The sequence below is a fragment of the Excalfactoria chinensis genome, chromosome 10 (genome assembly GCF_039878825.1).
Source record: "Excalfactoria chinensis isolate bCotChi1 chromosome 10, bCotChi1.hap2, whole genome shotgun sequence".
Classification (NCBI taxonomy): Eukaryota; Metazoa; Chordata; class Aves; order Galliformes; family Phasianidae; genus Excalfactoria; species Excalfactoria chinensis.
The window spans coordinates 14,370,977-14,443,065 of NC_092834.1; the positions used below are offsets into that span (position 1 = coordinate 14,370,977).

The 72,089-nt window shown below is 40.2% G+C and overlaps 3 protein-coding genes across 4 annotated transcripts; 1 reads left to right on the forward strand and 2 right to left on the reverse strand.

Moving 5' to 3' along the window:
• The first annotated feature begins 13,005 nt into the window (after positions 1–13,005).
• GCNT3 (glucosaminyl (N-acetyl) transferase 3, mucin type) lies at positions 13,006–14,295 on the forward strand. The gene has a single exon (XM_072345775.1). The coding sequence runs from the start codon at positions 13,006–13,008 to the stop codon at positions 14,293–14,295; it is 1,290 nt and encodes a 429-aa protein (XP_072201876.1).
• A 4,792-nt stretch (positions 14,296–19,087) lies between these two features.
• On the reverse strand, positions 19,088–24,825 carry GTF2A2 (general transcription factor IIA subunit 2). The gene is made up of 5 exons (XM_072345517.1): positions 24,761–24,825; positions 24,258–24,422; positions 23,162–23,266; positions 21,825–21,951; positions 19,088–20,201 (listed from the first exon to the last, which is right to left on the reverse strand). Exons 2-5 carry the CDS (start codon positions 24,327–24,329, stop codon positions 20,176–20,178), a joined length of 330 nt encoding a protein of 109 aa, XP_072201618.1. The 5' UTR covers positions 24,330–24,422; positions 24,761–24,825; the 3' UTR covers positions 19,088–20,175.
• A 2,908-nt stretch (positions 24,826–27,733) lies between these two features.
• On the reverse strand, positions 27,734–43,486 carry BNIP2 (BCL2 interacting protein 2). Of its 2 annotated transcripts, XM_072345766.1 has the most exons (12): positions 43,348–43,486; positions 39,873–40,010; positions 39,246–39,376; positions 38,524–38,591; positions 37,513–37,677; positions 35,587–35,763; positions 34,730–34,832; positions 34,463–34,594; positions 33,832–33,918; positions 33,619–33,717; positions 32,065–32,100; positions 27,743–29,706 (listed from the first exon to the last, which is right to left on the reverse strand). In XM_072345766.1, the coding sequence occupies exons 3-12, from the start codon at positions 39,293–39,295 to the stop codon at positions 29,658–29,660; spliced, it is 966 nt and encodes a 321-aa protein (XP_072201867.1). In that variant the 5' UTR covers positions 39,296–39,376; positions 39,873–40,010; positions 43,348–43,486; the 3' UTR covers positions 27,743–29,657. The 2 variants fall into 2 exon arrangements, with proteins under 2 accessions (XP_072201869.1, XP_072201867.1); XM_072345768.1 differs by lacking the exon at positions 32,065–32,100 and having other exon boundaries at positions 27,734–29,706.
• Between the last annotated feature and the right edge of the window lie 28,603 nt (positions 43,487–72,089).

Consider the following 72,089-nt stretch of genomic DNA (forward strand, 5'->3'; position numbering starts at 1 on the left):
CCCACTCATCCCCACAGTACACACAGGTCAACAGGAAACTTCATTTCTTTTATGATACTCCTGATATGTTTGCTTGCTGACAAGTAGCTGTCAAAAAAGTAAACAAGAAAACCCTAGCAGGACTTCCTATGGAAGTTTGTGCATTCAGGGAAACTGCAAAGAATGAAGAGAGGTGATAACAGAGAACACAAGTGATTCTGAGAAAGCTAGATAACTTGAAAGCATGCATATCTACTGTTCTAAGTCCATAGGCCCCAGTCAGAGAATATACGACTGTACATTTTTCAGCGTATTTCTTAACACTTACTTGATCTCTCCAGGTGCCCAAGAATATTAACAAGCCAAAATGTTGATCTCAATGAGGATCACTTCACTTCAAAAAAACCCTGCAAGACAAGGAAGATTAGTTCCACAAAAGGAGTATAAAAATGAAATATTAAAAAATAAGGAGTCACTCCTTTTTGTCATGGCAAAGTCCATTACTAAACATGAAAATGAATGTCCTGGTCTTCCCTGAGTCTGAAATAGTCTATTTTCTTTTTGCTTCCATTATTTCTTTGTTATTATCGAGTAATAGTATTGGAAGAATACTGGAATGTATATGCACATCATACCCAAGCTGCACCTGTTTTTGAGAGAAAAGCAGCTCTATTTCCCCCCAAAAGTTAGCTTTCAAATTAGTATTCCATGAGATTTCTACAATCAAAGTTCTGCGTGATCAAAACTTATGTCAATATATTTATACTAACTGCTACAAGATTCAGGCTCAACCCAGTTTATATGCATACTTGCGTTTTATTGGCCATAAATGTGTTATTGTAAATGTTATTCAAAGGAGGCAAGTGAAAGGTTTACCTCATCTGCCTTTCCCATCAACACCCAGGCCTGGGGTCCCCAGCATAGGATGGACATGGAGCTCTTAGAGCAGTTACAGAGAAGGGCAACTAAGATGATCAGAGGGCTGGAGCAACTCTTCAATGAGCACAGGTTGAGGGAACTGGGCTTGTTTAGCTTGGAGAAGAGAAGGCTCCATGGAGACCTCATTGTGGACTTCCAAAACGAAGGAAGCATATAAACAAGAGGGGAAATGGCTGTTTACAAAGGTGGATAGTGTTAGGACAAGGGGGAATGGTTTTAAACTGAGACAGGGGAGGTTTAGGTTGGATATTAGGAGGAAGTTTTTCACCCAGAGGGTGGTGATGCACTGAACAGGTTGCCCAAAGAAGCTGTGGATGCCCCACATGGGACATGTGGAATGGAAGCATTCAAGACCAGTCTGGATTTGGTTCTGGGCAGCCTGGTCTGCAGGTTGGCGACCCTGCACATAGCAGGGGGTTGAAACATGATGATCATTGTGGTCCTTTTCAACCCAGGCCATTCTATGACTCTGTGATTCTATGATCAACATTTGTTTATTTAAAGATTAGATGATAATCTAATAAAAACCACTACAAAATATTTAAAAAATAAATAAATAAAAATAAAAATTGAAAGAATTAAAGGGAAGTGTGGTCTGAAGGATAACATCATTTTAGTTATTCTAATAACCTGAAGCACTTCCAGATTATTCCTTTCTAAAGTTCATTTAAGTACTTATGTGGGAAAGCTGAGAAAAGCAGTCCATCAACCCCATTAAAAAAAAAAGAAAAGAGGCACATGCAGGTCTTTAACTTCTAGGTCACTGAAGTAATCTGTTACAGATCAGTGAACATTTGAAATATATACTTCATAGCTGCTGATCGACTTACTCATCAAACAGAAGTCTTGACTCATTTTCTGGTGTATCTGCCATCATTACAGTCGCCTTTTCCACTGCTTACATAAAAAATAAAAAAAAAAAAAAAAGTGAGTCTACCTGCTTCCTTGACAAACAAAAAGGTGAATGCCTACTTCTCCCAGGTAAGTGCTATGCTGAAAGCCATGTTGTTCTTAAGGACAAAAAAAAATAAAATAGTTTTAAGTTATTATAGCATTTGCCAAGCAGGCATTTGCCCAAGAACATTGTATTCACATACTTAAAGGAAAAAAAAAAAAAGCACAAAACTCGTTCAGCAGTAATTTATGAGGTGACAAAAGGTGACAAAAACGAACATAGTCTACTCAGTCATCTCACAGAGTGAATTAGAAATGCACCCAGTTCTACCTGAACCCCATACATATGGCCACCAGTGCCTTCTAATTTAAAAAAATAAAAATAAAAAATTGAAGTCAGATTACAAATTAATCTGACCAAAAATAGTGTTTCACAAAGCAAGTGAATCAACCCAGAACCTGCAGCATTTCAGAAGAGCTTGGACACAAAGTTCTTCCTCTCTAGTCAACAGCACTGGTCTCAGTGCTTATTTCAGTAAGGGATGAATCTTCATTTCTTCCCCTTGAAGAGAATAACTTCCTTTTTGTTTTGTTTCCAGTAGAAGTATCTCCTAAGCTCAGAAATTACTTAACAGTAACAGCTAGCTGGGGTCCTGTCTCTCAGCAAGACAGAGATTTGGACAGATGGGAGTGCATATATAGAGAAAAAGCAATAGCTTGGTGCAGGAAAAAAATCAAGGATGCACACTGAGAATGCCAAAAGATAGCAGACAAAATGCCATACTTGTCTTCAGTGTTAGAGGTGGTGTCTAAGTTCAAATATTCTTTGAGAGACAGGATATAATTTGCTGATTACAGTTGAAAGTTCTGTCGCATCATACTTTTGTTCTCCTGCTACTCAACAACACACTGGAAAACCTTTACAGGTTTCACAGTAGGGTAGAGTATAACCTGTTCAGACATACAGCTTTTTCACCATGATAGAGTGCAATATCATTGACCATTACATCTGACACTGCTCTGAATAGACCTATTATCTTTATGTTAAGTATATTTATATGTACACAAGATAAATTATTTAACTGAAGTTCAGAATTAGCAATTGGCAAAATGTCCCACACTCATTTGTTTGAATCATCTACTGGAAACAATAGAAGAATTTCAGCTACAATTGAACTCTTCACCTACAGCTGAAGAACAGGGCTAGTTAAGGGAAGGTAGCCAGTTCCCTCAGTTACAAATCACCTTCAGTTTCACTAGAAATACCAACTGACAGTGGAAATGTATCAGTACATCCTGCAAAGCACAAACCTTGCAAAACATAAATCTATTAGCAATAGATCCTTTAAAGGGCTCCTTGTGTAAGTTGCAGTATTTAGCCCAGTCAGCTGGTGTTGAGGGTTGCGGAGGAATTCACCCACACTGCCAATGTTTTGGATCCTGATGTTGAAAAGAAAATCAAGCAATGCTGCAATGACTCAAAGATATATAAAAACTGCTTTCTAACAAGTATGATATACGTCAAGAATATCATCTTGGGAGATCTGAAAACAAGAAAACTTTTTATTAAGGGGGAGGAGATTTGTCCCCTTCCATCAGCTTTATTTCTTGAACTAAAAAGTGGGGCAAACACACCTTGAAGGCATTCTTTGCAAATCTATTTGTAACTTGGCACTCCACCTACAAGTCTTGCGACCACATCTGCCATTTTAAAACAGGAACAAACAGTTCGCTGATGATGTACCAACAATCCCAATTTAATAGAAGAATAACTCAGGCTCAGCACCTGGACAAGCAGTTCACACTGTTCCTTGTATGAAGGAAGGAAGGAAGAAAATAAAAACAGATTTTTGTTGTTACTGTTGAGAAGAAAATCTTATGTTTATTCTTGCTATGAAAGTTCTGTAGATTCCTGACTCTGTTGACTATTTATTGTGGGTTTGGTGCCCTGTTTCAAAAAATATCCATTGTTTTAAATCCAGCATGCAAATCATTACATTTTTAATGGAGGCAACCAATAACCAACATGTCTCTTCCCTAACTAATGTCAGTGCTTCTCCCTATGCAGGGTGTCACTGAATACTTTTTTCTGCAATCCCCAATACACTTTTTCCTGATGACTGCTAGTCCAGAGACTAGAGATTGTGTCCTCTCTCCTATGACAAGACACGGGGCTCCTAAATGTCATTAGCAGGCAGCAGATTTAACACCAAGAAAATGCAACTTCCTACAACATGCTTAGCTGTGAAACCGACATATATGTAACAAAAGAAAAGTGATCAAAAAGCAACACATTAAATCATTTCAAGAAAAGCCATCTTTTGAGATTAAACACAGGAATACCATCTCCATGTCAGAAACTCCCTGAAACAAAAACTAGGTGGGCACACCACAAGGGAATAACAATACATGCCTTTATGCTACTTGTAAAACACCTGTGAGTGTCACAGATGAGGGACCAAGTCCTAACCACACCAACACGTCCTCATGGGAATTCTTTGTTCTTTATACAAGGAAGGAACACTTGAAAGAAGGATTGTAAACTAAAACCTTCACAAGGCAAAAAGTTTTCTAGTGCAAAAATTGTACCTTTAAGGGACATCTCTCTCAAAAACAGAATTGCTAATGCATGTCTGTGCAATTCTTTCTCACTGTGGAACACATTTGCTACTTATCTCCTGAAAATGGGGCTTCGTAGCTAAGAAAGCTTTATGGACTGGGAGAACTGCAGGAAGGGGATTGTCTACACTGATCAATCAGTAGATGTTATTCTTGATTGGTGAATTCATATCATGTAAATGCTTGAGCATAATTCCATGTTCCCACTTTTCTGAGACAGTGGAACATTGTAACTGAACAAAAGCCATAGAAGAACAGCCTGTTTCCAAGATCTGCTGCATCCTAAGGCTTCATTTACTCATAAGTACTATATACTGACATGTAAGAAAATAATAATGCCTGACTGGGTCCCATCAGTGGCCCTCTAAGACAGCATTCCAACTAGGGCATTATCAGGAGGAAATGCTACTCTGGGACAGCTAAGAAACCTTGTCACTTTCTGTGGTCCCTTACCCTCATACAACCCACATCTACAACTCTTAAAAGGTGTAAATATGGCAATCACATCTCCAGTATTTACAAAAGGATAATGTGCATCACTGTCATCTGTGACCACTCTGCCAGTTTGAGGGGAGAACAAATTTGACAAAACATAATTATTTCAATCTATACTCTAGCTAAAATGCTGTCATGCAGGCACACAAACACTTCCCCAACCCCTGTGGTTTCACTGCACATAGCTCAGACATTGACAAGCATTTTCTTTAACATTACTCTTCATCACTATAAGTGCTTCAAAACAAAACAAGCCTACATTGGCATCAGTCTCTGATCAAAGTTGTGTCATTATTGTTCCAGTTACAGACAATTATTTTCAGTAAGCTCCAGTCAGAAAAAGCTGAAATAAAGGGAAAACTACCCAGATACGTGGACAGTAGATCACATCCTCCTACGAAGGACAATTCTTTCCTCTTCTTGAGGGAGAGAGTTTAGACTGCAAAGTGTTTTGTGTCATTGGTGGGGTTTTTTTACATTTAATTCAAAGAACAAAACCACAAACACAACATCCACTAATTAGCTTTCCTGTTATATTATAAATACACATACTAATAACTAGAAATATGTCTGTCAAGCCTCGGTAGTAAAACCATAAGATTTCTGCTAGTCAACATGATTTCAATTACACTAGCATGCAATAAAAGAAATGAAAGAAATGTGTATTTAAAAAAATCTAAAAGTACTAGCAAAAAACTCCATCTTCTCTCTTCAGTAGCTTTTTACAATGGCTAATACTGTGCATATGCAGCAGATGGGCAAGCTATCAAGATTTAACCAATTCTGTTCTGCCCTGCCATTCACATGGCAAAGGCCACAAAGCCACAGCATCAGTCTGTATTTATCCACCCAGTGCTGGGGTCTCACCATTTAAAATGCATGCTAGTACTCTTACAGAATGTGTTGTTTCTGGATGTAATCTATTCTTTGTGAAAACATACCCTTGCAACTGGTGAAGTTCCCTTTGTTTTCCTTTTCATAATGGTAACCATAAAAAAAAATACAGATCAGTTCAAAGCAGTTTTTTTCTGAAACAACTTGCTGAATTTCATCTTAGTTGTGACTGCAGTGTTAATCAGCTGGTTGAATTAACTCGTGTATCAATTTTTAACCTAAAACTCATTTTCTACTATTTTTCTTACTTTTCAACAAGCTGCTTGGTAACCAGAAGGGCAAATATTTATCAAAACATACATTTTCACTTCATTATCTTAAAGACTTTGGCTCTTTGATAGGATTTTCAGCTGCCAGGAAACAGTCCAGGGTTACAGTGATTAACTGTTACTCACAACTGTTTGAAACAGATGAGTGAAATGACCCGGAAATAGCATTCATTACTTGTACTAAACAATATGAAAGTGATATAAAAATGAGCAGAAACGGCTCATCACTGAAGCCCTCTCACATTCATGTGTATGAACTATTTCAAAAAGAGGAGTCAAGATACCATATGTTTTTTATGTTCATTAATGATTGAGGAAGCTAGAACTAAGAGGATCAGGCATAAGCAACTGAATTTATCCCCGTTTAAAGTAAAACACAAACCAACATCTCTGTTTCTCCTGTGCCCTCCACCACCTCTCTTCATTTAAAAGGAACTCTTAGGTTCACAGACCTTAGTTCAGTTTATTGGTAGTGCTGTGTGTACTGATCTCTAGCACCATCCCTATTGAGCACAAAAGCAGCAAAAAAAAAAAGCACATAGAATTTAAATTTGAAAACAGTGCAAAGATAGGGACATGCTAGTGTCCGATCTTTTAAAGAATGAACTACTACTCTGCTACTCACATTTGCATTTGCAGTTAAGGTGCTGCCCATAGGCCTACAATTTGGTACTCCTACAGCATCGGCAATTGACATAAACAAGTGCCAAAATCTCTTGCCATAAAGAAAGGCCTTTTCTTGTAAGAAAATAAACATAAGAAGAAGAAAAAAATAAAAAAGAAAAAACTAACTAACTCAATAAAAACACATATTTGCCTTGCCGATTTCTTTTGTATGCTTGCTTATATAGCATTTCATGAGTGTGAATGCAGGAAGTGCTCCATATCAATTCCACTGATATTTAAGGAAAATTTACCAAACTCACTGAGCCTGAGACACACAACCTGGTAGTAGGACAAAATTCCTGCCCAAATTATTCTTATCTAACTGTGGAATATTCAAAAGCAATTGACTAAATGTAGCTCTAAACATATTCAGATGTATTTCTGGGCAGCTAGAGAGAAATAAACTGCCGCATTACTGAAAAGTTTTTGACAATCTGTATATTAGCCTTCTATCTGTACATGAATGTCATTATGTTTATGACCAAGAAAAATAAACAGATAAAATCGAAAAAATGAATGCAATTTTACTACAGAACAGAAAGCTCCAAACTCCAAAGGACTGTGCAGACAGATGCCAACGAAATAAGGAACTAACATGCTTCTATGATTATTTTTTTGTTCAGATACAAACTTTCTCAGTAACAGATTTATCAATTTCAGGAACTCCTTTATTAAGCAACATTCCCTTCAACAGGTTAGTTACCATTCTTTCTCTATTGCGATAAATGTACAAAATGAATTCTATTGTTTTTGTTTCTTTATTCCTACAGCTCTGAATGCCTCTGTGGTCTATCTAAGAGAGATTTGTTTGCCGTTTTGTTTATATTTCCTACACTGTATGAAGCAATCCTTTTCCAGAAACAATGAGGCATGAGCTAATGTATTTATTATCCCCAGTATCACTGTGTTTTCCCTGTGTTACACTCTTCATGAAAACTCAAGTTATTCTTTTCCAGCAGGATCAGTTTCCAGTGTCAGACACCACAGTCAGAAAGCTGTCAGTTTTAAAAGTGGTTTAAAGGACTTATTTTTCAAATACCTTTACCAACATCTTTCCACTATTTGAACACCTCTACACTGATCTACATAAGGTGAGTAAATCCTTATCCCCACAGTTTGATAGTGATTTTGCATTATACCTTATCAGAAGAGTTCCATTTCAGCCACTAAGAAACATTCTCTGTTCATATGTTGATTATGACTACGTGCTAAATCTTTCTTCAAAGCATACTCACTGTCACTCCATATAGTCCAGAAATTTTGTTGTCGATGAAAGCTGAAACTCCTCCATTTCTGTAATATTTCTACAGAGGTCCAAAAACAGGAGCATTGATCCTGTAATTATAAGGTGATTAACATTAGTTACAAAATAGGAACTGCTAACTGTGATACAATAAATACTGCATTATGACTTTCATTTATGAGCTTTTCATGTTCAGATGTATCCATGTGGTGGCTGACTCAGGTATTGCACTTGCTCTTATAGCATCTGCCACAAAATGTAGGGAAGCAAAACTCTAAAGAATTGATACCTATCAGTTTCCTCAAATATTTACTTAAGCTCTAATTAGTAATAAGGACAGCTAAAAAGGTACATGTAGGCCTGTTGGAGTATAGGACTGAGCCATCTAACTTCCAAAATTAAACAGCAAGAAAACCCAAGCTAAGGTATGAAACAACAGGTTGGAATTTCAAGAAGCAAAACCTGTGTGAGACTACCCAGAGCTCATCACACTGACGTTTCCTATGAGGTGTACACCTGCAAATCTATTTACGTAAGCTTCACTGAATTTATTGTTATACCAGAATGTTTCCTTGTTCCCTTTTATCCCCCTTGCAGAAGAATAAGACGCATCAGAATTCATATAGAAAGAGCAATAAATCTTTGCTGTCTAAAGACAAACACTGTAAAGGTTATTATAAAGTTCTCCAAAAGCTTGTCAGTACTTCAAATCTTAAAACTATAATCCAAGTATTATTCTATGATTTTATAGATAAAAATACTACAAGAGCACAGCAAATAAAAAGAGGAAGTCTGAGCAGACAAGGAAACATAAATCTAATTACTTATCAATCAAAGGAAGAATCGATAAATAATAATATCAATTTCTAGTAGACATAAGTAAGAAAATTCACTTAGGCCAAAACACAAAGAAAGTGGAATACAGCACTTCACAACACAATGACTACTATATTTTAACACAAAGCATGTACTTAACAGCAAATCATGCATAGAGTACATTTAGGAACAATTCTACTTAAGAAACAGTCAGTGGGAGTATCACTAATTTTGTCTAACTTCCCTTTATTGCTCAACCAAAGCTACTACAATATCAGAACCAGCCTTGAGTATTTTTAGGTGGGTCAGCAAAATCATCTTTTAGGCTTCGGACAGGCAGGCAGACACTTGTTGGGTGACCAATCCATATAACCTTGGGGAGAACCAGCAGGCTGATTCCTCTATACTTTTAGGGTACATTATGTGTAAATCAGGATGATCACACACGTGTCTTCGACAAGTTGGCTATATCATAAATCATCTTGAGCTGTAAAATACATTGAGTGGACACCAGGACAACTAGATCTATCAGCCTCCCTATGCAAATAGGAAGTTGAGCATGGGAGAAGGAACAGAGAAAGACAAGAGCAAGAATAGTTATATACAACCTTTCCTTTACATAAGTCATACCCTTATCACATTTCCGTCCTCTCCCTAGCTTCCTCCCAGCCAGTAGCAAAAGAGGATCCATTTACAAACAGTCGTTAATCTATTGGGTTTACGTGGCAATGTTTTGGAAGGGAGGCAGAGGGGACCTATGAGATTACAAAGCAGGGGCTGCCCCAAGCCAGGCACAAAGAGCTGAGCCAGACAGTGAAGATGGTGGTGCCTCTCTAAAGTTATATATAAGAAAAGGTGGAAAAGGAGAAAAAAAAGAAGTAGCCTGATAGAAAAAGAGAGAACGAGGGCATGAAGGAAAGTGTGAGAAACCATCCTACAGACACCAAGGATAGTGAGGGAGGGTGGGAGCTGCTGCAGGCAGCAGAGCAGGTATTTCCCTTGCCAAGCAGATGGGTATGCTCTGAGCAAAGCCACAGCCCATAGAGAGCTGCCCATAGGGAGCAAGCTTTGCGGCAAAAATCACAGCCAGAGAAGGACTCAGCTGGAGCAGGTTACCCTGAACAACTGAAGGCTGTGCAGAAAATCTATGCTAGAGCAGTTCAGGAAGGACTGCAGCCCATTCCCAGAATGCTGTGGAAACAACCCAAACACTCTGTTCAGGCTAGAAGCTTGGCCCTGCAAAGAAAGGGCACTTTGGATGAAGGATCGCTCTCCAGACAGCATCTGTCCTTGCTTGACAAATTCAGGGGAAAAAAAATAAAACCTGGAAGAGACACACATCCCCTACCTCTTTGTCAAAAGGACAGAACACACACAGTTACTCCATACTGCTTTTCACTGACATTTTACACACTTTAAACTCTCACCTCGTAAAGCGCGTTCCCTTCTGCTTACCATATTTGTACCTCATTCAGGTACTTCCTTCTATTCAGCTCTTTACTAGCTAGCTGACATACAAAAGCCCAAACAACTATCAGACACAACGAGTAAAGGCAAGTTGTGGTGCTGTGAACATCAAATCCCTTCTACTGACACAAAAATGCAAAAAGCATATTACTACAATCTTAGATAAGTTATCTAAATTCTTGCAGACAATAGCATTTCACAGCAAAACAGAATGCAATGAAATCATCTCTATCCCACATTGTAATCCACTCTCCTACCTCCAGCTTATTGCTCTGTGCAAATATTCGTGTGGTTATGGATTACCTTGTAGACACTGCTTGTACTGTAGGATGGTTCCTTATTACCTATAGTGCCATACCACCCATATGTGTACCCTTATCATTAGGACAGAAAAGAACAAATGTTCCCCCATGCTGATGACGTGCATGACTACTTGCTTTTCAGAGAACACAAAAGGAAATAATACCAAGAAAAACTGGTGCTAAATAACAAAGAAGTCATTCACAGAGAGTTGGTCAGTACATGCAGAGTGACACATTGACAAACCACCCTAGAACACGTTTAGATTTTCAGCTAAGTGTGTAGCTCATAATTCCCACACAGTACGGTTCAAAAACCCACCCTGAAATTAAGCAAGGAGGACATTTCTGAGTCTCTCGTAGAGATGTAACTCCTTCGGGTTACTGCAGTCTGCTATTAAAAGAAGACAACAGAAAACCTTGGGGAGAACCTATGTACAAACAGCTACGTACCACAGGAAGCCCCAGAGTGTAATTCATCAGCCTGAGGTTAAACTAACAGAATGATGACAACTGAACTCAAATCTTGTTCTTTACTTGGTATTGAGCTTTCCTAATAAAAAATACATTTTACTATCTGCTAGAAATACCAGCAAATATAATCTGTCCAGAGACTATCTTCCACACAACTATCATCAGTGTGTATAGCAGCAATTTCCAGAAGTATGTTACTTCACAACTTATTACCTATGGATCTGTTCACATCATTCCCATCATCGGCCAACATGCAAGGAGACAGCACCCATCTGCTGTCACCTCACACCGGATTGGGGTCATTTATTTACTTGTTTATTAAGCTTTCGGCACTGCTCAGAGATCAAATGCACTGCTGGCCTGAAGGTCACAGTTGAGAACACCGAAAATACATTTTTCCTGTCCCAGGCTCTCAAGTGGAGTCATCACTTTTTCAGCATTTCCTGTGGGACTAAGAACTGGAAGATTTCATGCAGACACCACGCCACCACAAGGTGTAACACAGAGAGATCAGCTCGAACCTTAGAGCAGCAAAAACTGCAGTGCTATACAGTATCTACTGTATCTACAACGTGTATTCCTGGCTCACAAGATGTATCAAATACGAAGTTTGCACAATGAAATCAGAATACACATTCAATATAAAGACATCACCCTAGATATACCAAGTCCACAATGATTATCTTTTCCCCATTGGGACATACTTTGCCCAGGTGAACCAACTCTCTGCTGCAAGCTTAAGAAAACTCAGAAACTTGCTGAAGCAAGTTACACATATAAACACTCAACCAGCAACCTCACTAGTGAAATTCTGGAAGTAATAGCTACTGTTTTCAAAAACCCATGCACAGCTTCTCCTGGTTCTCAGCTCTGCTGCATGTTCTGTGTGCTTGACATATCTAGAGCTAGATAAATAGTGTGACACACCTTTGTTTGCATTTCAGAAAACCAATGTCTTCCTCCTAGCAGTTATGAATGTCAAATTCTTACCACTTTCTCCCTTTTTAAGGTGCCCTTACATAAATGGCCCAATTCTTTTGCAGTTTGTTGTTTTTTTTTTTTTTTTCTTTAATCAGAAATCTTGTTCCATTTTAACCAACACTTCTTCACAAACATGCTACCAAAGTCCTTGCTCGGTTCAAATCACCTGCTCAGGCAGGTGCACATGAAGATGCACCAGTATTACTTCCCTCTTTTATTTAAGTGGACACTTTCTAGCTATTCATCTATAACCCACGGCCTCTGTTTTCACCTCTGCTCCTACTGTAAAAACAAAGACTACTTTGAGCAGTAACCAAACACCATCCACAATGATTCCCCCTCGGTGACTTCCCACCGCTCTGCCATCATAAGACCACATCAGAAGTACCATGTCCAGGCCTGGGCAGTCCCAGTATAGGAGGGATGTAGAGCTGTTGGAGCAGGTCCAAAGGAGGGTCACAAAGACACTCAGAGGGCTGGAGCACCTCCCCTGTGAAGAAAGGCTTAAGAAGTTGTCCCTGACTAGCAGACACAGTGCTGCAGGGGGGCTTCCCCTGTAACACTGCTGCTCTCACTCCCTGACACAATGCAAACACTGGGACAGCAGTACAGATCCCACAGTCATCCAATAATACTTTTCTTTAAAAGCACAAGGTTGCATTCTAGAACTCTGCTTGGTCTGCAGACAGGAAAGCGGTAAGATAAATAAAGTATTTTCTTTGACATAAGACACACGAGATATCAAAGTACTAATAAAACGAAGCAGTCACGCAGCAAGGAGGGAGGGGACTTCCTTTTATTCACCTGCACTGACTGCCCCGCCGCTGTGCCACCCGGCAGGAACGCGGCACCGTCAGCCTATTCATCGCGCGGCAACGACTGTTTCACCGCTCCCTCAAGGCGACGCGGGGCGCCCCGAAACGAGGCAGGCACGGGCCGGGCGGGCAGCGCTTCGCTCCCAGTCCCGGGCATGAGGCTGTGCGAGAGGAAACCCCCGGCGGTGCGACGGCGCTGCGCGGCGCTGCTCGGCTCGCTGCTGCTGGCTGCCGCCGTGGTGCTGCGCGGCACCAGCCGGCCGTGCCGCGACGGCCACCCGCGCTGCCGGGACCGCCTGTACGGGGCGCTGCGGCTGGAGCCCCGCTGGAGGCTCGACTGCGCGGGGGTGGTCCGCGGGGACGAGGAGGCGGTGCGGGCCGCCCTGGTGAGCAACCTGGAGCTGAAGAACAAGAGGGAACCCCTGAGCCCCGAGGAGTACCTGAACATGACGAAGGACTGCGGCAGCTTCAAGGAGAGCCGGCGCTACATCGAGTTCCCGCTGAGCGAGGAGGAGGCCGACTTCCCCATCGCCTACTCCATGGTCATCCACCACAAGATCGAGATGTTCGAGCGGCTCCTGCGCTCGCTCTACGCCCCGCAGAACGTCTACTGCGTCCACGTGGACAGCAAGGCTCCCGCCGCCTTCCAGCAGGCCGTGCGGGCCATCGCCGCCTGCTTCCCCAACGTCTTCGTGGCCAGCCGCCTGGAGAGCGTGGTGTACGCCTCCTGGTCCCGGCTGCAGGCCGACCTCAACTGCATGCAGGACCTGCTGCGGAGCCCCGTGCCCTGGCGCTACGTCCTCAACACCTGCGGCACCGACTTCCCCATCAAGACCAACGCGGAGACGGTCCGCGCGCTGCGGGTGCTTCAGGGGCAGAACAGCATGGAGTCGGAGAAGCCGACGGCCTACAAGCAGGAGCGCTGGAAGTACCGCCACCGAGTGGAGCAGTTTATCTACCGCACGGCCACGGAGAAGCCGCCGCCGCCGCTCCGCTCGCCCATGTTCACGGGCAGCGCCTACATCGCGGCCACGCGGGCCTTCGTGCGGCACGTGCTGGAGGACCCAGCGGCGCAGCGGTTCCTCGAGTGGGCCAAGGACACCTACAGTCCCGACGAGCACGTGTGGGCCACCCTGAACCGCGCGCCCGGCGTGCCCGGCGCCGTGCCGCACAACGACAAGTTCCAGATGTCCGACATGAACGCGCTGCCCCGCCTGGTCAAGTGGCAGTACCTGGGCGGCGACACGAGCCGCGGAGCGCCTTACCCGCCCTGCACCGGACGCTTCCAGCGCGGCGTCTGCGTCTACGGGGCCGGGGACGTGGCCTGGATGCTGAAGCAGCACCACCTCTTGGCCAACAAGTTCGACTCCGAAGTGGACGATGCCGCCATCCAGTGTCTCGAGAGCCACCTGCGCCATAAGGCGCTCCTGGGACGGGGACTGTGAGGGGACGGGCGGGAGGCGGGAACCGGCGGCGCGCGCGGGCGGGCGGGGATCCTTCCGCGGCTGCTGAGGCGGAGGGGCGGCGCGCGCAGAGCGAGGGGCGCGAGGCGGAGGCCGGATCTCCTCCCGCCGCTGCCGGCCCAGCGCGGAGGCGGCCCGGGAGCAATGCGATGCAATGCAATGCGGACGCCGTCGTAAGCGCTTGGTACGGCGTTGTGCATCTCCGTGTGCAGAGGGATGCTGGCCGAAGTGACGCCGAAGGTTCGCCGTTAGACAGGCTGGGGCCGGCCCTCCGAGTCCCGGGACAAGCCGAGGTGAGGCGATACAGTTATTCGACCTTTCTGTCAGGCGGCTGCCCCGCTGAACGGTGCTGCTGCTCCTGTTTCAGTCACTTGGGAGTCCTCTAACTGCAACCCGCAGCCAGTAGCCACACAAAAGACCCTTCAATGAAAGCAAACGTACCCACGGAGCCTCCTCGGTGCTCTGTGTCCTGTGGTCACCCGAGGGAAGCTGGCCGTGCCCTCCAGCCCCTGCAGCACTGCACAGGGTGTCTGTGTGGAGGGCAGTGCGCGGACCCACCTTGTCTGACTCCTTCCTCTGCTCCTTTCCCTCCACACATAGGGACTATTTTTATAGAGTGCTCTCCGTGGTGTAACTGCCACATCCAGGGCTGTGCTGGGCCTTTGGAAGAATAAAACAAATATCCAACGTGTTCTTTCTTTCTACCTAAAGTTACTGTAAGCTGTAGGAAAAGTTTGTCAACGTTTGTATCTCCCCCATATGTACTTCACCCAGCTCACCTTAAGGCTCCTTCCGCACATCCAGCAGTTCCTCAGGGAGATGCTGAGGGTTCAATTCTATTGTCTCTGTGCTGTTGATGTTTTCCTAATAATTTTCTAATCAGTAAACACCGTCACCTTTGTAAATTCCAAGTCTCACGTGGGGAACGACCATCATCCAAAGAACATCTGAAATCAATAGCTTGCTACGTTTAGATGCATTGAAATTATGACTGAAGCCGCACAGTTCTTTGAAACGTTCTTTTTCAACAATAAGTGATGAACTGATCGCCTTCCCCAGGTGTGCCTCTGTCATTTTGGTGGACATTTTAAAATAAAATGATAAATGCTGATTTTTAAAGTGGCGCAGTAATTGCTGTAGGCAAAAAAGGTACGAAGCTGTCTAATAAACACAACCTATTTATTTATACCCCACTTCCCCACCACCCCCACCACAAAAAAGTGAGTACAACAGTAGGATTGATGAATCCATTAGGAAACAGTTTCCAAGTACTGTAAATAGAAATCTGCTGCTATGGAGATTAAAGCTTCTGTTAGTAACATGTAAAACTTAGAATGGTTTCAGCAGCCAATTCAGCATTAAATAACAAATATCTCCGTGTAGTTTGTTCACTTAGAACATCTGGGAGCTTATGTCCCAGGTCAGCACATTTCCCAGCATGGAAGACTGCATCCAAACTGTAGCTACCTACTCTGATTTTGCGTGTTGCAGCTCATCCAGTCACTGTAGATTAATAAACATTAGCCCAAAGTGGTGAACTGCTGTCAGCGGTTCACTGGCAGGACTGGGACACATTCAAGTTGGGTTGATGTTTTTCCAGCCGAGCACCTACAAAGAGTAAAAATGTTCTTGTGGCGGGGGGGAAACCTCAGCCTAAAAGTGAGTTGTGTTTTGGATACAGCCTTTTACACAGTGCATGGTCAGAGAGAAACAAGGGTGGAAACAGTCAACGAGTAATCAGACTCATTCTCTGGCACCTCATGGGTTGTATGCACTCTTACAAAATATTTACTTTTTCCACCAAGATTATACTATTCTTACCATCACCAACAGCATTCAACAGTTTTGATTACTCACAATTTATCTCGGATAATTTGGTTCTTAAAACAAAGGTATATCTTGTACAAATTTATTTTAAACTCACCCTCTCGGTAGAAACCTGATTTATTCTGGAGGAACACGAGGCTACTCCCAAATCCAGAAAGTGAGCTAAGACCAAAAGACTCTGGCACAGGAATGTTCACAACACTTCCTCTTCCACAGACATTAGAAATTAGACATTAGAAAGCAGTGATACAAATTTAAAAAGTGATGCATATTACTATCATTTGTAATGATAAGGAGACATAAAAAGCATCACCGAATAATCGTGTGTAACTTTGCATCCCATAGACCTCAAAGCATCGCAGAAGTTCAATGGCATCTCAAAAAACTGGGGACAGTGTGAGAAAGAAAGGATGCAGCTGGGCAAGGTTAGCTGTAGGACTGAAAAGAAGAACAAATTCCCAATAAATTAGGACAAACCTTAGCCCAAAGTAGAATATAGAATCAGAAACAGATTAAATGCCCTATGAACTTTGTCAATAAAATCCTGAACTAAGTTGGAAATACAGTCACATCAGATATTATTAGCTTGGTCCGGAGAGAGCGTGACAATCTACTTGTGACCCTTCTGTCTACAGATCAGCTGTTAAACAAACCACCAGCTGCATACAGAAGCATGTTGCAAATTGCCATTGAAAAAATGCACAGGAGGAAAGTGAAACCATAGTTCTGAGAAACTAACAAACTTTATTTTTTTAAAAAAACTCACCTGTTTTTAATTCAAATGTTTTTCACTTTTGCAAGAACAACATAGTATGAGCTGAAGCCATCGTAACGAACTTAAATAGAGTCCACAAACTGCTCTTTTTAACTCTAGTCAAGAGCACCTATTTCCTTCTTGCTTTGCATTTCTTTCATATTTCATATGATCCCCTTTAAGACGTCTTATAAGAAAATGGATCAATGGAAATAAATTTGGAGGAAACATTTATAGGTAATAAATTTACAGGTAAACGGGTATAAATTGGGAACAAACAGTAAGGAAGTACGACCTTCAGAAACAAAATACTGGTAAAATATTTGCCATCATAACAGAATTGATTTGGCCATTGGTTACACCACCATAATCCAACTAACTTATACAATAAAATTTAAGTTTGGCTAAAACTAATTTCCTAATGAAGTTCACCCTCTAATGATAAGTGAAACTTAAGCCTAGATCTCCTGCTACAGTCTTACTAGAGTTCAAATGCTCTTTATTATGCTCCTCCTATTTATTGTTAATATGTATTATTACATTTTCTCCCCATTTTCACCCAGGAACTGTTAGAGCAGTGAGAAGCAGAACCAAGTCACTAATACTTTAACTGAAATACTACTTCCTGTGTTGCTGGAGATACAGCAAAGCAAACATTCATGTTGCTGTTAAATCTTATCTACCTCACTGTACCACATTACAAAATGACACTGACAACACCAGTCTTCTGGAAATTCATAATTATTGCTGCCCCATGCTTACTGTTTTTCTTTTAATCTGTCTCTCTGATAACATCTGAAGAGATATTCACATCCCTGACTGAGCAAACAGCTTGCTTTATTTAACATCTAGTCTTGTGCAATAAAGGAATTCACAAAATCCTTTCCTCTCCTGGAATCGAATCCATGTTTACACAGGCAGTCACCACAGCCATTTTTGTATGGAGATTTAGTCTTTCACTATTTTTTCTCCCCCCCAGATTCTTTTTATTTATTGCAAAGTTTCTTTCCAAATATAAACATCCATTGCAGCTCGAGGTCAAAATGCAAAGGTATCTTTTGCCTTTTCTCCACTACAAACAGCTGGAAGCCACTGAGACTTCTCTGAAATAAAGTGGAAAAAACAAACCCCAACAAACAAGTGAACCAATCCACTGCAGCTGCAAGAACCAACAGGTAGCAGGGAGCATGCTGATGCTCTTCCCACTGAGACAGTTTTGCATTAGATATGAAAAAATCTTAGTAAAACACACAACATACTCTTCATTCATGCTACTCTTCTTTGTACTTAGTTAACTTGGGCCAAAAAGGCTAATCAAGAACTTTGGTGGTACTTAAGCATTTGCACATGTTTCCACAACGGAAATAACTGAGTACTTTAAGTTTCGCTCATTTAAATTCATTTCAGAACATCCATCTCCTTTTCAAATACTTCCATATAAAGCAAGGCAACGTGAATCACCAAATAAATTACAAAGTGCCATTTCTGATCGCACTCGCATGGATTGGAATTTCACCAATGAATAAGCAGCAGACAACTTCAGCATCAAAATTATTTGTCCTGCATTTGGAAATTTTTCTTTGCACATGTATTTATTACACGTGCAAAGAAGCAAATCAATGCTTCTTGTGCAAAGAAGCAAATCAATGCTTCTTAAGTTACACATTTTCTTTAAATTAACAACTGAAGTAACTCTAAGGATGCAAGTGCTAACATAGCAACATACAACTGCTGAAAGACAAGAGAAGTCTGATGGAGGAGAACAAAGGAAATGCTAACAAAGTCATTCCACACAAAAACCTAACATCACTGTAATGCTCTGTTTTTGTTCGTTTTTCTTAATAGAAAAAGTCTGTAGTAACTATGCTAACACACACTTAATTGTAACTGAAACCAGTATATACTTACTTGTTTTAGAAAGGAGTCCAAGGGCTACAAAGAGCTGGAGATCAAGATGCTTCAGTCCAGAGACAGGAAGACTGCAGAGCTGGAGGTAGGAACAACCAACAGATTTCTTAGGGTTGCAATTTAATATGGCCCACAGTTAGCAGAGAACATTCAAGCCTAGAAGGTTGAGTCAGACAGAAAAAAGAAAAAAACCACAGGACAGATATACATTTACATCCTTCAAGGTAATGACCTCAGTAGACAATTACCATGCTGTTCAAATAAGAGCAATAGTCTTGTTCTTTTGGTTTCAGAATTATTTCTTATCAAACTGCAGTACACGGTAGACATTTTAACAGAGATACAGGACAAAAAAATATTTGTAATAATCACAATACCTGGAGCATGAACTATGAAGCAAGTCTGTAAAATCCTTTCATACAAAGAAAAAAGATGTCTGTATAAGATATTCCAGGTCTGGGGGGGGGGAGGTAGATGGAAGGATTCTAATTCATTCTCAATAACTGAGACCTTTGATGCTCATCACTTCCCTCACTTGTGACTGAGAGCATTAAATTTTCTAGTTATAAATACCTTCTAAATACCTATTCCAGGCCAAAGACACACAGAGATACAAAGACTGATTACATAAACATAAAAATAAACAGCGCTAATATTTTTTGAGAACACCATGCAATATTAAGGTTCACTTTCACGAGCTACACTATGGTATTTTAATACTCAAGTCAGCATATTATTAGCAGAGTACCAAACAGATTTGGTATTTACAGATATCTACCAAATAATAAATACATCTACAGACACCTATTGTCTATTTAATATGGTAAGATACTGTAACAAGCAGAAAAGTAAACTGATGAGCGTGAGCTGCTCAGTTTTTGCTGATGTCTTCTAATGTTACCTTGAAAATGCCATTTCTTGCATGTCTAGTCTGTGCAACCATACTCAGATTAGAGCCTGCAACTGAAAGTCCTTTGTGTTTGCAACAGTACTATAAACACAGTTATACAATACTGCAAGAATATATTAATGTCTGCCTTTAAACAAAGCTTTCCAATGACCACTCATTCATTCAGAAGTTTTTAAATAAAAGTTTATTAGAGAAATTATTTTGAACAAAAAAGGCAACAGTATTGTTGTAACTTTTTAAAAAAGAAGTAACGTTGTGTTCTTCATGCCCCATATGGTGAACCGAAGAAATGCTACAGGTATTTCTTCCACTGTTTCCCTGTGATGCTTTCTTAGTACGGATTAACTCACATCTGCGTCACAAGATGCAAGTAATCAAAGTACAAACACAGTCCCTTTCCATGCTTCTCTCCAGAAAGTGCTGCGTATTAACAGAAAATATTGCAGGAAAACCACAGTTCTATTCATTCTGCAGCATTGGAACCAGTGTCTAGGAAAGAAAAAAGGCAATGTAATACATAACACCCCATAAACTTCAGTAAAAGAGAACAAGTACCATTCTTTAATACCTTCCTCAAACTCAAAAACACCCCTCGCAAGCATTTTAATACAGCACATGCTCTGTACCTACCCAATTCCCTTCACTGCTTTCAATGTGAGGCATGAATTGCTTGTGTTGTTTCACTTCATTTATTGATACTGAGAAAAACTGTTGCAAAACTTCGAAGTTGTGCATAAATATCATTTTCTAATAAGGTACCGAAAATAGAAGAGGCTTTGCTCTAACTCAGTGTTACGCACTTGACTGCACTCAGTCACAAGCATGTCTTGCTAAATCACATGATCTGCCAAAGAGAAAAGTTAGCACACCCCACAGCAAAAGCTCCCGTGGAATCTGTGCTGCTGTAATACATGTACCGTGCATTTTTAAATACCTGCAAGAACAAGCATGACCTTCATAAAATAACTGAGAGCAAAACCCTGTTCTGAACTTCTGTCAGAAGTACCAGTGCAATTTGTGCTATTACTATTGTCACTGCTGTTTTGTTGTTAATGCTGTGGAAAAAACACTTATCTTTGGATAAAATAGAAGGGCTGAAATTTTAGTAACAGCTTTAAAATCACCCAGTTCTTTAAATCTTATCTACATACATGTGAGTGAATATGTTTAACAAGCTGAAAGTAAGGTTTCCTCTCCTGGCTCTAATGAGCAAACAAAAATAAACAGAGTAAGGTTATATGCTTAGCTAACAGCAAAGGCTGAACAAACAGTAAATTCTGACAGCTACTTAGAACTACAAGTTGAAACGACCCCTATAATCATGCCAGAATCCAAGAAGCCATGAAGAACTTGCTTCATGTGTCTAGGTTATATATAACTAAAGCCTTTGCAGTCTCAGTTCTTCCTTTTAGCATCACCTCTAAGAATAAAACAACCGGCACCTTTTCACACATCAGCGACATTCTGTCACATCAGTGGTTTGAAAAGTTGTAAAGCAGCTTGCCACAATACACTGGGTGTCTTTTTTTCCAGAGAAGGACTTAAAGCAACACTGACAAAAGTAATCCAGTCAAGCAGATAGGAGAGAAATGCCTATAAGCAGTGTACATATAGTGGGTCCATTGAGCAAGATGTTAATTGTACCATATGATCTGCCATGCCAGCAAAAACTTTACACATGCATGAGTCCCACACTATCAAATCTAGCAACCAATCGCTCCAACAGTTATGAGATAATTGCATGCTCAGACTGATGAAACAGTATTTGGTTTCAATAAAATATGGTGCTGTACTAACAAACTGGTTAATACTGCAAAAACCACTATGCAGGAACTCAAAGCAGATTCATTCTGATTTTGCAATCACTGTAGCGGTAGCACTTCCATGACAGGTGTCCACAGTCTCTCCCACATTCCTACTTCAGTGCTTATGAGTTACAGAAGCATTCAGCTGGCTTTTGTTTCATTTCTCATCATATATAAAACAGAGTTCAGAGCCCCACTTTCATCTGAAAATACGATCAATCTAGCTTTAATCAGAGGATCAGTCAAAGCTTTCTCGAAATGAAAAAGTCGAGTGCCTACGCTTATTTATATCGTATTTCATACTTACTTTTTCCATCACATGCTACAATTTTCACTTTATCCACTTTCACAAGCTCAGTGACCTCCCTAAATTCAACATCATTCAGTACAAACGTCCATACGTTGTCACAGAACCTGTATGTATTCAGAGATCCCTTAAAAAAAACAAACACAAAAGGTATTTTCTATAGGTAGTATCCCCAAAATATCAGAAAATATGACAATTACTCTTTGCAGAACTGTCTGTCTCCTAGAACTACATGAGTTTGCCACAAAGCCAACAACAAACCTGAATGCATGCAAACATAGCAAGCAACCAGGGAAAACTGTTGTTTAAATGCCCTCCAGTGGCTGAAGTTACCAAGACCTTTCAATGTACCTTTTCAATGCAGGGATGTTACAGTCTATGCAAAGCGAAGTTTCATGGGTGTGCTAAAAATGTTTATACTTTTTCTCACGTGCATTAAGGAACTACATAACTTATAGTAGCATCAGAAAAGAGAAATAGGAGCAGTGATCAGAAGTTGTGAATAGTGCAATTGTTTAAATACAAAAAACTAAGCAATGTGATGTAACAGGGTATTCCTACATTTGGTGTATTCTGTTTGGACATTGTCTTCCCATATTTTCAACTGATTCTTTTGGAACTTAAGCTCCAAGTACAATTTTTTTGTTCTCCAACTTCTGGACAGTTTTCTGTGCCACACTACACATTAGAAACAATTATGTGAGGGAAAAAAAACAGTCAACATGTCTCCATGGTTAAAACAATCTAAAATCCTATAAGCACGCTTCATTTCTGCATTCTGCACAGACTCACAGACTGCAGAGAAGTATTTAGGACAACTTTTCTCTCAATGCTACAATCAAATTGACATTTACTAATTTGCCGGCTATCTGCCATTAACTGAGCTGAGTGCCTGAGAAAAAAAACAAGTTTTCCTGTAAGACATACGGCAAACTGAGACAATACAAAAATAAACCTGCGTCTCTCTAGCCTCTTTCCTATCACAGTTGTGGCTTTATCTCACTTCTGCATAATCCAGTTCAGAGGAGCAGAAGTCTTCCCATCTGCAGGACACTAACAACAGCAACACTACACATTTAAGCTTTTGCCCCCTTCCTCTGCTTTCATCCCACCCAATTCCTATTTTTGACTTCTGCATTCCTTCAAAAATTCCCAGTCAGAACAGGGAGATGATGAGCTTCACATTAAACACAGAACATACAAGCAGGCAGTTGTTATTTCAGAATCATAAAGCACCGTCTGAAATCTCTGCTCACAGCACACAGTTATTAATGACAATCTGCATCAACACTCAAACACCATCGCTTACCAAGAACTTTGACAGGTAGTTATCTTACCCTGAAATTGACTCTGTTCCTGACTCGTTGTGCCAGTGCCGAATTTATAGCTTTATCAAACTGAAGTAGCACCTGAAGGGCCAGCTGAGGAGTGATTTGCTGTGACTGAAGTGGTGTAAAAACAAGTTTTGAGTTGCTTCCATTTTTATTCAAAAAAGAAGAAAAGAAAATGCACTAAAAGCTAAGAAAATAATGAGAAAGTTTACGTGAAGAGAATAGCCTATAGAAGCATTATAGAAACACTGTCATAGAATTGTAGAACAGTTTGGGTTGGAAGGGACCTTTAAGATCACCTGGTTCCAACCTCTCTGCCATAGGCAGCGACACCTCCCACTATCCCAGGTTGCTCACAGCCCCATCCAGCCTGGCCTTGAATGCTTCCAGGGAGGGGACACCCACAACCTCGCTGGGCACCCTGTTCCAGCATCTCACCACCCTCACAGTACAGAATTTCTTCCTGATATCTCATCTAAATCTACCTTCTTCCAGTTTGAAACTATTTTCCCTTCTGTCACTACCTGCGCTATAAAAAGTCCCTCCCCAGCTTTCCTGTAGGCCGCCTTCTGGTACTGGAAGGCCACTGTTAAGTTCTCCGTGGAGCTTTCTCTTCTCCAGGCTGAAGATCCCCAGCTCTCTCAGCCTGTTCTCATAGGAGAGGTGCTCCAGCCCTCTGACAATCTTTGTGGCCCTGCTCTGGACCTGCTCCAACAGCTCCATGTATTTACCTCTGTTTTCCCATCTTAACCCTGGGAGAAGAAATAAGGTGCTAAAAGATTTTCTGTGCTATATCAAGATTTCTGCTGATAAGTATCAGTTGGAAACCAGCAGAAAAAGAGGAAATTGACCGCAGTGTTCCAGAATATTCTGGGTTTATCCTTACTAGACCACATAACAAGGAGAATGCCACAGCAGAAAATGCTCTTATCTACAACGTTCACCTACAGGCTTCTATGTGAGCACAGCACTAATTGCTTTGATCGCAAAAATCGCTTTGAAAAAGCTTTTCCAAGCTTTGATCGCTTTGAAAGCTGCGATACAGCCCGGCAATACCTGCCCCCGCCGCTCCTGGCGGCTGCCCCGATACCGGCACACACACCTGGATCAGCTCGTCCAGGCTCTCCTGCAGGCTGTTGCCCAGCGTGGTGTTCCGGTACAGCTGATAGGCCATGGTTCCTGCGGGGCGCTGGCCGCCTTACTGACCATCCACGGCTCGGGACGCCCGCGGTATCCTTGCTCTCATTAATATGCTAGAAAAAGAAGTCTACAAAACGCAACGCGGCCTTTAGCTGTGCAGTACGTAACAAAGCCAAGAGCCCAGCCCGCTCGGTGCGGACGGCAGGCCGGAGCCGCCCCAGCACGGCCCGAAAGCGACAAGCGGCCCGCCGCCTTTGTCCGCCTCCCGTTCGGCTTTCAGGCCGGCCTCGAGCCCCCGGTGCCTGTTAAGGAACGCCGTCACACGGCGCTCGGGCAGAACCGGGCGCTCCGCCCGCACGCCCCCGGCACTCCCGGCCGCAGCCCCAACCCGAGCCCCGCGCTCCCCCGAGGCCGCCCGCCAGGCCCAGCCCGGCGCTCCCCCTCCTGCCGCCGCCGCCGCCTCACCCGCTCCAAGCGGCCGGAAGAAGCGCTGGCCGCGCTGACCCCCGATCCGGAAGCGGAAATGCGAACCTGATCCCGCCCACAGGACCGCGCCCCGCCCCGACAGCAGCCACAGGCCGAGCGGTGCGGCGGGACGGGCCTGCAGAGATAAAGGAGCTGATTGCGTGCAGCATGCTGCGCTGGTCCGCACACTTCACAGAGGGGGCAGAGCACGATCCTTAAACCTTCAGTCAGAACGCAGTCCTGAGTAGGAAAACAAAACATGCCGATCTCTTTCAAAAACATTTATTGCGTTTAGCATTTACTTTTTCCTAATTAGAAAGTTTCCAATTAGTGCTGGCACGTTCAGACGTGTCTGTCACATCACTCCGTGACAACCGGGAAAGCAAACAGAAAAGAACTTAAGGAATAAGGACACAAGAGGCAGGTGAGGAGCCTTGACTTACACAGCTTTGCACAAAGGGACAAAGGAGAACACGGTCACACCTGCAACGACCACTGATTAGTCAGTTATTTACGCTGGCTCTATCAGCTCTGTCAGGATTCAGACCATGCTTTGACATGGCTGCTGCAGCTCCATGTAGTTCAAAGCTGCAGGTGTGCCACACTGCACAGACCAACAATCGCATCCATAGGCAACATTCCTGCCCTTTGAAGGGCCCTTTTCATTGTTCCTTACAGGCCCTGCTCAGATGCTGAATAAGAAGCAATGCGGATCTACAGAGCCACAGGGAAATCAAGCATTTCTTTCGTGAACAAACTTAAACTGTTCACACTGAACTCCAGGTCACGAGCAGCAGCCAGCCCTGAGTACTCCAGAGGAAGGGCCGTGGGGAGGTACAGATTTCCTTTAGTTTTTTATAATTGAAAAAGCCAGAAAAAAAAAAAAGTTTAAACACATCATCTGGGTGATCTGAATCACAAAAAACAAACGTGATGGAAAATAGTTTAGCAAAATTAAAGCTTTTTAATTCATCTCGGTCATGCTTGAATGGAATGATGAAAACAAACAGAACTGCGCTCTCTTTTACTTTGCAGCTGCCCCCATTCCTGTTAGCTCAATGCAGAAAACAAGAGGTGACAGGAGAACGTGTAGTTCATCTTACAATTCTGATGTTCAGAAGGCTGCAAAACGTCTTTCAAAATATATTTAAATATTCCTTATATATCAAAGTGCTACTCTGAATAAAATCAGGTATCCTTGAAAAGTATCATTAAAGCACACTTAGCAACCAGAATGAAAAAAATCCTCTCGAGAATGACCTGCATCCACAAGGATTCACTTATTTCCACCAAAATCCTTCTAAGACTTCTGTGGTTACAGAAAGCACGCAAGCTATTATCCCTTCTCCCTCCTTCCTCACATGAGGTTCCTGAGGGAGACTGGAATGACTTGAGAATTAGCATCACCTTCAGAGACAACAGCTTGCCTAAGAGATGCACTTAAGCCATCTTTCTACATAATAAATATAACATAAATCTGCAAGATACACAAATAAAGTCTGACACTGAAATACACCTTTCACCAAGAATCTTACTGCTCTTGACAGATTTAATTTAAAACCATCTATCCATCACTTAGTTCAATTATTTTCTTCCCCCCAGCTACTGGACTTTCCAGTATATGACACTGGTGAGGCACTGACGCCCTCTTCCTTCTTTTGACACACTGTGAGGTCGTTTCATAAGATCCCATTACCACCAACATTTCATAGAACTTGGAAGTCTGACGCAAATTTACTGTTGAAACATCCTGATCTGCCATTAGAGCATTGAAGTGTTTTGTCAAGTTTATTGCTTCACACATGTTAACCCAGCTATAGACTAACTGTATGCAATTTGGAATACAACTACTGTATTCAATGCACAGTTCCTACCAGGAAGTTAAGTATTCTTTTTCACTTGTTCTCTGAAAATGAAGAAGAAATACACTAAGCTACATGAAGCTACAAAGAAGGTTACACATGACTCTAACTAGTTCTAAGCTTTATGGAACTGAACATTCTAAACTGAACTGAGAATGTGTATTTTGGAATTCCAAAACTTCAAAAGATTTCGCTATGATTCAGCACTGAATTTCTCCGCATCCCTGTTACTTTCCAGTAGAACACAGCTTTGCCATACTAATAAAACCCTCAAGAGTATTTATACAATCCACAGTCTGTCCACGTTTTTAATGACACTTCCTCCAAAATACCTTTGTCACTTCTGAATGTTTCTCCACTGTATAACTTGTTTCATAAAACCTCACGTCCACACATACAGAAATCACCATCAAACAACTCCAATTCAGCGTCGCACAGTAATAACAAGTTACCCATTGGCATATAAATATACGTACACACAAACTTATGAAACCTCCAACCTGAAGGTGGATTAGTGACTCCAGCTTCTAGCAACAGAGCTCAACTCATATTCTAGCAACACTAATTTTACCTCTAGGATGAAGTGCAGAAGGTGAACCCCCTGTAATACTGTTTGTTACTTTTCACAAAGCAATTCAGAAAGAAATAACTTTAATAAAGTATGAAATTTTAACTCTAGCATTTTTAAATATTAAAATATATTAATTTATTCTATATATTTAACAAATATATGGTCAACAAGTTAATTCGAGTTCAAGATAACTTTGGGACCTCTGCTTTTTGTAAACATCCCCCTCACCATTAAATGATGAGCTGGAAAAGGTCAGAGGGGAATCATTCTTTAGTACACAAGATTCTCATGCTGTGTATGATTTCAGGACAGAACAACTGTTTTACAGTGTACTCATTCACGGAAACTAATACTAAAGAAATAAACTTTCAGGTAAGTATTTCCAAAAGAAACAGTACTACTGCAACGTGAAACCACTCAGCCACCAGAAAAAAACCCCAAACCAATCATCTCATTTGATAACTCACCCTATACAGAGAACTGTCTATTGTAAAGGACATTATATACATAGGAAGGAACAGGACAAATACTCACAGAAATCCAATCATTCCATTATAAACGCGAGTTTACTGAGAAGACTTTTTTGAACTAGGAAGAATTTGCAACAAGAGGATTGGATTGGAATGCTTGGCATCTACCCTAGGGCCTACACAGAATCAGTAAAGATCGGGACGGTTTCCAGGTCTGCATGTTTATATGCATTGCACTGTGGAAGCATTAAACACGTTGTAAAAATATCTACTTTACAACTTTTACCCAGCTCAACATCAAAACTGAAATAGGGAAAAAGCCTTAAAATGAAGTATTCACATTTGCATTATGCTTTCAAAACGAGATCCAAACATGATCTAATAGATTTAAAGCAATCTGAAATCAATATTACCTCCTGAAAGAAAACATCCTGCATATTAATCAATTTGAAACCAGGATACAGAAGCTAACGTAAGTAACTAGGCACCTAGTACCTAACGTAAGTAGCTAGACCTTGAGATGAAAGTCTCTGAATTGCAGACAAACTCCCAGAGCCGTGGGCAGTTCATCCTTATCTGACATAATATCTGTTCCCAGACTATTATGAGCATAGTTAGAGATTCTACATGAAGCGGCCATTAATAAATGCTGGCCATGGAACTAGCTAGACTGCTACTAATCCATGCCAGGTATTAATCTAGTTGAATGCATTTTGAAAGTACAAGAGAACTGTGTAACGCTAAATGAAATTGACATTTTAAAGACAAAACTGTGAGCATATAAAAAAAAACCTGAAGATCAAATATTTGCTAAAACATTAAATTGCTCAGCTCCTGAATGGCTTCATTTGTGTGCATCTGTCCTTACAGGAAACAGCAATGCTCGACACTTCACAAAGTTTTACAGGCTATCCATCAATCAGTGCCTAATTGTTGCCCTGGAATCCAAGAACACTTTTATATAGGCAAATTTACTACCGTTATGGGGTGAGGAGGAAATCTCTTATATTGTTTTTTGGTTAAGTTAACACTACTATCAGGTGCCAAGTCAAGAGCTTTAGAAATGGATGCTGCATCTACAAGGATGACACAGTAAGATTATCCTAATCTCTGCAAACAAGGCTAAGATATCTATGCCACTCCAAAGCTCTCCTGAAAATAAGCAGATCTTCTATTGGTGATAACTGATATTTATCCACAAAACAAACAAACAAACAGAACAAACTCACTTCATCCTGGTAGCTGGAGTCACCTCCATTTGCTGAAGCAGAATCTAAAATTTGCAGCTTAAGTTTATGCAGGTCTGATATCAGTCACTTACACAGTTTAGTTATGTAGCTTAGGCTTACATCCTCTGGCCAACAGACAAACTCCAGATCTGTGTTCTGAGAAGTGGACTAAAAGACAAAGCTCAAGCTCACTCTAGCGAGGTAAATGAGTACTGCTTGTATTAGATGTGAACAGAAATCAGCATCTCCACACACATCGTAGACTACATTATGTGATTGATAATATCCAAACAAATTAAGGTTTCTATGACAACCAAGAAATGCACTTGACCATTTACAGCAAAAACAGATCATGCACTTTATACAATAACGAGTAGTTTATGGCCTTGCCTACCTGCAAATGAATTCCTTCAGCAGGTACACAACATATTGCTCGAAGTCATAAAAATATATATTATCTTTCCTTTAGCATTTAGATATATAAATATTTTACTGAAGAACATGCATCATTTGGATAAACAATTGTAAGAACATCCTCTAAACATGAGGTTCTTTGACATTTGGCTGTATAAAAAGATTACACGAAGGCAGCTACTCAAATCAGGACAAACCAATACAGGAGTGAAGAGTCCATTGTGTGCCAGTCTAAAGTTAAGCACCTCTTGCAACAAGTTATGTAATATATACACGCATGAATGCATCATAAGTGGAGAAAATAGCATAAATCCATCTGTACATTCTTCAGTCTTGTTTTGGACTCCCAACTTACTGTTCACTCTTCTGCTCTTGTTTTCCATTCAGTTCTTGGTCAACTCTGCTTAGTAAAGAAAACAGTGATGTTAAAACTATAGTAAAAACAAATTTAGTTTCTAAGCTTCTATATTAAGCAAAACTATTAATCTTAACAGGAAAAAGGCGAAAGCTCTTGCATGGAACAAGTTTTAGCATGTAAATATTGAATAGTTAAGATTTTTATTAAATGCAGTCACAATAAGATGCTTAAAAAAAATCCATTTTCTTACTTTTCCCCCAGAAATTGATTAAAATTGTTAAGAAGCCATTAAAGTGTAGCATCTGAAAAGCAAAAGTGCAATTTGACTGCACAGCAAGGAAAAACAGCAGGTTCTGTACTCTTACTAATAAATACAAGTGGGAATACAGGTTCTCAGTTAACAATATTATCAGGTGCTACTACTTGATGAATTAATACACTGCAATATTAGCACAGAATTATCTACAATTTTACAGTAATTAAGCCTAGAAGGTAACAGCATAAACTTAATTAACAAGAGTTCAGTGGCTCCTTAACTGCAGGACTAAGTTATACTATAGTCTCCTTTGACTACCCAGGAACAATTCATTTCTGAAGGGCTTCTGTATCTACCTTGGGACCACTGAATAAAGTGTTGCTTTGCAGAAACTAAGGGATGGTTCACAGTCCTGCGTATGTACTTTTCATCTCTACAGTAAGATGAAACCAGTCTTAACTATCTCTTCTGGAAAATAAGGGAGATCACTTACTTTTAGAACCAATCTTAGTTCCAAAGCAACAGAGGCTCAGGGTGAGTTTGTCCTCTAACAGCTGAACTGACAAACCTATCTGTTCAGTCTCTCCAATGATAGCCAGCCAGTTAAAAATAGGAAAAAACACAAAAACAGGAGGCAGATGTTCTACCTTTATTACAGTTCCATGAACTGCACCTAATACAAATGGGTTCGTAAATCTGGAGCAGTGGTGTTTAGAAACAACATTCCTAATTAAGGGATGGTTTACCTGCACAGCACGCTGCTGCAACTCATCCCTGTCCACACTGCAGTAACTCAAAGCGTATTTTGACACGACTTGTAGAACTAATTATAGGAAGCTCAAGAAGGTATGGTAAGCTAACGCAAGTTGGCTATGCACTGAGCTATAGCTGGCAATATAACCCACAGAAATGTATCAAAGTCCAGCTTCTAAAATGACTCAAATATACAGAACCAAAGAATTCCTGCTGCCATCTTCAACACCCTTCATAAACAAACATCAACACGTCTCCTTTCCCACATTACAATAATGCCTTCAGCATTCAACATGACTAATATCTCACAACCACTTAGAGCCTGTGATCTTTCCTGTCTAATTCAGTAGTATGTTTTGAAGTAAAACTTCTGTGAAAAGTGATGGTAGTGTACGTGTTGACATTGACAGGTATGCTAAAGAGTGCTACTTTTCCTCCAGATTACCAAGTTTACATGACACTGCTTGAATGCCTCAGGTTCACAGTCTGAATACGATGGGCCTTGCAATGCAAGTCACTCATGCTGGACAAAAGCAGGTAAAATTGCTGTTCAATGTATACTGAATGGGTTTCTTAAGTTCGGCGTTCTTAGAACTTGAGGTTATAACACCACAAGATCCTCTTAATTGGAATAATTCCTAGTGGAGTAGCTTCACATGCAAGCTTTCAGAGAGAATTATTTTTTAATTTTCATTTCACTGTTTCTTTGTTCATTACCCAAGTTAGACAAGAAGCTTCCCTCAACAGTTACACACATGGAAGGGTAGCCAAATCAGATGAAGCTAATAGCAGAACATTCTAGTACATCTGTTAGTTATACAGGAAAAGGTAAAAGCAAAAAGAGAAAAAATTATCACAGCTACTAAGAGAGCCTGAATGGTTAGCAAGAGACTGAAAGCTTGCAAAGTGAAAATCCAGTGACTGTTACCAAGGAATATATGCACTGCAAATACAAACAGCACTAAAAATATTAAATTGCATCTGAGCAAGTTAAAAAGGTAGTTAATGTGAAACTAAATACAAGATTAGAACTTGTTCTACAGTTGTGCCTCTGCTGTGTACAACAGCTTAGCACCCAAAAACAACTCTTCAGACATCACTTGTTAGAAACAGTGAAACAATTCAATCAGTTCATACAGAAGCATGCTTTTGCCTCTTGAAGACATGAAGAATCCACACACCCCCCTTAAAACTCAGAATCACATTTAATAGTAGAGACTATTTACAAATATGTGGGTTTTCTGATGTTACTTCCATGCATAAGAACAAGGTCGCTAGTGCTTGTTTATATTTACAAATGCTTATTCCTTTACACAAGCCAATCATCTGGGAGTTAGTTGCAGTGCAAATAGTCTTATCTAGATGCAGCCCTCATCAAAACATGAATATACCTTGTTTGTTTCTTTCTAAACTTTTCTTCTTCATACCTTGGTGGGGAAAAGTTTGATTTCAGTAAATATACAAAGGCCAAATTCAACAGAAGCTACAAACTGGTATCAGTGTCAATATAATTTGTGGAAACATACCAAGTTTTTAAATGGAAAAAGCAAAAAAAAAGTTTTGCACCTTCAACATCAATCAGTATCGCAATTTAATTACTGCGGCATATTGACCCAGAACAACTTCCTGTACATTACTTATCCATCGCTGAAGTTTAAAATCTATATTTTTAATAGTTTAAAACCAGATATCAAACACAGAATTCTGAGAATTAATTACTATAAAGGATAAACTTGGCTGAACTCTGAAGACTGAATCAGGCTGCCCAGAAAAGCTGTGGACACTCCATCCCTGGAGGCAAGGATGGATAGGGCCCTAGGCAACCCAATACAGTGTGTGGCAACCAGCCCACAGCAGGGGGTTGGAGCTGGCTGGACTTTACTGTCCCTTCCAATCCAAGCAATTCTTTACTACAGAAAGTAACTGTGTAAGTCTAGGAATGACAGCCTGGATTTCCCTAACATATCCCTCAAAAAAATCCCATAAGAAAATTCCCAAGGTAGCACAAAGCTGCTCCAACTCTGTCACATCTTTCACCCTCAACAAAAAACTGCATTTGCTCTTTGCTATAAAAAAATAAATAAATTCCACAACTAACACCAGCTCAATGCACACTGTGGTACCCAGCAGTCAGTTCATCCAACTGCCCAAAGCGATACTACCCCATCTTCCTTCACAGAGTTCCCCGTTAGCCATCACATCTGTGATCACCTACTGCGGCATATAGTCCATGGACTCTGCATGTTACACCTTCCAATTAATCTACTAACAGAATTATTAATATTCCCATCTAGCTCTTTCACAACAGAAGTTTCTGAGTTCTCTTTATCACTGCATCCACAGATTCTGTTCAAGTGTCATTATCACACTTGACAGCAGAGTTGTGCTGACATTAGATGGATATTATTTGGCAAAGATCTGAAAGGAAGGAAGGGCAGAAGGAAAAAAGAAAATCAAGGACATTGATACCACCTTCCCCTCTCTGCCAAAGTAGTTTCAGAAGTACCATGCGTAGGGATTCAAGCACTTTTATCCACAGCTTTTTTCAAATGAAATCCCTACCCAAGTGGTATTTCACTCCTTAATCTGTAGCACAGTTTAGCATGAACGGTGAAGATACCATAAAAAAGCCCAACAGAAGTGCACAGAATTTCGTACTCAAGCCCATTTAGCATACAGTGAGTAGAACAACTGCAGCAAGGCCTAATCTACAGAAGACTAGATACATCATAAATTGCTAATTATGTAAAACACTATACAGGTAAGTCCTTGTACATTAGCATTTCTTTTGTTTGATTGGGTATTAAAACTGTAGTTCAGCAATTCCTCCTAGAAATAGCAGTTATTTAAAATATCGAGTATTACGTTCAAACCAACCACTAAATATATTAATCAGCACTTCCTAAACATGTCAACAAAGAACGCATTTGAATCTTAAGACGTACTGTTTTATGCATTCTGGGATGCCAACGTATTCCATGGGGATGAGTTCAGCTAGTTCTGCCAGGGTAAAGACATACCTAATTTTCTGACTGAATTTTGAGCTGTGAAGAAGAAATGCAGGGTACAGTTACAACTTTAGAAGTATTCATTAAGTCAACATTTAAACAGTTAAAGACTTAAACTTTTATAAAGAAAAACAGCATCCATATCATTACCTAATAAAAGGTTTTGTGATGGCCAGAAGCGTTCTGATGAACCAAGAAGGATGAACTATGATTAATGACTTCAGATTCTTCCTTAACCTGAAAGACTCAAACATTGAACATAGTTCTTAAAACAAAAAGGTAACGTGCCAGAAGGCTGTTTAAAATACATATATACAAAACATATGTTTTTACAATTACAACTTTGTTATTTAGATCTAGCACTCTGATATCCCATGACTTGAAATTCCTGTCGCCAGAAGAAAGCATTAGAAAAGTACACAGTCAGAATTAAAAGGCCAGCATCATTTTAGCAGAAGTTTGTGTCTTTTTTTACACATTTGAAATGAAGTTGTCAAGGGACCCACCCTATGATATTAGTATGTGAATGTGTAACGAAATACTACACTGTAACAGCACTCACTATTCTAACACTACGATTTCACTTACAAAAATGGATATTAAAAAGAATTAAATTCAAATACATCCGTACCATTATTCCACAATGACAAGATGTCAGAAAAGACTTTCAATACAACAATCTGCTTAATCTGCTTCACAATGACATCTTTGTGATTAAGAGACACCTCATTAAACAGCACTGAACACAAACACTGGGAGAAAAAACTACAGAACTTCTTACCTTCTGTCAATTTGCTGGTAGCACTTCCTAAGCCAGCCTATGCTTGGCATTTTTCGCCGTGTTGTTGCACCATTCAGGTACACTATCATATAATTCTCTGCTACTAGTAGCTCTAAAGTGCCAATTACATACCTGCAAACAGAGGGAAAGAAAATGCTCAAGGGAAGATTTATGGATATTGAAGTAGTTCCTAATACTGCCCAAACACCAAAAGAAGAGAGGCTGGCAACAGCGTTAAGCAGCATCCAATCACTTTTGATGACTTACTTAAATAGATTGTCCATTAGGTATCTGTAGTTAGGCTGGCTGCTTTCAGGCATAAAACAAACAGCAAACACAACGATGGCATTTAACCCATCACCATAATAACCTACAAAGAAAAAGGCAGCAGTAGTGACTACAGGGATTGTATCTTGACCACTTTTACTCAAAGAAAAGTCATGAATGTACAGCAAGTTCTTCCATTATTTCCCTTAAAGAACTTCACAAACACCAAGGTACATGAGTGGATACGAACACACATGCAGTGTAAATCACCTATCACCAGACTGATCCTCTGGAACCACTTGGATGGATGGCAGAGGTAAGAACGGGTGTCAGTCTGTTTCCAACAAGATTTTGCTTATAATTATTAAAAAAAAAAAAAAGCACTTTTTATTTTTTAATTTTTTTAAGTTCATCTCCCTTTAAAGAAATAACAGCAACAGATGCAATCAAAGTGCTGTACCTGTACTGCACATCTCACTACGTTTAATGTTTTTGATGGCCAACTTCTCTTCCTACCTAAGCTTCACAGACTGTTCAGCTGGATTTAGTAAATGGATTTCTGCCCGAGCAAACCTAGAGCTACTTCCTTCAACACTCTTAAAACCAAAAAAAACCCTTTGATTGTAACATTAAGACTGCAGACCATCTGAGCACATTATGAATACTCATGTTAGAAGCTGAACACAAACACATTCTGGATCTTTGGCTTAACACGTAAAAAGGTTCAAACTAAGCATATGGCTCAGCACTACAACAAAGTGCATCATCACCGAGTCTTTCCCTTTTTTCTGTACCACTGCAACTCAGCTTCTAGTAGCAGTTTCAACAGTTCCCCTCAGCGTGTCACTAATTCTTACCACCATGACTGATAACTTTTTTATACGGCTCGATTGCCTTCATGTCCACCCTATGGTCCTGTTCGCCAATCCTATACATACGCCAGCGTCGACCATCCTCTTTCTCCTCTGCTGCTGTATATTCAGTAAGTGATCCTTTTCTAATTACATCAGTAGTTTTTGGCTTTGGAAGATCATCTGCCAAAGTTAAAACATGTTCAATATCCATTATGAATACTGCATACAGTGACTGCCAATTACAACACAGGTTAACCATTTTGCTCTCCAATTTAAGTCAGTCGATATGGTTGGCTGAAGAATATCAGTTCCTTCAGTCATTACAAAACACCATCTCATCAACATCAAGCATTTATCAAAATACTGTTAGCTTTGTTTTCCATGAACTGCAGTTTTATATTTGAAAGCGCATGCAAGGTTCCAATTACGTAAGAAGCCTACTTAACTAGAAGCATTCAGTACACTGACCTGAATGAATGTCACCAATGTAGACAAAGTGGTTAACTCTGTGATAATCATACAGGTTACTTGATCACAGATTTACAAGGAAGCATAATTTAAAACATTAACACTATCTTGCAAGCAGACATGCAGGCATTCTATTAGAAATTAAATCTAATTTGTGTGTGCGCACAATCACTAGATGAAATTTATGCTGACAGCAATCTGTCAAAAAATTTGCTCCAATTAAATAATGATTCTTGACTTCGTTGCACAGACCTTACCCAAAGCGAGAAAAACCTACTGCAAGTTAGTTGTCTGTTCCCAAGACAAAGCTGTTAACTGAAACTATCCTCCCAGGAAAATGAAGGCAGCAGCATTAAAGGAAGAAAAGACAGAAACCCTTTTCAGCCACTTCTGAAAAATAAGGCACAATTATCTGGAACATTTCCTTAGCAGCACTGCAAAGCTAACCCTCATCACCAACTCTTTGTCTCTGAAGTTTCTTTTCTACAGGCAGCCCCACAGCCTCTGTTACAAAAACTTGACCTGCAATGTTTTGGTATTAAAAATGCTTGCTTTAAAGAAGGTTTTTCTTCCACTTATAAGCAATCCAGGAATGAATGGCAGATTTTTTTTAAAAGTAACAATAAGAACTTCCTGTTTTCTCAGGATGTTTTTAATTGCAGCATAAAACAAGTAATAGTCGAGGTCACAAGTTTATCTGTAACTGCAGAGCCATTCTTAAGTAGCAATGCTTATAGAAGTTCAACTGTCTGACCAAAGTATAAGTTCAGAGCTTACATTAAAGGAGCCCTAATCAGAATTAAACTGCCAGTTTGAAACTTGTGCTTCAACTTCTACACAGAACTTTGTTACTTCAAACCATATTTATTAGGTTCAACAGATTTTGCCCGTAAAAATATAATTAGCAATCGACTCATTTCTTAAGGATCATTTATGTAGCGCTTCTAGCGTGGCTAATGGGAAGTTAACTTGAAAGAGGTTTCAAATGGACAGAAAATAGAGATTTTTCTACTATTCCCAGCCAGTAGAGAAAGTCTGCACAGTCTGAAGGGTTCTGACCCTTCTGAACATCATTCAGGCCTCTTTAATTACAAAGGCTTACAAGTCACAAAATCCTGATAAGCTCATCTACAAACTATAGGCCCACACGTTGCTCACCTCTATACAGAATGCAACTGTAACACACACAGAGCATACATTTGTACCAAGGATTTGCCATAACCGAGTCTAAGCAGCATTCACTCACATTCATTTTGGTTTATTTGGCATTATAGCTATTATGTTTGTTGTTCATTAATCAGTCAATGTATGATTTGCTTTTTTAAAATTGCCTCCATTTCTGTCTAATCACTCCCATTAGAAAAGAAATTACAAGTCTCAGTTCTTTCCCACCTGAAGAACTGCTCACTTACATGTAGAAAAACACCCTATGGCATCAGACAAGAGCTACAAAACACTTACCTTCCCATTCAAACTCATTGCTATTCTCTGAAGGAGTATCTAAGTCATCCAAATCAATGTCTCCACTCTCATCCAAGTCAGACAAAATAGACTCCTCGCTGCGATCTAAATTTAAGCTGATATCCGGAGCCGCAAGTTTCTTCCTCACTTTGGTTCCATTAACTGCTGCGTTCGAAAAAAGCAAATTTGTTTTCAAAGCTCAAGTGAGTTTAGCCGAGCACAGTAACGAGACAGAAGAGCACAGCACTTCCTCAGAGTACACAGTAAGTTAATGCCCACCACTGCAACAACGCATCCTTAGATCAGGAATTACAATACACAGGTAAAAAGAACAGAACTTGGGAGTCTAAAAGTTCAAGTCCTAAAAACGTAAGTACTATGGTCAGAGGGAGACCACCATACTATTAACAAACATGCAATGCATCTGTATTCCAGCACTTGTTTTTGTCAGGAATCAGGAGCACCACAGCTGTCATTGAAAGAAGTAATATATTGAGGCACAAAAACAAACAAAGCTGAAGGACAACACTATAGGCAGAACTTTAAGGAAAACGTTAGGCAAATGCACAGTGTGCTTTTACACAAGGCAAACATTTGTGTGATTTAAACAGCAGCTGAAAGCAGCAAATAAAAGAAACATACTGATCCAGCACTGGAACCACCCGTGATAAAGCAGACAGACAAGATCCAAAATGGTTTTTTTGATCTTTTGGACTGCCACAAATCTTAAAAGACCACACAGGCCTGGAACTTGGAGCTAGACTAAGGCACTAACTGATGGCACTGAAGGCAAATAACTAACCAAGATTTTAAGGCCAGTCATGAAATGACTGTAATCATTCATTTATGTTCATTATTACCCAGATACCTCTGTTGACATATGAGCATGTCATTTAGAATGCCGATCCCTCAAGCCTCATCAAAAACAACAACAGCCCAATGCAAAACTGAGCTTTAGGACAGCCATTTATGTAGGAAACCATCAGCCTGATTGCATTGAAATGTTCTTACCAGTTTCACCTTCTGTTCCAGCTGCAGCCAATATATCTGAGTCAACAGGATCATCCTCTGGCAGGGGCCTGATACACAAAACAGTTTTTAATAGTAGTTTCTGCTAAAAACACACTGTGGGTTGTATTGATCCAAATACAAATGCAGTCTAAATTCAAGCTGGCAGTAAAGCAACAACACAGCACAGACTTCCCTCATAGCATCCAAATTATGAAATGCCAAAGTACTGGTTGCTACTGGTATCACATTTAGGAAAACTTACTGTATTCTTGCTTGATAAAGTTTAACATGAAATACATCACAGAAGCAATATTCATTTTATGACAGAACACCTCCCAAGACAGCTTTTTTTTAATTTCTCTTCTTAAATGCTAGAACTTTTCCTCAGAAACATTACTTATTGAAGCATTCAAGCCCTCAGTCACTGGTGATAATAAGCAAACAGTCTCAAAAAGTTCCTTTAACACCTGAAGAAAACAAGGCTGAACTTACACTTTCATTTTGGTAACATCAGAAATTTCAGTATGGACATTCTTCTATTACTTACAAATCAACATAAAGCTCTCCCCTCCCAGACCACAAAGAAACAAGGCACAGAAGCCTCTCAAGGTCACTACGTTAGTGGAAATCACTGCAAGACTGAGTACTAGTTTATCAGGAAAATAGGGGCAGATTATTTTGGATGTTCTGTATTTGATTTTTATTTACAAAAAGTTTAAAACCTTGGAAAATCTTCATCTTGCCATTCTTCCTTAAACTCAACACCTTCCATCCTCCAGCCAACTTGAACTGTTAATAGTTACTCCTGATCAGCCAGAACCTTTTGTCTTCTGGACAGCAGGCTAAGGAGCAGCTGGAGGGACATAAAAAGATACAGTTCAACATTACAACACCGCATCCCATCACTTACCACCAAGCTGAGATATTGTGTGGGGAAAACAGGGAATGGTAGCAGTTCATCCCCTCCCACCTCATCCCATAACCACTTCTTTTTTCTTTATTCCAAATGCAAAACTACTTATAATAAATGGCTTATAATAACAAAACTGGCGTAACAATTTAGGTTGGAAGGGATCTCTTCAAATCATTTAATCCAACACTCTGCTCAAGCAGAATCAATCTTTAAGTTATAACCAAAGCTCAGAGTAACCTGACCTTTCATTTGGGATGACACCAGTTCACTCCACGGTGTATGAAAAAACAAAACCTGACAAACCATTAAATTATATGAGAGATACTGAATAAAGGTATATTCTGGGGGGAAAAAACAAACCAGATGGTCAGGTCTAAAGTACAACTCAGTTCTTAAACAAACAATAAACACTCCAATAAAAAGAAAGAACACTCACCCTGAGATGTGCAAGTCGAGCTGTGGCTTTTCAGGCTCACCCATCACCAGCAACAGGGAATCCCCAACAACAGAACACAATAAACCATTCTGCTAACGTACAAATCCAGTCCAGCTGAAAATCCGGGCTGTGTTGGCTCTGAAGATTGACAGAAACAGGTAAACTTATCAGTGATAGGAAAAGCAGTACTAATCAAAACAGGAAATTGAGCCGTATTTTTAAATGCAAAGAAGCAATTAAGGTAAAACCCAGTAAGTACAAAGTTGGAATCCAATCACAGTGCTAACTGAGCTAGAGAGAGAGTTAACTCTTACATGGATAACAAGAAACAAGTCATGCTTACTGTTGAGTAGAATCAACTACTGTGGAAAATGTCACTTTCTCTTCTCCTGATCTGATAACAACCACAGACAGACCCTCCAAAGCCCTGCAGTGCTAAGGCTATACTAAACAAGCCGCATAATATAAAAATTTACAAGTTTTTCATTGTTAAAACTGCGTTACCAGAAACAATTCGTCTTGAATTTGTCATTAGTGCTTTATTTTACTGACCTTTCCTTCCTCCCACACCCAGGAAATAAAACTCAAACTTCTAGAAAGTAGCAATTTAATCCCCCTTAGCAGAAGCCTTTCCTTCTTTGAGTTGTTCAGCCCCAGCAGCTCAGCTGTGAGCAGTACATGCCCATACAGCCTCCAAGAAGGTGCCCCAGTCAGGGTCCTCCCAGCGCTCCCTCTTCCTGTCTGTCCCTTTTGACTAATGCGCTGCCTGGAATGTTTTCTTGCTGCTTGAATCATACCACCTTCCTCACCAAACACGCCCTCTCTCATTACGATGCCGACACCCTTGGTATGAAGTTCTTCCTGCGTTCTGACCTGCTGAGTGTTTGCAATAATGAATTGAAAGAATTTGCTTGGGGACGAAGCCTTATTTCGATCAGCAGGAACAATGAATTTGCACACAGCACTCTGTTACATTTGTTTTGGGACACTGAGATGAAGCACAAGAACTGGCACAAGATATCCCACGTGGTCAAAGACAACACGGTGGTTACAGTCAGCATGGAATGAGCCATCTGATGCAAAGACACAGCTCCCTAAAACTGAATAAACCTAGAAGGAAATCTCAACTGGTTATTCCACTCTTAAGGGCAGATTATAAAGGAAGAAAGCCAACAGCAGAAGGAAAGACAAAAGCCAACACAGTCATGGCATGGGTGGCTTTAAGGCACCACTTCTATGTGTGCCCGCACTGTGTTCACATTGCTGTTCCCCCAAGACTTCGAGGCTGTTCTGCCCTAACAGCTTTATCACCACACAATGAATGCTAAGCAAAGTAATCTTCAGTTTCAGGAAGTCAGAGAAGTGCAGAGTTCCTGGATAGTTAACCAATGATCCTGTATCACAATACCTGTGCTTACAAAGCAAGAATGAAATGCACACTTCATCTGTTCATACAAGCTAAAGCAGAGGTTAGAATTGTTTTCCTATGGCTGCTGTGGCAGCAGTGGCTTTTCTTTTTTACTTCGCCCAAGTCTTTTAAAATCAACTGTAAGTGAAACATGTAAATGTTAAACTTGAAAGTATAATGCTAATAATGCAAGTCTTTACTAGTCGCATAGAAGAGAAGCAATTAATCTCTGTCTGGTGCTAGCACTCCTCACAGCCAACTCAGAGTTTCTCAGAAGAGCAGACCTGTTTGCTGTTACTCTCCATGTAATGTACAGAAATGGAATTACAAGACTGGGACATAGATCAGGTCACACAGAGAACACCCAGCTGCAGGACTGCCACGTGGTTCTGCTCTTCATGCAAACCCTGGGCTTTGCTGCTGTTACACTCCTAAGCAAGTCAGAGCACTACGAACAGCACAGAAGTAACGCAAGGCACCACATCACTGCAATCACTTCTCCTCTGCTACAGCTAATGAAAGGACCTCAGTGCAGACCCGCAGGTTAAACCCATATAAATACTTAGCTGAGGTGTGTTACTGCTTGCACCACAAGCCTAACATGGGTGTGCTCATCCTTTTCCTGGAAAGAGAGCTGGTGCTCAGTTCTCACCAATACAGAGCTGGCTTGGTCTGGGTACATGTATGATACACGTGTAGCATGTTGAGAAGCCCATGATGTGGTTTGCAGTTATGCATGTACATGCAGTTATGCATGTACTCTAAGGCGTCCTGACACTTAAAGGAAAAAAGACAACAGAACACATACAATTTACCTGCTGCACATTTGAGGGGCTTTATCATTATTATTTGTAATGTTTTCTTTCACCTTTGAATTATCATCAGAACACAAACAGGAGGTAAACATCTGTGTGGCCTCATCCATATACCCATTACAAAGTCCCATCATATTCAGTCCCTGATGAGGACACGAGGATTACAGCATTCGTAGTAGAATGAATAAAGACACCTACAGTGAGGAGTGCACTGCTGCTTCAGTCCCAGCGAGCTGAAAAGCATTATGCTGCTGTTTTCTATGTTTCCCCTTCACCATTTCACGAGAAAGATCAAAAGGAATTCCACATGCCAGGCATTAAAGAGGTGCCTCCAAGAGCAGTTTTTAATTTCAAAGCACGCCAGAAGAATACATATATATAATTTCCTTGCACACAGATTCATATTGCAAAGCTCCCTGTAATTTCTAAGTATTTCCATAACCCCACTGGCCTCGAGAACAAAGCCACGCTCACTGCAAGCCTTCAAAACATTTCCCAAGATATACAAGGACAGACATCCGAGTCACGTCAGCTGCAAGTCAGCACAAGGAGACAAGGCACAGGGCTGTGCTAATGGTACGTCTTGTCTGCCCTTCCTCAACAGGCACACAGACACCGCTCGGTAAAGCAGGAGAGCTGCAGGTTCACGCCCCGAGCGCTCAGAGCGCTGCAGGAACGCGGGATTCTGGACTCGCAGAGACTCACTGACGGCTAAGAGCCGATCTGTCGGACACAGCAACAGCACTGACACCCCATCCAAAGCAAGCAGCGTTACTTGCTGAGAACCGACTAACCAAACTGATAGTTACAGCGCAGTGCGGCACGCTGACAGCTGCACGTAAGGAACAAGCCAACTCAGAGGCCCAACTCCAACAGCTCTGCACCGCGTCGCTGCTACGGATGCTCGGCAAGGCCCCATTTCTGCCCATCCCAACGCACCGCCGGCACTCGAGGGGCGGCCCAGGCCCGGCAGTCACAGCAGTCACAGCAGTCACAGCAGTCACAGCAGTCACAGCACCCACAGCACCCACCCGGCCCGCTGCAGGAAATGCTCCCCGCTCCCGCCTTGCCCGCATCCCGTCCCGCCCCGCTCCCAGCTCCGCAGCTGGTGGAGCCGCGCCCCGCAGCGCTCCCGGCGAGGCCCCAGCGGTCTGACCTGACCCCGCCTGCGGCCCAGCCGCGGGCCCAGGCCGCTCCCCCGCATCTCGCCGCCCCGACTCGCCGCCGCCTCCCAGCCCGCCCCAGCCCGTACCTGCCCGGAGTCGCGCAGCCGGTCCGGTCCGTCGCTGACGGCCGCACACTCGGCCCGAGCCGCCGCGCCGCGCCGTCCTACCCTGCGTGCCGCCCCGCGCAGTCCCGGAAGGGCGCGCGCCGCCCGCCTCACGTGCCCGCCGCGCCCCGCAAGGATTGGAGCGCTCGCGCGCACGCGTCAAAGCAGCGCCGCGCACCGCCCTCCTGTGACTGGCGCACGCGCGGTTGCTGCTGCACGTGGACGAGCGCTGCAGGCGCGAGGCGCGCGGCCGTTGGCGCCTCCCTGAGGGGAGCGGAGCGATGCGGCGGGACTCGGCGCTTGGGTCGGTCCGGGGATCGAAACGCGCTGCGCACCCCGCTGAAACGAGCTGAGGCCGGAGGGCAGCTTTCACCACCAGGGCAGGCCCGGGAGGCACCCGGTCACAGAAGCGGTTTCCGAGGCGCTGAGTCCCGTGCCGGCCGCGCCAGGAGCTGCTGCCTCCGCTGCAGCCGGTTGTGTGAGGCAGCAGTGCGGTGCCGGTCACACATCACAGAATGAGGCAGGTTGGAAGGGACCGCAAGGATCATGGAGCTCCAACCCACTGCCTGGCAGGGCCACCACGTACAGCCAGTGTGAGGAGCTGCGTGAAGCCCGAGATCACCATCGTTTGGCAGCCGTACGGACAGAGGTTGTCAGTGGGAGGAGATGGAGATGCCTGAGGTGCAGAATGCCACCTGAGAAACAGCTCTGTGATCCCCACCCCACTGGGACACAGCAGCAGGACGCAGTGTTTGTATGCACAAACCTCATGAAGCTGAAGGACAAGCTTCCTGTTTTGATCACGAGCTGATTTCTGCAACAGTAGTTCTGCTGGAACGTGAACACGTGTGTGTGTGCCAGCAAACCCCGCTACACAGAACTGGTGGCACTAACATTACTGCAGGCAGGCAGACACCAACCTGGATTCCTGCTCCTCACAGCCGAAGGGTTGTCCAAAAGGCAAAGATGCACCAATGCCTGTTTGAGCCCAGCTGTCATGATGACACCAGGGCACAGCTGGAACTTGGGATTGTGACACACATGCAGAAAAAGGGTGGGAAGAATAAAAAAGTGATTTAATGAACAGAGAAAAATACGGTGCAAGACTGTATTGCTAAAGAATAGATGGCAGAGACACTCACCCCCACCCTCCAGCAAAGATGAAATCTAAGGATAACGGGAAACAAAGCAATTAAGGTAAATTTGTTAGAATATTTATAAGGAATTAGTATAATTCACAGCAAACAGCCTGTGGGCATTATTGCAAAATCAGCTTATCAGGTAATAGTTGCAAACACAAAGCAAGAGCTAGCTTAAATATAAAGAAGTATGAGGCTGCTGGCGTGAGAAATACAATAAGAGAGGAAGTGGAAACAGCAAAAGGAAAACAGTATTTTATTCTCCCACCTCTTTTGTCACCATTTAGTTTTTGGTTTGTGGAGGTAACAGCTACAGCAGGTGATGAAGCAGCACTATTCAGTGCTTCAGGACATGGCATTTTCCTGGCTGCACACCAAACTTACCATTACTGGTGGACGTACCTTGGAACAAACACCTCATGCCCGTAGCATCCCGGTTTTTAGTAGTGCAGATCTGAGTACAGGAATTCAGTACAAACTGCGTACAGGTATTTGATATGCTGAGCTAGTTAGGACTGAGCGGACAGGGATCTCCATCTGCTAGTGCAGTGTTTGTGAACAGCTGCAATTATGATGGAGGGTGTGTGTGGCAACCTGCCTTAGCCTTCATCAGACCTGTAATAGAAAAAGGGCTACTATTACATGTTACGTCCAAAGGTTTAAAGTTAACGTTATAAGAAAAAACAACAAAGAATGTTTCATTAAAAATACTGTTGAGCGTTTCTAAATACCGTTTGGTTGCCGATAAACTCAGAGCTGCCTTCACATTGAGCCCACTGCCATCTGCAGGACACCACCCAGGTCACCATGGTGAGCAGAGCTGTGCAATTCCCCGTTTCTTACACAGGGTGGCACAACGTGGCTGGAAATCTTTCCGGTGCTCCTGGGTAACCTAGAAAACAAGCAAACAAGGGGTCAGAGAGAACGACTTGCAGATGTTGAATAATTCTGTTTCTAAACATCAGACAACTGCAAATATAAGCAGATTCTCACAAGAAAGCTTTACCAAAGAGAGCAGGCTTCTAAGAACAGCGCTCTGTCATGTTAATTTTGTCCCGTATGTGGGAAAAATCAACTGCTGCAGAACTTCAGGTCTGAAATAATTCACCATTAACCTGTCAACAGAAAATACTAATCTAAAACTACAGCATGCAGAAACACTCCCATTTTCACGGTCCTTTCCTATTTTGCTTATTAAGCAAAACCTCATCTATTAATTCCAAGATAAACAACAAACCTTAGGTGACAAATACCCGCTTTCAACTGGTTCAAGCCATCAGGAATGTTGGGGTTTGAGACTATTTGTTTGAAATTCTGTGTCTGTGAGTTTGGACACAGAGCCTGCATCTGCGCGTCGCTCCTCCCAGCCATTTCCATGTAAAGCATACAAGCATTTTTTCTCCAGCCTTTTCTTTTTCACTTTTGCCTCAGGTTGCTACACAATTACAGGAACAACATATTATTTAGTGATAATTCCCAAGTTTGTGGACAGGAACAAAATAGCATACAGTATTCTGATGTTCTTTTGGTATTCCTGTAGGGTGCATCATCATCGTGCTTATAAAGCCATGTATACAACTGCAATCTGTTATCACACTGACGTAGCCAGCTAGTCGTGGTAGTTTTATCCTCTCTGTACATCATGGGGTAAAATACTGAGCAGAAAGTGATCCTGTCCTCATCATGGTCCTGCTATACTCCAATACAGTGTATCCCAAACCTCTTTCAGCTACTTCAGGTAGAACCCACTGTGCTGTACAGGACTCATTCTTCATAGTCAGAATTGCACTTCCCATATCTGCTGTTTTGCCCTTTCCTATGTCTGAGCAAGTTCCTTGTTGACTAGCAGCCAGGATAAAACTGGATCTAGGCGAACATTCTTTGTTTGTAATTCAGCTAGGGAAGTACAGCAATATAAATGTGCACCTTTCTTAACAGCCAAGCCAAACCGCAGACCATTTTGAAGATACAACTATTATCTTTACTTAAATTGAGTCCGTCCATCTGTTTGTAATTCGGGTTTTTGTAACGTATTATTCATATCGAAGAGCATCACAAACATTAATACCACAGTGGGAGGGGATAATAGTTATGTTGTTCACAGAAGGTACTGATATTCTTCGTTAGTATTTAAATGAGCTTTCTGTATCTGCAGGTGGGCCATACCACACTGCTATCCATACTGTATTTGCTAACTACTGCACCCTCTGAGATTAGTAATTCCAGGCTTCACTTCAGCTGAAAATGGAAGGACTTACAAACAATGTGGAAGAATAAAAACAGTACATCTCTGGCATCTGTCTTTTTCATAAATATACATTAAGCAGTTCTAGTGCCCCCTACAGCTTATACTTCAGTATGCACTTCAGTGCAAGCAGAGGAAAACGTGGCCATCTCCTGTTAACTTACATCTCACTGTCTGTCCTAGAACATCTCCTTATCTTAGGGGAAAAAAAAGGAAGAGCTACAGATACAGATAACTTCTGTTTTCTGAGTTTATTTTATTTTCTGCACGTGTCTTTTTGGCCTGGTATCCGTTTTTATCTTATTGTGCCTTATTAAAATGTACTCTGCCATATGCAGTACCAGCCTAATGTCTACCATCATACTGTGTTAATAACACTTCTTCTGTCATGCTGTCATACTCAGCATCAAATGTGGATGAGCCGCACTAGGAAAACATTTCTGTATAACCAGAAACGTGCAGCTCCCTTCATTTAAAACTGTTGAGTTTTTCCTTTGCTTTTCTGATGGTCAGGCTGTAATTCACACTTGTGTGCAGTGTGAATCCAGTGACATTTGGTTAAGATCGCTTTCAGTTTCTGAAAGAAATCTGAGGTTCCCAGTTACACGGACAGAAGATATCTTTGCTGGTTGAGCTCGAGGGGAAAACTGGGTACAATTATATATTCTTTCAATTATTCATGACTTGAGTCTGAAGTGAATGTGTATACATTTTTCACTTATTCACTTTATAAAATTCAAAACTAAGCCCAGAAGCAGTTTTATTCTTGGCAGCATGACAAGTTTCCTTTCCTCAGCAAACCAGTCAAAGGAATTGTTCCTCAGAGAGTTTGTCATCCCCACATATCCCAGAGAGTCGAGAGGGTAGCTGGCATTCATTACACCCCCATCACACACAGGCTTGCGCGCTCTCTTTCCCTCATCCCCCCGCCTCCCTCTCTGACTTGTGACAACAAGCGCATCTCAGAGGACTGGGTTTATATCTAGCATGTGGTTTCATTTGTGTATCTGATTTGCAGTTCATTAATCTAGAAAGCATCGCACAGTTTTGGTAAGGACAGTGTATCCGTGTGTGTTCTGCTTCCTATCCCCAGTGCAACACACAGCTTTAAGAGAGGGAATTGGCTCTGTTTTGGAGACCAACTAGAACAAGAGCGGCTCAGGAGCCAAAACTGATGTAAACATACATTAGGAAATTGTTTTGATCTGGCCTATCAGGCTGCTGGCAATGCACCGTGCTTCCTTGGGAGATATGCAAATCTGTGGGACACAACTTGACATGATTAAGGCAATGCATACAGAGGAGGTTATTGCCCTTCAGCGAAAGAATGATGTCAAGAAGCAATGATTCTTTCTGTTCTTGGCAGCACAAGTAGGATCATGAAATCAGGGTCCTCTTGCAGATTCATTATAATTTAGGTGCGGTGGTTTTTAGTTTTTTTAGTTTTCCATCTTGCTTTTTCTAATTTTTTCTCCCCCTTCAGATTGTTTTTTGCAACTTTCATGATTGTGGTACTACCTGCTGTTTGTCTTGCAGGGGCACCAAAGGACACCAGTTAATTTGTAGTCTTTAAGTCAGTCTGTATCTGGTGATACTACCTTAGTGTGCTGAGTCTCAAGACCAAAAAAAGAAAAGAAAGGTAATTGTGCAGGAAGGCATCGACTCCTGTTTACTCACAGCACTGGAGTTCTTCACTTTGAAATGTAGCTGACAGAGGTGGCAATACTCCTTGTTGACAGACATGCTCAAAAGTCATCTGCATGTCTGAGTGGAGTCAGATTCATTTTGTTCCAGGGTTAATGAGGAATTACTGATCACTGCCTGGGAATTTGTGGGTAAGAACTGCTGAACTTAAGGTGAAAGACTCCATATCCTATTACTACTCCCCTGAGCCAGCCTAGCAAATAGCTAACTGTAATATCTTAATTAACCATGTGTTAGCATCGCCCTTATTCTCCCTTGCAAGCTGTACATATTGCTAATTGCATTAAGTTGGTACACAAGAGCACAGACGTTAGTGCTGCAGTGGGGCAGTTAGGACTCAAGTTAGGAGCCTAGATAGCACCCTTTAATTTAATACAAATATAACAGGGAAAACAGTAGTGTCACCTGATGGAGTACAGAGCCCTTCCAACCTCTTGGACAAAACAGACGTAACAGACGAAGGAAACCATTTTCTTTTTGCCTGTTGTGTGAAAAGAGTAGCAGGAAGTGCACAGTGTGCGGCTCTGGAAGCTGTCATCTTTCATATGCCTACTATGGACAACTACATAGAAAGCCTCCGACACAAGTTCTGTGGCTCTGAGTGCTGTGCTGGCTGCACACGGAAAGAGGCCGCATAGTTGGAGCGTGTTGCATTCTGGCTGCAGCTGGCATATGATTCACCAGGGACTTGTACCATCTGGTGCAGATGAAAGTCTATTACGTTACAACGCCTTTACCAGAAACAGGGACCTGGAAGAATATCACACAGCTATGATTAGTTTGCTAGTGCAAAGGGTGGCAGGTTCCAGTCAAAATATCTAACTTCTTAGGTTGAGTTTTTTTGTGCTCTTTGTTGTTGTGCTGCTTTGTTTGCCTTCGTGTTGTTGTTACTTGTTTTAAGTTTAACCAAGTCTGGTCCCAAGGTCATTTTTAGAGCCAAAGGGCTCCAAATGTGTTTTCTGCCCACTCATCTTCATCAGTATTTTCTCTGAAATTTACTCCACAAGCACCAGTCGTGTTTTCTTTACATTTCCTTCTGGTTCTCTGTTGCTTTCTGTATTAGACACAATTTTTGATGTAATCCACATCCAAGCTTTCTGTGTCAGCCCACGGCCCATTCTCTCTAAGCTTTTATTCAGTGAGAATCCTTAAGATTTTATCCTATCCATTAATTTTAATGTTCATATAGTTTTTGAAGATTATATCATTTTTGCAATTAGTGTCAAATTAATCTATAATGGAAGGTAGATAATGGCAGAGATGGAGGACCTTAGATTTTGACAGATATCCTCACTGCATTTAACTAACATTAAGTCATTGGTCATACAGCGCTTCTTAGTGTACATGATCTGGCCCTCCTGACTTCAGTGACAATTTTAAGTATCAGTTCTAATGTTTTTTGCTGGGATAAAGTTATTTACATAGGTAAAATGAAAGAACAGAGGCATTACAGTGGGAGTAACGCAGGTAAAGAGGATTTTGCCTTTTTGCATGTCTAAGGTTTTATTTATGGTGCCTTGTGGCTGTTGCTCCACTGACTGCTGAAGCTACCATGCCTAGCTGCACTTGGGCACAGCACGCCACGCTCTGGTGCAGGCTACAGAACAAGCTGCCTGTTTGTTTTCTACTGCAATTTACAGCCTGTTTTACCAGCACAGTTTGAAAGCTGTAGCAATTCAAATTAAATGACTATATTATAAGTTAATGAGTAAAAGCTCCTTTTGTTGGCTCCACTATGGAAGCCCTAACAGAACTAGTGGGCCTGATGACCACTCCTGAATTGGAGACAATGGATCAACTCCTGTTTGTTTTTAAAATTAAGGTTGAAATACAGAAAATGTGAGCAAGTTCTAGTTCTGCTCTTTGCATGACCTTGGACAAGGAAAATCACCATGGAAGATGCAACTTCTTATTATCCCTATTCATTTAGTAAGCCTGTAAGTTCTTCTGTGTAAGGATGGCACTAAGCTGTTGTTGTTTTGTAGAGTGAGACTCCAGCTTTATCTGGAGCTGCTTAATTTTACTCTACCTGAAATTAACAATGCCAAATGATCAATTCAGGGCTCATGTAAAGTCAGTGTTCATACGTGGTCAGCTGTGGTCCACATAAGAACCTCACAAAGGAGAAATACTCTCAAGTCACTGAAACTTCTAACATTTTAAGGCTCGACGGTTTATTTAGTGGTGAGCAGAATGCATGAGCTCTTCAGAGATTAGCAAGATGTTTGAGAATGGAGGTGTCTCCCTCAAATAGTACCCTCTCTTAACATTTACACCTAGATGCTTCCAGAAACTTAACTTGGCATTTGTGGTTATCTGCCTCGTTCTGTCATACTGTGGATCTCAAGTTCAATAGAATTAGGACAGTAAAGAAATAGAAATGCATGAACAGCATTTTATAGCTAAATGGTCACATATGAAATTAAATCAGTTCCATTTATTGGCTAGAACGCAAGGAAATAGATCCACCTGGAAACTGAAAATTAAAATCACTTCCATCACTGTTACTCACCCCAGATAAGCAAAATCCAGCACAGCTTGGGCTGCAGTTGGCATTTGTAAATACACTCAAATAAAATGCAAAATGCACTTCAAGCAGGACAAAATTGGGGCACCATAAGAAAACCAAAGGCAATGCGGTATTTCTTTTGTGTCCCACAGTTGTTAAATAACACCCCACACATACGAGAGAATTGATTAAATGAGAGTCTTCTGCAATGAAGCAATCTACCACACTGCCCTCTATTTCCAGATTAACAAATCGTTGAACTATTACTAAAAATGACTCATCAAGATTAAAAAAAGATAATTTATTCCAAGCTGTTGTCAAGTCCCTATTTAATGTTACTTTTTGTATTTGCTGTGATAAGCATTAAAATTTGCACACTCCTTGATAAATCGTTGCTCAGCAGGGCTCTGAGGGTCCAGTAAATGGTCTGAAATTGCCACGGTGTAATAAATGGTTATTTGATAATGAATGAAATTGTTTGAAAATACTGTTAAAATGTCGAGTTTTAACACACAGAACATTACTCAAAAGGAGTGCAAACACGGAAACCACAGTGACACTATAAATATACTGCAACAAATGCATTTATTTGCACAGGGCAAATAGTAGGTGCCGTATGCAAAGCAGTGTAAATTGATATATGAAGTTAATTTCAGTCTGTAAAAGTAATTGCATTGGTTTAACTTATTTAACTCTCCTTACAATACTATTTATAGCAGAGCAAGAAAGTAAAGAAATAAATGATGATAAATAGATAAAATACATAGGAAATGGGAATTGTTTTCCTGTTTAATTATGCTGTCACATAAAATTATCACAGAAATGCACTATGCCGACAGGAAGAATACATTAAAACTCCATTATGCGGTGCTAGAGTTGGCTAGCTTTTATTGCTATTTCTTCCATGAATAGCTTTTCATCTTTTCAACTCTCAGGAAAAGTTAAACTGTGTAAAAAAATGTAGTGGTGCAAAAAGGGCAGTGTGTGCTGTGCCTGTGGTGGTTAGCCTGTAGCACAGCAACAGGAAGCAAGAGGATGGTACCTTGCTTTTCAAGCACAAATCTGACTGCATAATTAGAAGGGGGGAGGAGAAAATAGCCACTCAGAATACGTCATTTTCATTCCTATTTTTTCTTCTCAGACAATTCAAATTGGAGATTTTTTGCATGGAATTTGTTTCTATATGACACTTAAATATTGTGGTCTTGGGACGCTATTACAATGGCAGAACTTAATAAAGAGAACGCGATTTTTTTCAAGCTAGATTGTTTCAATCTGAAGTTCATCTGATTACTGATGTTCATGATGAACGGTGTTAATGTGTGTGGCATTTTTTATCCTGCTTTCTATGTCTTGAACTGAATGTTGAATGACAGCTTCATCTGAAGCAGAAAGGTGCAGTTATTTATCTGAGGGGGGACTTGATTTTTATCTATTTTTTTAAAGACGGTCTTTCTTGCTTCAAAATGGGTATCTGCTCAGATCACAGGTAAAGAACATTATAATGCTAAAATTAGTGCTCATAATGTGGCTGCATTATGTTGGTCTCTCAGCAATATCACAGATCTTGTTATCTTCTTAAATTTGCAATTTCCAGAGCTATGTGGCTAAGTAGGAGTTGGTGCTTTCATTAATGTAAAAAACTTTAAATACTACTCTGGAGGGTTCCAATAAAATCTGGAAAATACGATTCTTCAGAGACTCCTAAATGAGAGCCATCTAGACTTCATTCATTTTTCAAATACCATTTTTAAACATACTTAACAAATCTTTCTCATTGGGTTGATGGGATTTGATCAATGAGGACAAGCAATAGCCTGAGTAGAAAGGAAATACCTCGAATGCTGGCTACCTGCAAACTGAAATCCCAAAAGATAAGGCAAGCTTTCTGTGTAAGATAAGAGGCTGTAAAGACTTTCCTTGTCTTGGCCATACAGAATAATTGAACTGACTCACTCCATAACTGTATTTCTCATATCTAAAATTATGCACGTAAGAATGATTATTTTTAAGCTGTCTGTTGCTAGAAGAAGTGCTATGACTAAACTAAGCTATTGTTACACTTTGCTAGGGATCATTTATTTTACTCCAAGCTTGCCTGTTATTTACAGTTCTTATTTTAAAACTGAACATTGAAGTTTCAGCAAAGTTTTAATACTGTTCATGTGCTTTCTAACAGTGAAAGCAGATGATATTTTGGCTTGAAAGAATTGATTTATAACCTTTATACTACATGAGCATTTCAAAAGGACAAAAACTGAATGCATTATCTGAATGTCCATGCAAATCAGAGACAAGTACCTTAGTTATTCTTGATATTTGCTGATCGTAAGCCATATTACCTTCACTGACACACCTACAATCTTTTGTAGGGAGCTACTGACTTTAAAAGCACTGAACTTAGATGTGTGATTAAAACTAAGATCAAATTTTACATACGTACTGTGCCTAAATAATGCTGAAAGTTAGTTCTCTGCCAGTCCCAGAAGTGCATCTCAAAGTACCTGGAGAACAAAGGAGAACTGCAGACAAAACACAGCAGGCAGATCTCCTTAAAGTTACTGGTAATCAGCTGCTACGACGTATAATTATTGGAGTTCAGACACTGTCATTAAGAAGATAAGAAAACATATGTAATGTAGATACAGATACTCCTAATGAACATTTAATTCTCACACTATAAACTCTATTGTTGTAATTTTTGCCTGGAGAGTTATCAGTGGCTTCAAACAAATCCCAAATGAAGCTTTAGAAGAATCAAATTTCATCTGTTTTCAGCCAGAACAATGAATGCAGAACTTGGTTCTTTTAGCTTTAAATTGGAAGTTCTCTTGAATATTTCCATTGTAAGCACCTGAGGCTACAGAAAGAATAGTGATAAAAATATAAAATAAAGCAGTGTTGAGTGATGAAAGGACAATCACAACCCAGAACTGAACAGCATGTCTTTGTCCTGTCTGCTGAAGTCATTTAAGACCTCTGAAGTTGTATTTTCCTGTGAAAGGGGGGAGGAAATCCAGAATCTTTGCATCAGTGTTTTCTGACTTCAGACCATGTACACCCTTCCATTGCTTTTCAGAGTTAATTACTTTTCAAGCTAGTAATTACTTTTCATTTTTTATCATTTTCTATAAAATTAAAACATGTATGTACAGAATCAAATATTCCTTAAAAGTAAGAATAGTGGCTTCCTTCTGCCAAAGGCTGACAAGGCATATGGTGCCTATAATATTGTCCTCTGCCTTGTCAGCCGTGCACTGATGAAGATACAGATGAGACACACACTAGTGAACTAAGCTGTGAAATGGGATTTTGGACCAGTTCAGCAGCAAACAATTTTACAAACGCCAGCTCAGATTTTCCTTTGAACTGCATTGGCCATCAATATGGATTATTTCTGTAGGTCCTGTATATGGAGAATTCAATCTGCTCTAAAGTTTCAGCGGCAAAATATAAACATAATTACTTCCCAGCCAGATAAGTGAGTCACTTTAGAGACATCCTGATCACATGACTTGTGAAAGAACAGAAAAAAAATATTTCCATCCTTGTCTGCATTAAACTTTTACCATTATATAAATATGTACATAGACATACATTTACATAATATACAACTGCAAAACCTTGCAAATTTTGACAGCAGCAAACAGATTCCTAAATGAAACAAGAATCCCGTTTTATCACTAAAATCAAGTGTGAATTTACTGTTTCCTGCTATTTGTCAGTACTTGCTATCTGAAAGCATTAATTTATGACTTTCATCGAGCAGGTGAACTCAGTGCTTAGTAGGAACTAACAAATGGAACTAGCAATTAGTGTATGTAAATCAACCAAGACGGAAGTATCTCAATTGCTCTTCTGCACAGAGGAATAGTTTGTTTGTAGGAATATATGTTTCCAGCCCATCTGATTTGAGAAAGTCACGTTTTCCACTGCTGGAAATCTCCACACCTACAATATTTGTTGTGAACTGTATTATTATTCTTAATGTCACTGCAGACACATCTAATAAAATGCTAACAAATCAGCCATTACTTAATTATGTTTGTCTGGACAGATAAAGTTGGGGCGGGGAAAGCCCGCGGTAATAAAACATCACTTCTTACCTGGCAAACAAAGATGAAATTTACAGCTTAATTATTCCTCGTAGTGCTGCAGACTGATTTTCCTGTTAGTCACACTCAGGTCCAGAGCTGATTTATAAAAAAAATAAATAATAAAAAAAGAATTGTGGATTATTATTTTCTTTTTAACTGAGGCTTAATATTGTCTTGACTCCCAATTAAATCAACTTCCCCTCCAGTAGGGGAGCTACTAATGGGATTTAAATGTTTGTGAGGCTTCATTGGGAAGTACACAGGGAGCTTTTCTGACAGTGATGAAACACCTTCTATACAGCAAGACAAATACCTCACAAAATAATGTTTCAGTTGCCTTCAGAAACTGTCTGTGGAAAATAACAGAATAATTCATCTTAATTAATAAAAGTACCTCTGTGTTTCATCAAGAAAGTGCAAGAAAAACACAGATCAGTTCCAGAAACATTTATTCATGAGAATATCCCACTGAACTCCAACAGATCAGCTACACGCACAGCAATGCCCGTGTGATTAAACACTACAGTTTATTCCTTTATGTGTTTTGCCATGAGATCTTCTTAGTTTGAAAGGTTTAAATAGTGTTTTTGCAGAGCCAAATGTGCCAATAGCCACAGGATCCCCTAAAATAAGGGCAACTAGACATCACAAGGAAAATCATACACTGCACTGTGAAACACAATTCACTTGTGGTCTCATGTTGCAAGGATAGCCTAGGAAGTGCACACTGAGAATCATCAGTTATCAGATGGTATTCTTCAGCAGCAACTGAGCAAGAGGATCCACTGCAATCAACATTTGGTATATTTGATACATTCCACTTGCATTAGCAACATACCTCCTTTAAATGCCAGAGCTTACCATCTCCTTAGTCACAGGATAGCTCTGTACATCAATTAATTGCTTTTGGAATGGACAGGTGTAAAAAAAAGTTCAGCACATCTGACCTCCCTTCAACCAGTTCTGATTTGCTTAACTAATTAGCTGATAAATTGGTTTCTGCTATCAATGTACCAATAGATACTGTGAAGAGTTACAAAGTTCCATTTCTCAGGGTTTGCCTTCTAAGCCTTTCCTGTCTGAATCCTAGGCATGCATTCATCAACTTTTTTTTCCTGACTTTTTTTCCTGGTATTTTCACTTTTTTTTCCTGATATGGGATTAAGTTACAAAGAGCAGGTTTTCAAGTGCCAGTAAGAAAAACAAGAAGTAGATACTTTGATTTACCAGGGTTGAAAATTTGTTCAGTCAAAATATGATGCAAATATAAAACACTTAATCCAGAAAACCCCCACACAGATATTGCTAGGACCTCATTTTGCATTGGCTTGAACCTGTGCTCTCAGATCACTTAGTTCTACTCAATTACTTGTCCTGCATTTTGTGAACACTGGTGTAGTTTTCCTACAGCCTATAGCGGCACAGAAAACCAGTACTGAACAGCCACACCACTGTAACTACTGAATTACTATGACTACCTTTTCTTTTCTGAAGTTATTGTGCACATGGCACACATGAAGGTACAGCACTTTAAAAGGTGCTTATGAATTCTTTAAACACTTGGAGTTTTGTTAAGGGAGTAAGATTTATCAGATCCAGAGCCACAGTCCATAGCTTGAAATACCTGGCATACCATACATTTGCTCCCCATACTGATCTGACAACTAGGGAGTTCACAAGGAAGAAGTGATTATGCATTTATAAACTACTGTTTTATAAAATTATTGTAATCACTGGTAAATGAAAAACTAAAGCAAACAAAGGATTTTCCTTTACTAGAAATAACAGCCTATAGTTACAGAATTATTTTGGAGCTTTGCAAACTGCCCAGCGTTACCTTGACTTCTGTTCTACTGAAGTCAATACGATCCAGCAATTCAGTTCGTTCTTAATGGAGATTTAAAAGAAGGACATCAAACAGAAGTAATAAATCCATTAAGTTCTCTGACACTATCTGCAGCCACCTGATTATCTCTGTTCTGACCCATAGGTCAAGACTGGGATCAAGCTTCTGTTCAGATCAGCACACTCGCCAGAATCCAAGCTGCTAAACGAGGTAAATGTTTGATCGTTTGATCTTTTAGATCTGATAGAAGGGTGCTTTTTTATTATTATTATTTTAGGGTTTAGGATAAAAGCATCTACATCGACCCTGAGGTTCATCAAGTCTTCTATGTATCACTAGGTTTATCAGGTGTTTGGAGATTCACAGAATCACAGTACCTTAGGGGTTGTCATCAAGTCCTCTAACAGTACCCCAGGACTGCATTTCTGTAAGAAATTCTGGGGAAAATATAAACAAACTACATCTACAAAAGCCTGAAACACACACACAGTGCCATCATGGTGTTAGGAATGGTGACTTATTAACACAGCAGCATAGACTGCTGCTTATACTTTCTCCCACCAGCATATAAGTCAGCCTCAACATGTATTTCATGTATTTTATGTTAGAGAAACAGCAACAAATCCAGCTCCAACTGCCACAAGAAACAAAATCGAAACAACATTATTTTTACTGACCTCTATTGATATGGGAATCCCTCTGAGAAAAGGGCGCACTAAAGTCCTCCTTGAGCTGAGAACCATGGGACCAAAAAACCAAGGATTCCTGGAATTAATTAATAAACGCCCTTCCATCTCAAGACCACAAATAGATAACACAGATTTAGAATGAGGGAGCATAAAGCAAATTGAGCAATGGATGTAAGAGCTTCCAGATTTTGTCCTTACTGAGATGAAATTAGGAATGGATGGATGATACACAGGTATCACGATCTAGGATCTACAGTGTGTGTTTCATGGAGTAGCAGGAGCCAGACTAACTGAAATTATTTAGCCTGTTCTATTTGTATGCTAATTCCAATTAGGAACTAATTTGTAAATAACATAAACATGAAATCCAAATATTATACACCAACTTGAAACACCTTTTTACTAAGAATTCCATTAGGGCAGAAATATATCTTGTCGCGCTGTTCTGAATTAGTTCTCTCCAATCTCCCCCCTCACCCAAAGGTCAGAACTTCCAATGGAAAAAGAAGTGCAGAGCTGTTAAGTGGTACTAATATGAAAGCTTTGGTCATCTCTCCTTTACCAGTTGTGTGAACAATGACACAGGGTATATCAAAGCTCAATGTTTGTTCTATCAAAAAAGACAATCAAGCAAAAAATATATGTTTGAATTGTTATTGCTATAACTGTTTATGAAAAATAGTACATTTGAAGCATAATGAATAAAATGGGAAACCTGTTCCTCAAAAGGTATAGTGAATGAACGACCTTTTCTCATTTTTCAGTTGTGCTGTATGTGATGAAATACAAGAACGTTTCATGGGTCACTGGAAAACTATTTCTGCCTAAAATCTAGATATATTTCTTTTAAAAAATGACACAAAAAGAATTAATGTGGTCCAGAATCTTTTGTAAATAGTATTATTTGTCATTTGAACCAGGTTATGAGGTGTGTAAGAAACACTTGTTCTTACAATTGACCATATGCATTTTAAAACATTAGCTGGATAGTTCTGACTTTTAATTAACAGCTGCTATCAAAAGAGTGATAAAGTAGTAAGATGTAATTTGAGTAGCAGCAAATACACCAAATATTCATAAGCAGCAGATGTTCATTGATACATGAATTGTTCAGTGTCTACTACTAAACCACTGATAATTCCCTTTCAATGTTTGGTTCACTATTTTTTCTCAATAGAAATCAAGTGGACATGGGTCTTTACAACATGCAATCGTACTCCTTATGCTGCATATTTTATAATGGAAGAATAGCATATTTTCAATTAATTTAAATTAAGAGAAAATAGTGGACATTGGGGATCAGGTACTGGCATTCATTTTAAGTGTAATGGCCTTTCCTTCTAGCAATGCAGCTGATTTATCATGTAGCTAGATTTCTTAGTCCATTTAATGCAGGCCAAAGCTATTAGAATAAAACACTTCTATTTCAACTTATATGACATAAAGGGAAAACAACAAAGAAAAGGCAAGGTTATTACTCTTCATGAAATCCTCTAGCCTACTCTCATTTTACATAACCATTTTAGTGGAATTATAGCTATGCTTGAAGACACACTTAACCATGTACATATAAACTGATGCATCTTTCTATCAGGTCAGGATCACTATCAGTCACTGGAGAACCTCACAGTTATTGTCATCATTATTTCATCCTTTGCCAGCTGCAAAAAATTATTAAGATCTGAGGTACCTGCGGTAGGAAATATGGATAGGTTATTAGCAGTCGTTTGATGCAACTACAAGGAATTCTGCTTTGTGTTTATTAGGTAAATAATCTTAGAGATTTTTGTTCATACAAAATCTGAAGGTCTTAGTTAATGGAGTTTTAGGTTACATTCCAATGTTCTTAATGGAATTTTATGCCAAATTCAAGTAGACTCCACTGGAAATCCCTACTGGGATTGTTCAGCCTGAAGAAGAGGAGGCTCAGCGGGGACCTTACTGCTGTATGGAGCTACCTGATGGGATGTTGTAGTGAACTGGAGGTCAGCCTCTTCTCCCATATAACTAGCAACAGGACAAGAGGGAATGGCCTCAAGTTGCAGTAGGAGAGATTCAGATTGGATGTCAGGAAAAAAATCTTTTCTGAAAGAGTGGTCAAGTGCTGGAATGAGCTGCCCAGGGAGGTGGGGGAGTCACTGACCTGGAGGTGTTCAAGAACTGCTGAGATGTTGTACTGAGGGACATGGTTTAGTAGGAACTATTCCTGATAGTTGGACTGGATGATCTTAGAGCGCAATACCCCCTTACCATCTGTACATCTGCCTGGGGGCTTAGCAGGCAGCTTTCAGGTCTTAGAATGCAAGAGACAGAATGCATGTTGAAGAGCAACACTGTGAAAGCTAAACAGCTTGTATCTTCTTTTAAAAAAAACTAGATTAATTTTTCATCCCTTATTGTATTAAGTCCTCCAGTGAAATCAGCTGGACCACAGCAGGCCAGAGCTCTCAAAGAAGTAATCAAAATTTTAGGTCAAAAAAACAAATATTTTTTGCTTATTTAATTAAACATTGTGACCAGTATATGTATGCTTATCATCAGACAAGTAGAAGAATTACAGTCTTAATTACAAGCCAGCTTTATAAACTGAATTCATATCCACTTCCTAAAATTAAGTCACTCTTAAATATAAAAAGAACATTTCAGTGGCAGTGAAGCTGAGCTTACCTGGTGTAGCTTTGGTTTTTCTTTGTTAAAGGACTGTTCATCTGGGGCACTCATACAACTCTGTGCACAGCAGATGGAGAAGATGGAGACAGCTGTTTCCACGGCCTCTGCTCAGCCACCTGTAGCCCTTTGTCAGCCATAAAAGTAGTAACATCAAGTATTAGGTGATGCCTGGCACTAGGCTTCACAAACAGTGTGACGAAGCATGTTATGGTAGATCAGTTTTTAGCAGCTGAAGTAATAGTTACGCTTGGAGAGTAAGCCAAGATAGCCCTCCAGTTCAAGTAGGTCTACACAGGAGGCAATGCATTAAAATACAAACAAATCTTGCTCTTTGCTGCAGCCACCATTTCTTTTCCTCAGAGCTGTATGCTAATTCTCAGCCGAGCAGGCAGCTCCTTCATCCTTTCTCCCAATGCCTCCCTCCCTTTCTGTATCAGCTCTGTGTTTTCTAGTATAGATACAGTCTATTATTAACTAGCCTTGCTTGTTTAAAGGCTAAACTTTGTGCTTTCAGTAGAGTTCAGTTGAGGATGGACTTTGTAATTATTTTTGTACTCCTGTTTATTTTTGATCAAGTAAGTAGATCAATATTTTGTTATAACTGGAATTCTTTCTTTTTGTTGTTTTTGTTTTTTTTTTTGTTTTTTTTTGTTTTTTTCAAATTAGTACAAATCCTGAGGACTTTGAGTGACATTACTGAGTTTACTAAGGACTACAAGAACTATATAATAATATTATATATAAAAGCAATAATATATATATATAGTTATTGCTTTTTGTAACAATGAGATGTACACTGTTAAACTAAAGCTGAGTCATACAGCTCAACCCTCAAAGAGAGACAGTGGAATTCAGTAGCTAATGTAAATCTACGGCAATAGAAGGCATAATCCTGTACTTGCAAGTAGACACAAATTCTTTAGCAGTGATCTTAAGCGGAAAGTGTAGAACGCTTGCACTGGGATGGTCTTGTCTCAATCCTTAACTCTTGAAAAAGAGTGCAGACGATCACTCCGCATGTGAGAGATGGCATTTGTGATTTCCAGTACTTGAACAACACTGGGATTCTGAGGTCTCATTACCTTTGAATTTGACTCATAGATTCCTGTAAAGAGGACAAGTGAGCAGAATACAGTTCATCAGTGGTGTTATAAGCTGGAATTTGGAATTCTGAACTTGTCAGGGCCCTACATTAAAAACTGAACGTAACCAGTTACTTCGAGTAGTGATAAATTCAGAATCAAGGCAGGGGAAAAAGATCATCTTAACTTAGATTAGCATAAAGGAGAAAAAATGCCCCATCACTGTTGATGGAATGCATATTCTATCAAAACTGCAGTCACATTCTGTTCTATTGAGATTAACTTTACCTGCTGAATGTTGTGAAATTTATGTCAGTGGCCTATGACCATCATATATCAGCATCCGACCCCCATCTATATAAAACAATAAGCATGAGCTTAAGGCTGTCTTAAAGGCTGTCTGAGAGATGTATATTTACTGACATATAACCTGACTAAAGCCAAACATCATTAACCCTGTGACTGATTGGAGGGCAGCCATAACTTAACAGTTTTATTTCCCTTCTACAGCTGAGCTCCTTGACCATGCTAGCTGAGCTGACACGGCATTTCAAGTCTTGTTACCAGCTCAATGGTTCTCTTATTAAAAAAAAAAAAAAGAAGAGGGAGAGCAGAGAAGAAGAAAAGGCACCTCTTCATTTAGACTCTCCATCTTGATCACTGCTGATGGGCTATCAATAATTTCAACTTGATTAGGCAGCTGGCTGAAGGTTAAATAAATTCTGCCTGGCTATTTGCATGATCATACCTGGATTCAATAATTTTAATTGGAAGGAGATTTCTTTTTGGTTACTCCCTGGGAAGTACTTATAGAGTCACAAAACAAGATTAAAGTTGATAGAGTAAAGTGATCTCACTTCAAAAATTGTGAAACAGAATCTAAAGAGATACCGAACTCCTCATCCTTTTGTTTAGAACATAATACACACACACATATATGTGTATATACATACATACATACACCAGTTTCAATGAGGAACAGAAGTCATCAGTCCTGCAGCCAAGAAGGATGTTACCCAACTGCTTTAACAGATTGTTTTAATCCAAGAAAAGCTCTCCCGAGCTTTTTTCTCTCATGAACGCATCACAATTTTAAAAGAAAATGGTCCATGCCCATTGACACCAAATTATTTATCTGATACAAAATGACCTAAGTGTTTCAACCAGTGTGGATGCCAACCTGTTAATAACGCATTCTGTGAACGTGGCTCTCCTCAAGCTCACATCAGTTTTACGCTGAACTATTTACTTCTAGAGAATATCCCTGTTGTGGGTTTTTTTTTTCCTGCACAAGAAACTCCAAGCTCAATATGAATCAAATACAAATGTTTTCACATTCACCTGTATTAAGGAAGTTTTGCAACAAACTCACTCTTGGCTACTCAAATTCAAGGAAGAAAAAGCCCTGGAATTAGTCTGAATAATCAGAATATATTTTGACTTAAATTGCAAGTGGTGCCCTTTTTAAAAAAAGAGAAAAGCATTGTTATATTTTGCAAGCTCAAACGTAGCTGCTCTACTCCATTCAGTTTAAGCATGTAGTCTATTTCTACATGGAAGTTGATTTTTCATAGTCAGATTCCTGCACTTTCAGTAGTTTGCTACTAAAAGGTAATGAGCAAAGTTAGAAAGAAGTAGTCAGATTCAGGTCACAAATCTCGATCGCTGCAGCACACATGTACAGTTACCCCACTCAGCGAGTGTCCTGACAGGCTTCATTCACCTTGCTTGATACGCAGCATCCATGGTACCTACAGATAAAACATCCAAGGTTTCAAAAGAACTTGAGAAACAGCACAAGCACAGCATGCATGTGTACAGGAAAGGGTGTGAAAAGAAGATCTGGGAAAGAAGATTTGGGAAACCCTTTATGTATTTTCAAGACACAACTGGAAAAAGCTCTGAATAACCTGGTCTGATCTCACAAATGAACCTATTCTGATCAGGTGACTACACCACAGAGGTCCAGAGGGTCATTCCAGCAGCAGCTTTTCAGACAAATCTTGTTAAATCTTGCTATTCCATCCAACATTATGTGCATCTGTCAGACTTATGACAGAATTTGGATCCTAAGGCAACAAATTCCAGGACTAGAATTTAGCCACTGGCAGGTCTGAAGGATAAGTTAAGGTTGGTTTTAACATCTTTCTTTTTTTATGCAAAAAAATTAAATATATTGAAAGAATCTGAAAGCCAATTTCTTTTAAGAGAAGACCATTATATGAACAGCAGCAGATCTCATGCAGAATGTCACATAAATACCGCACTATCAAACAAGAAATGTAAATTATCATACACACTCTATAATTGAAAAGTGTATTATGCATTAGTGAAGTCACCCATTTATCTAATCATAATCAATTCCAATAAAATCTCATTTAGTAAAGTTGAGAGTAGTTCAGGCTGGATGGTTATAAGGATATCAGTCATGTGAGTATGTACTGAAACAGTTTGGAAAGCCAGTTCTCATATGCAGAAATGCAGTTATTGCATACCTCATATGAAAGAAACTTCACATTCAGAACTAGAAAAAGAAAAATGAAGCAAGTGAATCGAACAGCTATTTTAATAATGTCTTCAGGAAACCTTTATTCAAGATTCTACATTTGCAACAAGTCATTAGAAGAACAGCAATGTTTAACGCTTATGAGAGATGGTTCAGGATGGGGATTCTATCACTGCAGCCCCTCTACTGTAGAGAATCTCTAAATAAAATTGCCTCCAGATATGAATCTCTAAGCATTTTTGATTGAGCTTGTTGACATAAAAAAGACACAAAACAGCCTAATTGTGCTAACTTTCCACACAGTACATCATCCCACCTGAACTGCAGGAAGATTTGCTCTCCTGGTTTCAACAAAAATATCAGTGACGTAACCTGACAGTGAGATAACAGGGATAGAACATGCATCATGACTACAGCATTTCTGATGAATACTTAGTATGGTGCCATTAGCTTCATCTGAAATTAACATTAATGATTTTCTTTCCTGTTTATCTACTTATTGTGCGTAGATGCTTGCCTAATCACACAAACTTATCTTAACCTATGGATTATTTATTATACATCCATCGCTCTTAATGCAGTGGTAATGTAAGCCATGTTCTCTCTTCCCCTCATTTTCCAAAATTTAAACTTCTTATATGGCTACTCCCCATTCCATTGTGAACACTCACATACATGCATTATTTAAAATGAGGTACAAGTAAGAAAACACAAGTTTGATACACCCTCATCACATTTTCGGGTATTTACGTACTAATCTTCAAATATAAACCTCCCTCAAATACTGCATTTACCTCAGATTTCTTATATTGGGGTGTACTTTTGTTCACAAAATCCAGTGGATTCTGAATACAGAGATTAATTGAAAAAGTCACATGAAAAAAACCCCAGACATTTGGACTATGCTGTTCTCGCAGGTGTATCTATCCCTAATTTGCTCTGCTTTGGTTGGGTACGTACATTGCCACACAGTACATCCAATTCATTCAACTTTAATAACGTGCGTAGACTGGGTCACTCACAGACCTGAAATATTCAATTTGACAAAGGGTGTGAAAGACCTCACATAAATCTGTGAGCATTGCTCACCATGAGAACTTCAGTACCTTCACAGTCCCCAGAGAATGTTTATTTGTGATTTCAGCAGCAGGTAAACCTGATTTCATTCAAGAAAAATAATTCTATAGTAGAAAAACTTTCAGTGAAGTTACATTGGAAGCTAAAACCTGCTTACTGTCCTCCCTCCCCAGTTCGATGCCATCTACCTTAAACCAGCAGTGAAAAATTGTGAAACACACTGGACTTTTGCCAGCTTTTTAAATGAGTGAATGTGATTTAGTTCATATTTTCAGACCTCCTTATTAAATACCTCCCAGTTCCATCTTGCCTAATATTTGATCCAGCAAGTTTAATGACCATTCCTTCATTAAACATTACAAGATTTTTAAGACCTTGGCAGTGCTGCATTTCATTCAATAACCTAGTGCTGCTACAAAGTCAACACTGAGTGCCAGCTTAATCCCTCGTGTCCACTAATTATGTCCAGTGCTGCAGCTTCTTGGGTGAGTTGAATCACTGGGGAAGTGCAGGATTTCCAGGCCAATGGATTCTGCACTCCAGCTATATCTCACGCCTTGACACTAGATGTCAGCGAAGGGTAATTGTTATCTCAATTTAGAGGCCAGCCAGGTAACTACTAGCAACCTCTGTTAATGTTTTATAGCAAAGGTGAAGTATAGCTTAATACAAGCATCTGACATATATTACAATAAAAAAGAATATAGTTGTCTAGTGTTTTTAAAGTCAGCCGTAAAAGATGAATAATGACACAGTTTAAAGCTAAAAGACAGCTGCCAAGCTGAATGGCCATGATGGATGTCTAAACACCCAGTGTGGAGAAAACCTGTTCCCTAGAGACCACCATCCAAAAAATTAATTACTGCGATTCAGCATCTTTAAATGTGCCACTTAATATACTGCCACCATAATTAAATTTCCAGCCCTGTGACCTTGAGACCATTTCCTGAGATAATAAATGAGATCAAGGTTTAATCGATGCAGATGCAAGTAGAAGCTGTCCGAGGAAGCACAAAACCATCACGATATAGTCAAGGTCAGGAAAGAAAAACCAAGCGAAGCTGCGAATCAACACTAATTGCTTTCTTATGATAAAAGATGTTTATTTTAATTTGCTTTATTTGCAAACAATAGTTCCATCCTGGTACTCTGACAGCAGCTTTTTAAATTCTAGCCACAGATGAAGTCAGCAGAGGGCATATTTTCTTCCTAGTAGATAGCACTTTCTGTGGCTAATGAAGCCATATTCAGTAACACAATGAGATCAGATAGCCAAGCTCATCACGCATCAAACAATATGAAAAGAAGAAGAAACTGACTGTTTCAGGTACATTCCTTCCCTTCTAATGCAAGAAACCAAAAGGTAGGAGAGATTTTAGTAGGGAGGTGGAGATGTAAAAGCTATTTCATGTCCTTTTGAAGTGCGAGTGGCACAAAGGATGTGGTCTGAGTTCTGCTGTTGAACTTTACTGACTATGAAATCAGACACTAAAGGTGAACAGAAAGCTACAAAGCAAACTGTCTAAAGAAAGCAGAGTTTTTAGAAAGGCTGTACGCTGGCCAGAGTTTTTCATGGCATCATTTAACCTCTTCCAAGACAGTTTCTGAAGTTCAACCTTAAATAACGAAAGGATGGCTACAGAAGGAACATCTGTTATGCTGCAGTGATTACACAGTTAAGTTAAATACAAGTCTGAGCATGAATTCTCTTTACACTACAGCAGCTCAGTAAGGCTGCCAGCCAGTTCACTATCAAAGTTGCATTTTTAAGCATTGTTTACATTTAAAACCTCCGGAAAAACAGCAAGTTGTGCCTACCTTCATCGCCTACTACTTCTCCAACACAGAGCAAGTTCAATGATGTCACTGCTGCATTTAAACAGGAGATCCCTGAATAAAATTTAATTTGCAGGTGTCTTTTTTTTTTTTTTTTTTTTTTTTTTTTAAGCAATCTCCAGGCCAAATAAGCTGCATTTGTTTAATGCACAGGACTTCCTTTGGTTCTTTCTTTATTCATCTATTATTTTTAGTAGTGGAATACAGAGGAGGAAGCAGGAGTCATCAAACCCAAACTAAATATTTACAGATCAAATTACAAAAGTCTGACACCAAGTACATGCCTGTAGGACTGTTTATGCAGTTCCAACCATTGCAAAAACAAAACAGTTCTCAGTTCAAGTCCACTCATAGATACGACCTGTACCTGGAACATCTCAGTCTTCATTTAAAACAGAAACACATTTCTGCAGTGAAATGGTGCAGTGCCACCATTTTGAATTTTCAGTCAAATCAGTACAATCAGTACTCTGATCTGATACAAGAAACTCACTTTAAGAGAGAAGCAATAAATTCCACTGTAAGATGCATCAGTGCTCACCTACATCATTTTCCAGGTCACATCTGAGAAGCCAAGTTCCACACTGTCCAGCGACAACTGCAACAAACAGCATATTTGGTCAACAATCAACCATCACAACTCCACAATGCTGGAAAGCAAGGGAAGTAAACCAGAACTTATTATTTAACATCACTAATACAAAGAAAAAAATATCTGATGATTTCAAATATATGAATTTTTTTCAGCGTATGTCAAAACTTCAGTATCACACAATTACACCATTGAATGATTAACATATTCAGCTATCATGAGTGTTTCCCTGACAAATCATCTGGTTTTCTAAACAGAAAAAATATATAAAACAGCATCTAGGAAAGAACCTGTTATTTTAACTGAAATAAGCATTACTGCAGTTGTCACGCACTTAAGGAGTTGAAGCAAAAGGCTCGTTGCAGCTGGGTCAAGTTAAAAAAATCATTTCAATCATTTCAAAAATTAGAGCCAGGTGATAGAGGGACAAACATACTTTCTAAAAATAAGATTTTCTACCTTTCTGAAATCAACCTCAAACAGAGGCAAGCCACCTTTTGAGACACAGGACAAAATAACGCATGTGGAAGAGATTTATATTCTTGCACATAGTACCTCACAGCTGCAAAACGCATAGAAGTAATCTAAGAGAAGAGAGAGATGAAAATGGGAAACAAGTAGATAGTACATCTTTAAATAACGGTACTTGGACATAATTTGTTGTTGCATAATTACCTATTTTACAGTCCCCATCAATCCAGTCAACATAGGATACGTTAAATCACTGTAAATTCCAAGGTTAAAATGCAACTGACAGACTTCTGAAAATAACATCCCAAGCGAATCAGTGGAGTTGGGATCGTAGACCGAAGTGGTGACCAAGACAGTAGAGATCTCAAAAAAATCACTCCTCAAAAGCAAGACTAATGTAAAAAGAGAATAAAAAAAAAGAAAAGTCAATGGACTGCCAGAGACTCAAGTCTTCAAGGCAGAAAAGAGCTCACAGGAAGGACATAATAAAAACAAACTAAGAATCCTCTCTGCTCCCCCATCCCACTAATAAAAAAAACACCAAAAAAACTCCTAAACTAAAAACAACCAACCAACTCTCACCAGGTGGTGGGTGCTGCTGTGATGTAACATGAACTTCACTGAGAGGCTCCCGAGATAGCTGTGTGATCAGGACATGTTTTCAAAACACATCACAGGATTGTGCCATAGGACAAAGCATTCACGTTAATCCCATGCATGTGGATATACATTTGTGAAACACAAAGAGGAGACTTTGGGTATGATTAAGACAATTATTTGCTGGTCCAAAACTATCAGCTTTCCCTTGGGAACAGGGAAAGTGTCAGTGGAGCAGTCATCACGTCTGCAAAAGAATGCAAACAGAATCACCTTGAGGGCAAAATCTTGAAGTTATAGGAAGTTATAGCTCTGAAAGATAGATATTCTGGTGAAACAAACAAGCAAACAGCAACAAAGAAGATACACGGTCTCAAACTCATTCTGGACATGGAGATAAAAAGTAGTTTGTTTGATTTAGGCTGAAACAACAACAACATGCTGAAAGTTAAAAACATTTGTTGAAATTTGCAGTTGATCTGCCTTGCTTGATCTGCAATTAGAGATGGAATAAAAAAAGCCTACTTAAAGCTTCCAAAATCTACATGGACTTTTGGCTATATTCTTCTGTCTGTAAGTTAGCTGGGAAATCCACTCTACCCGACATGGAATGTTCCCCTCTTGTCATTCTGTACTTACCGATAAGACATTTAGAGAATGAAAGTAGAGGAAACTAATGTCTTTACTCTTATCTGACAGGCCTGTGTTTGTAAACAATGCACTGTTCTAACATTATTCTCACTACCAGGTCACTGCAAGCCAGATCCACTTGCATAACAACTGCCACAGAAGGCCACTACTAGCAGTTCTCAACTTTTGTCATTAAAAGACCCATTCAAATGCACCGAGACAACCTGAGGGCTACTGCTGATAAGAACAAGGGGCGGTTTCAAAGAAGAACAGGCAACACTGCAATTACAAATTTTTATTTTACGTTTTTTACTTAATTTGGTCTCTGTGATAAACAAGATGTTTTACATGTGCCTAGTAGGAATAATTGATAGTTCATGCTTCTATGTGTTATACTTGTTAAAATATTTGCATTTAAAAGCAAAGTTGGACTTCTAGCTCTAGGCAGTGTATATATTTTTCCTAAGGAGCCTCAACTAGAAAAAGCATTCTGAATTATAATCGTCTTCCAAATCTTAAATCAAGAGAGACAGAGCACTGTTAACCCTTCACTTAAATCACTTATCCGTGTGAAAACAAATTGTGATTTAGAAAAGTTAAATGAGTACAGCAGGCCGCTACTCAGCTCCCCCTGTATATTCAATCAGTAAGATTAGACAGATAAGTAAAGATTACTTACGCCATCAAGGGTTGGGAGATCACACCATACATAATTATGATATTAGAACACAACATGTACTTTATGGAGAGATCAATTTTATAGTTAGAAGCTTTATAGCTTGAATCAGAAAAGCAAATTACTTGAAGCTTTGCAGAAAATAGTAATAGATCATGAAAGCCGTAGTCCTGTGCTCAGAACACTTGCTGAACTTCTCACACATGCATTTCTTACCTTAAAAAAGATGGGATATATAACACACCCAATACAGTGATACACAGCTGTTTTGTTTTACAGTTGTGAGACCGTAACATTTGAAGGCCAAGATTTCTGAAAATGACTTATTAGTGTCCCATGTCTCCCTTCCACAACACACACTTCGAAGCTTCAGGAGTGCAGCTTTTCAAGAGGCTGAAGTGACAAAATCCATCAGTTTTCCATCTTGCAGACTCTTGTAAACTACCTGGAGCTTAACGCCACAAAACTGCACGGTTAATCACTAGTTGCTTACCAACACGCAGCTGATTTTATATTTTTTTTTTTCACTTCAATACACTGATAGTGATGAATAAATGCACAAAGTATCAGAGTAAACCCACAGCTTAACCCATACTTGATTAAAATCTGAGCATCACAATGGCTATTCTCATTTTACGTAAGGTCACAGCTTTCTGTAACAGCCTTCCATCAAAGCATGCATGTGTGTATGTAGGCAGGCAATGACACCCTTCATGCACAGCACCAAACTGTTGAGAAAGTTGTACACGACATTCTGTGCCCAGCTCTGTGGCAGCCAGCTGCATTCCAATGCAGCAGCATTTGCTAATCCTTACAGAAATTTTCAGCAGCAGAACAACTCCCTGTTCCTTGCCACATTTGCATGTTCTTGCAGCAGGTTTGGCACCAAATACCAGCTCTTTTCATCTTCCTTTATCATTGCCTCTCGCTCTAGTAAGAAATAACACAGGGGAAAAGCAGAGGAACTGTCTGGGCTTTTTCCTTCTTCCTAAGGGAGCCACTTTCTGGAGCAGTCGTCACATCCGTGACAGTTCTGGACTGGATGCCTCTATTTGTGCTTCACTATCATCTGCATTACGAGTCTTTATGTCAATCCTGGCAGAGTCTACCAACAGCTTCAGTGTTACAAAATAGTTCAATCGAAGTCTAGGTAGGTCAGATTGTGTTAATGCACTGATGCCATCCTATCCTATCATTTATTCTGCAAAGCAGCGAGATATGCCAAACAAGTACCAGAAACTGGTGATATTAAACCTTTTGGATAGCAAATGAAGCCTGTAGCATTAAAAAACTGTATACAGTTAGTAAACATCAGCTAGAAAAAAAATGAAGCATGAAGTATAGCTTGACAGTTGCAAGGTGTCAGTTCCTTACTTCTGCAGCCACAGCAAGGTATTATTTTGTAAGATTATTTAGAAAAGAAAAAAAATGAGTCAAAGATACAGCTTGTAATATCATTCTTTTGTCAAGTACAGACATGGAAATGCACCCATCAGGTACTACTTCCAGCTGAGGGACGTAGCAGCAGCATCTCAATTTAAATTAAAAAAAAAAAAAGGAAGAAGCTTTCGTTAGCTTTAAAACATTTCACTGTCCTTGACAAAGATGGGCACCGACACCTTTTGCTGGAATTACAGACTTCTTATTAATAGGTTCCTGCTCCACACACAGCACCGAAGATGAGAGAACTAAGTGCTTATACTGAAACAGTAGGGAAGCTTATTAAATCAATACACATCTGTTAGATAATGGGCTCTAAGTCAAGAATGTTATTCCAAAAAACCTCTCAGCAAATCCTTGCTTGTTTGGCAGTGTTTTCCTTGAGCTATTCCCTCACTGAAGGATTCCCTCCAGAGCTGACCATCTATTTAGTACTTTTCAGTTCCAAACAAGTGTATCCAAACACCTCTGCCAAATAGGAAGGATTCTCCAAAAATCTCAGACAATAATATCAAATGTATGCCAGCAACCGATAGCAAGATGCTGCAAAGTTTAAATCTGTTCATCATGGTTAAGACATTAGGAACACAATGTGAGATAACAGGAACCGATCAATAAAAGCCCAATAACAGCTGCAACATAGTACTAACAATTTATAATGGCATCTTGAAACATCTACACAGTTATACATATAAACCTATAAACATATTTAACGTATTAAATATATTTAAAACATATCTCATGGCAAATATATATGAGTACAGCGACACGCGGATCATTCTGTTTTGAGACAGTATGATCTCAAAACTCAGGCAGCAGACATGCTGCTGTTCTGCATTCTAACCCTCATAAGAAGAGGTTTCTTAAATGTCCCTTCCCAGTCTGCGTCTACTCTTATTTTTTGCTGTAAGCTGCATG

Excerpts from the sequence above, each read along its gene's own strand:
- GCNT3 (XM_072345775.1), top strand. The coding sequence starts at position 13,006 with ATGAGGCTGTGCGAGAGGAAACCCCCGGCGGTGCGACGGCGCTGCGCG.
- GTF2A2 (XM_072345517.1), bottom strand. The coding sequence starts at position 24,329 with ATGGCCTATCAGCTGTACCGGAACACCACGCTGGGCAACAGCCTGCAG. Across the intron at positions 21,952-23,161 it reads GGAACAGAGTCAATTTCAGG|GGATCTCTGAATACATACAG; the intron begins GTAAGATAACTA and ends GTTTTTTTTAAG. Across the intron at positions 20,202-21,824 it reads TGTAGCATGTGATGGAAAAA|ACACTGGTTCCAATGCTGCA; the intron begins GTAAGTATGAAA and ends TTTCTTTCCTAG.
- BNIP2 (XM_072345766.1), bottom strand. The coding sequence starts at position 39,295 with ATGGAAGGTGTTGAGTTTAAGGAAGAATGGCAAGATGAAGATTTTCCA. Across the intron at positions 37,678-38,523 it reads TGGAACAGAAGGTGAAACTG|CAGTTAATGGAACCAAAGTG; the intron begins GTAAGAACATTT and ends TTTCGAACGCAG. Across the intron at positions 34,595-34,729 it reads CTAATGGACAATCTATTTAA|GTATGTAATTGGCACTTTAG; the intron begins GTAAGTCATCAA and ends CTCTGTTTGCAG.